The sequence below is a fragment of the Leucopleurus acutus genome (genome assembly GCF_964270905.1).
Source record: "Leucopleurus acutus genome assembly, chromosome: 21".
Taxonomy (NCBI): Eukaryota; Metazoa; Chordata; class Mammalia; order Artiodactyla; family Delphinidae; genus Leucopleurus; species Leucopleurus acutus.
Genome location: NC_139163.1, coordinates 5540308 through 5601255, shown reverse-complemented (window position 1 = coordinate 5601255; position 60948 = coordinate 5540308). Strand labels below are relative to the sequence as shown.

General features: G+C 41.1%; 1 protein-coding gene across 2 annotated transcripts; it reads right to left on the bottom strand.

Moving 5' to 3' along the window:
- Positions 1–3438: 3438 nt before the first annotated feature.
- ASB5 (ankyrin repeat and SOCS box containing 5) lies at positions 3439–54250 on the bottom strand (the record flags this gene model as incomplete). Of its 2 annotated transcripts, none has more annotated exons than XM_082863720.1 (7): positions 3439–4750; positions 5765–5956; positions 7947–8081; positions 8250–8400; positions 9326–9433; positions 12051–12130; positions 53902–54250. In XM_082863720.1, 7 exons carry the CDS (start codon positions 54248–54250, stop codon positions 4623–4625), a joined length of 1143 nt encoding a protein of 380 aa, XP_082719846.1. In that variant the 3' UTR covers positions 3439–4622. The 2 variants fall into 2 exon arrangements, with proteins under 2 accessions (XP_082719846.1, XP_082719847.1); XM_082863721.1 differs by lacking the exon at positions 53902–54250 and adding an exon at positions 16982–17090.
- Between the last annotated feature and the right edge of the window lie 6698 nt (positions 54251–60948).

The window sequence follows — 60948 nt, the reverse complement described above, 5'->3', positions numbered from 1 at the left end:
GGGCGAGCGCCGTTGAACTTGGCTCTGTACACACGTGTGCCCAGAGAGATGGAAGAGGGGGCGGCATATGTGCTCGTGAAGGTGGGAACCCCGGGAAGCAACAGAAGTTAGGTCGTGCACGTGTTTTTCAGATTCGCCATGTGCTGTTCTACACGCTGCTGCAGCGAGAGAAAGTCGACTGTAAGATGCGTCAGCCCCGCGGCTGTGGGCCCGGGGCACAGGAGTGAGCTACTGTGTGGATCGATAAAGGGGATCCAAAACACCCTTCCTCCTGAAGTCTCAAGCGATTATGAACTCAGACAAAAGACTGAGGCAGTTGGGAAAAATCGAGCCCATTATTGACCAAGTTGTGGTCGGAGAACGTGGCTTCTGTCTGTAGTCAGGGTCCTCCTAATACTGAGCCCCGGGGGCTAGAATGAAGCACGCGCTCAGTCCCGGGCAGTGCTGGGCCTGGGCAGGGCACATCCGGGGCCCAGCCCCGTGCGCATGCTCTGTGTGGGTCAGTCACTGCCCTCTGGGAAAGGGGACCAGTGGTGATGCAGCCCCTCCTCCTTGTAACGACAAGGGTGGGAGGAGGGAACAAGGCGGCCAGCTACAGAAAGACTGAGCCCTGGACCCAGACGCAACTGCTGAGGGCCAGCCTTCACTCTCAATACCCCTGGGTCCCCCGAAGTTCAGGGCCCGCGAGATGACGTCAGGCCCAAAATGCTATCTTGTCCTTTTTTTTTTTTTTTTTTTTTTTGCGGTACGCGGGCCTCTCACTGTTGTGGTCTCTCCCGTTGCGGAGCACAGGCTCTGGATGCGCAGGCTCAGCGGCCGCGGCTCACGGACCCAGCCGCTCCGCGGCATGTGGGACCTTCCCGGACCGGGGCACGAACCTGTGTCCCCTGCATCGGCAGGCGGACTCTCAACCCCTGCGCCACCAGGGAAGCCCCTAGCTTGCCCATTTTGAGGAAAGGGCAAAAACTAAGGATCCTGCCTCGGGCACAAGAATAATACACGGAGAGATGAAGTCATGGCTCCTTCCATGTCCACAGCACGCTTCTACTCTGAAAACCACCCCCCACAAACCCCCAAACTTTTCTTTTTAAAAGTCTGGTGTAAGGTGCTAATTCTCTCTTGTCTATGGTAAGGGAAGATCGGAAACAGCGTTTTCTCCACATCTTTATCCCTTTGTTGATGTTGTTTTTTTTCACATCTTTATGGGAGTATAATTGCTTTACAATGGTGTGTTACTTTCTGCTTTATAACAAAATGAATCAGCTATACGTATACATATATCCTCATATCCCTTTGGTCTAATGCAGGAGGCAGGCACCAGGGTAAAGGAAGTTCGAGGGCCTATCCTGCCCTCCAGCCCAGCTATTCCTGCAGGGAAGTAACCCTGTTCTTTCTTCCTCACGTTTCATAGGTTCTCCGCCTACACTCCTCACGTGGGAGGATTTTGCAGAGCCCTGCGGAAGGGAAACATTCTTCCCGTGGTGGGAGCGGTCCTGACCGTGAGCATGCGGACTCACTTCTCCTCCCCCGCATCCGGCGGATCCTCTCCCGGTTGATATCAAGTCCTGCGCCCCCCAGAACCCCAGCCTTTCCTTCCTTGAGCCTTTGGGAACCTTCATTGTCTGGCGGATGATTCGCCAGCATGATCTGTTCGTGTTTGGGCTCAGAAACACTAAAATCTCCTATTTCTAGCAACCGGACCTAATCAGTTGTGCTTGTATGACACAGAGTGAATGTTTCCATTTAGCATAGAAATTCCAGGAGATGTTTTGTTTTATGTATTTAGGTCATTTATAGTCTCTGGAATGCACCCCTTTTTGTTGAAATCCTAGAGCAGATGGAAAGGTAGCAAGGCCTGAATTTTCTGAATAAATTTTCCTCCTGTAAAAGACTGAGAATGATTATTAAGGTTTTTAAGAGAGAGGGCAAACCTTAAAATAAGCCAATTATAAAGAATAGGAAAGTAGAGAAATTAGAGTGAAAAAGTGTGAATAACCCAAGGGAGAGGATACTGTTTTAAGTTGTTTGTAAATGGAGAACCAGTCATCTGGGTTCAGGACCATCCAGGGAAACACGATGGATACATTTAGACCTTTTCAGAAGAGGCCATCCTTTTACACTGTGTTTCCGTTTACTGACTCAGAAACATCAAATATACTCTGTGGTTACAACAATCATAGAAATTAAATACGTTTTCCTACAAAATAAGTGTGTTCAACAGTGCTTTACTCCAGTATTTATTTCACTATATTTCTTTAATCTCGTATCAAATACAGGCGGTCCTCGACCTAACAGTTTTTTGACTTTACCATCGTGGGCCAGGCTGAGCTCTGATGTTCTGTGGGGAAGGTGTATTAAATGCATTTTCAACATACGGTATTTTCAACTTAAGGTGGGTTGATCAGGAGGTAACCTCATACTAAGTATAGGAAGATCTGTAGTATTTTTTTCTTTTGTCTTTGTCTTTGTGGAATGTTATCCTTGCACCTTTACAGACATATATATTATAAGATTTGGATTAGAGGACCTTCAAGGTATAATTTTCAATCTGCACCATCCTACTCTCACTGCCCGTGATACAGTGATTTGAAAACCAGTGGTAAACAAAGCTAGGGCAATTGAGTCATATTCTCCCATTATCTTCCATTATAAAATCAAATACTAATTAGAAGAGGAAAAAAAAGTGCTTTATTCCAGGGATAAACATCCCACTTTAATATATTAACAAATATGATATATTTAAATTAGAACACATCTTTGATAAGACAATTGTACTCAAGCTAAGGTACAAGGTACCAGCATACTAAAATTTTCAAGTGTCAATTTTTATTTTAATATTTGATATTTACTTCTCTTATTGGCACAAGATCAATTAAGAGGGATGCCTGCATTACTCTTCTACTCCAAGATGACCTCTAGCTCAGGGAAAATGCTAGTAGAAAACTGTTTTATAAAAGCAGTTTTAATACATAATTATACTTAATAGGGTTACTCTGTAATAAAACAACAGTTAAATGCATATTCTTCTGAGGATACTACAAATTTATTAAACTGAGATATTTTGTAAAACAGACTAAGTTAAAAGTCTCTACCCACATAGAAGACATTTTTTAAACAAACATGCTACAGCCTTATTTCTACTTTCGAAAATCTAAAATGATTTTTTAAAAATGCAAATCTTAGTAACTTTGGGGTTACATACAATAATAGTATATTTCCCATGGGTCTCTGAAAGTCAAACAAGAACTAAGTTACTAGGCCCCTGGGTCGTCAAAATATTTTATCAAAATTTGATAAATTTATAATATAAAACTCATCAAAATATTTTCTTCTAGTTTACACAGTGTTACAAGTATCTTGATTATCTTATTTCTAAATCCATAATAAACTCAAATATAGTCTAAATTACAAAGAAGGCACAAAGGCTTTTTAAAAATTTTTATTTAATTTTTAAAGTTATGTTTTACATCGCACTCAAGTACAGTGAAGCAGAAGAGAATAAACGCCTACAGGGGACACCGCTGCACTAATACCTTCTGGCGTACCGCATTCCCTTGCAGTACAGTCTATGCAGAACCCTCGCTTTGTGTAAGAAGGGTTAGGAACACCACAATGAAGGTCCACAGATAGCGTACATTTTCTGAGTTTTCTACATTTGCTAAGTGGTACCCCCTTGTCCCTTTCTTTGAAAACCCCACAAGTTAAGGCATTTTTCTTCTTCCATTTTCTATAGCCTTGGACTGCCCTGACCCCTGAAGTGTGACCCAGGGCCTCTTTATCAACTAGATATGAAGTTCATTTTCCTGGGTCCAGGTATCACCAGCTATCAGCAGTCTCTGAACTGGGGGAAGGCTGGAGTGATACGTGCAAAAGCACAGAAGGGAAACCTGGAGAGGCCACCCTTGAGAAGGAGAGGGTCTTCAGATGGTTTGAGCAGGTGTGTAATGTTCCAAAGTTCTCAGGGTGAGAGGGCAGTAGCGACCATTTTAGTCCTACCAGTTTCTGAAATAGGTCCATTTAAAGCGGTGAAGTGACCAGTGGGATCTTTGCAGGGAAGGGGCAATTTATCCTTTCTTTACGGAATTAATCATTACAATGACAAGTGTACATCTAACAGGGTGGGTTTCCTGAATGAGAGTCAACTTTATTTCAAAAAGGTTATGACTTACTCTTTTCTAAACCATACTCATATTTCGTATTAATATAAAAAATACAGAGATAGTCAATTACAGAGGGCAAAATTGAAAAGCTAACACATTATTTGAAAAATATAGACCTTTAAAAATATAATATACAAATACTTTTAGTAAGGGTTCACATTTTTGTTTCATTCTAAAAATGAAATGGTGAATTTCTCATTTTTTTCTAAATCAACAAAGGGATATATGGGAATAGCTAGTAATATATAGATAGTTTAAACATACTATAGTTCAAAAACAGTAAAAATGCATAAAACAATAGTATGTACTAGTACACTTTAACTAAAATTGCTATTTCACTTCTTCTCCGGGGTGTTCTCATATCTCTTTCCCCTATCTTTAGCATATTTTAATATGAAATATACACTATGCAGATGAAATAGAAATTTTTGATTTTCAAACGTTTAGAATTATTTTACTGCCTTATCGATACTGTAAGAAATTCTGCAATAATGTTGGCAGCTGGAGCTGTGGGATAAGGTGTAATCTTGGTCTTCCAATGTAGTTTCTGATACAGAGTCTGCAAAGCTGGCACAGAGAGCTTGGGGTAGCTGCAAAAGACATGAAAGTATTTGTTCATTAAAATCAAAATGGAGTTTTCTATGTTGTAACATACATGAAATCAAACCACAAAAAACTACAGTGCTTTGCAGTAAACTAGGGGAGTATGACCATTATCCCAGGAGAATTTATATAAGCACTTGTAATGCTTTTATTTATAACACTTTATTATAATTGAGGTATAGTCTATGCCCATGCATGTTCTTTAAAACATTATAATCTTCAGGCTTATGAAATTATTGTTGCATGTAAACCTTCAAAAAATTTCTGCTTTTAGAAGGAGATAGAAATCAAAAGCCCCAAGAAGTGTTATGCACTAAAAGGGGAATTTTTTAAATTAATTTTTTCTCAGATTAGGTTTACTATTTAAGACATAGCAAGTTTTACTACAGTGTCTGGACCAGGCTTTAGAATTTCTGTTTTAGAACAAAAAGACTTCATGATTATGTTTCTATAACACGTTATAGATAATGCATGCCCTTATAAAATGGGGCATGTTTCCAAATATTTATTAAAATAGTAAACAGAATTACTTATTGTTTATTGTCAAAAGAAACACTATGTTTAACTTAACCAAATGAACATAGAATCTAGGTAAGATGAGCACAAAGGGAAATCAAGATGATCCCTCTTTACAGGTGGAGCCCAAGGTCAAAAATCACCTTCTTTCAAAAAATATTCCAAATGTTATGCCATTGTTATTTTATTTTTATTTTTTTGCGGTACGCGGGCCTCTCACTGCTGTGGTCTCTCCCGTTGCGGAGCACAGGCTCCGGACGCGCAGGCTCAGCGGCCATGGCTCACGGGCCCAGCCGCTCCGCGGCATGCGGGACCCTCCCAGACCGGGGCACGAACCGGTGTCCCCTGCATCGGCAGGCGGACTCTCAACCACTGCGCCACCAGGGAAGCCCCCATTGTTATTTTACATGCCAACAAAAAGTCTTTAAATTTCATCTACTTCAGGCAAACAAAACTTTTTTAATGCCCACATGGATTCTTCTTACCTTCATGCTGAAGCAGTAATCTTTCCACCAAACTGCTAGAGGTCGCTACGTCGACAGGTCTCAGAAGCTCTGTGTTTCTGGCATTGACGTCCGCTCCAAATTCTAGCAGTAAGTTTATAATTTCTATACAGGACTGTTGAGCAGCAGCGTGTAATGGGGTATCCCAATATTTGCCTTTTTGTACGTCAGCGCCTACATGGAAATGAGGAATGATGGTAGATACAAACAGAGTTAGTTAGATGAGTCACTTAACCTCACCAAGGCGAGGCAGGTGTGTCAGCCACAAAGAGGGCCTCAACTCTTTCTGCAAGGAGTTCTTTCTTTATGTATAATATACATAAACCTGCATATTTCATCTTAAAACGTGATACAGCTGGTTGCAGAATGCACACTTCCGTTAGATTCTCTAACATTTTTCTCTGTGCTTGAAAGATCTCATAATAAAAAAAAAATTTTTTTAATTTTAAACAGTTCCCAAAGGAGTCATATTAATTAGTATTACAAAGAGCGCACAGTTAGGCTGACTCATATCCCTTTTCATCATCATGGATAGTTTTTAGGATTATTCAAGAGCTTATTACTCTTATTCTTTTCATTTATTTTAAGGCAATAGAGCACTCTGGTTTCTTGGAAAACTCATGAATCTAGATAGGTGAGCTCTCTGGGTAAAATGTATATAAATTTTCCCCTTACTTCCCACCCATGTAGTTTAATTCAATAAATATATAAGGGCACTGAGCCTCTTAAACGGAAAGGCACACTATATTTCTGCATACAAAGCAAGTTTTTAAATGCTTATATTAAAATACTCTTACATGTTAAATTATCTATTACATAGTTGTTTTATCTTAGTGCAAGCCCCTGGTACACGGGGGTCATCATGTGCAATGAATACATACTGTTTAATACTGTAAACGATAATAATCCCATTTTCCAGGACATAAATAGTTACAACACCAAGACATGTCTATTAATAAAAATCCATCAAGTCCTTCTCATTTCTGTTGTCCAATACCATCGGTAAAACCCATGATGCTTATGAGAAGCAGTATATTTTAATAGTCCCTTTACGGCCCTCTTGCTACTGTCAAGTTTCAATAAATGTAATTATTTTCAATATTTTCAAATCAAATGTAAAACAGTTAGTGGAAAAATTATATTCCATAACAAAATCTCCATAGAGAAAGCATAAACTCTGTTGGTTATATCAGTTTTATGGGAGAACAGAGCCTGAGAATAACAATCGATCCACAGTTACTAACAATACTTCTCCAGTTTTTTTTAACCCAATATAAAATATTTGGAAAAGAATATTGCTAGCAAAGTAAAAGAAGGTGATAAAGAATAAACTCTTCTGTTATACAAATTTATGGGAGAATATAACCAGAAAATAACCATCTGTCAGCCGTTATTAGCAGAACTCACGTTTAAGACTCTTACTAGATGTAAAGGGATGCAGACACTGCTTGAAGAAGTTTATAATTTTGCCAAGATGATGTGAGTAATGCAGAAAGGGATTACTAAAAATATATGTCCGTATATATCAGAGGCCAAATGAGTGTCATAGATAATAAAAACCATAGAAATCCGCTTACTAATTTTACATATATTTGAAGCACCTGCCACGTGAGAGGCATTGTGCTACAGAAAAGAGATGATGGGGAAAAAAAGACATAATTTATATCCTAAAAGGGCTCCCAGTTCTATAGTGGGAGAGATCACTATGGTCTCAAAAGATTAGGAGTAGTTTCTCAGGGGCTAAAGCTGAACCTTGAGGAACTGGTTTGTTTCAAGTAAGTGAAGAGGGATTAAGTCTTTTCAGGTAGATTACAAAGTCTGGGAAAGTCTTGGAAGAAAAGGTATCTAATCAGTTACAATCCCTAACGTTTCTTTTGATGGGTTTGTTCACAGAGATAAACATACTTGGCACCATTATATTCACCCTTGAGGATTGTAATTTTATGACCTTTTATATGCCTTTTGGAGTTTTGAGGTGAAGTGGAGTTACCATAAATGAGGTTCTTTTTATGGGTTTTATAGTTATATGTGAGAATGCTTAGAATAAGAACATTTTTAGCCATGCGATGTAATTTTTAAAGATGCTTATTTACAGAAATCAATAGGGAGCTGAATAATTGCTTGTGTGTACGAACAGAATGGAAGATGTTGTACAGAAAATTACCAGCGTAAAGAAGCTTCCGGATGCAGTGGAACTGCTGAGACATAGAAGCTACATACAGAGGGGTTCCCAGATGAGGAATGTCTTGATCAACATCTATGCCCCAGGATATGAGGATTTCCAGACATTCATGGTGACCTGCCAACACAAAGTACAGGTGAGTTTATGTTTCCTGAATACCTGTTCCCCCCGCAAAACGTACACCTCCACCTAGGTTTCTCCCTGCAGTTATTCACTATAAACAGGGCACCGCATGTTGCTGAAAGAGCTTTCTCCCCTTGTCACTTAAGCTGGGGTCACGGGTACCTTTGCTGGCGGCCTCGTGTGTAGGGGAAGGAAGACAGGACTCCTGCTGGGGTTTGGCACCATATTCCAGAAGCAGTTCTGTGCAGCTGGGGCTGCCTTGTGAGCACGCATTGAATAACGGGGTCACACCGTCTATGGTGATCGCATTTACCTAAACCAAACCAGAGCTCTGAGAATGAGAGTCACAGAATCATACAGCACTCGCTGTCAGGCATTTAAAAACAGGTACGTGACCTGGGAACAGATAATCGAGAACATGTGGCCAGTAAAGATGACAAAGGCTGTTTAGCTCACACATATCCATAAGCAAAGCTTAAACACTACGAGGATAAATGGAAATATGTGGTAGGTAATCCACAGGAGTGGGCGTGCAACTAGGGGACTCATGAAAAAGAAAACACCCGAGAATCAAATACACAAAAATGGATTCAGGGCTTCCCTGGTGGCGCAGTGGTTGAGAGTCCGCCTGCCGATGCAGGGGACACGGGTTCGTGCCCCGGTCCGGGAAGATCCCCCAGGCTGCGGAGCGGCTGGCCCCGTGAGCCATGGCCGCTGAGCCTGCGCGTCCGGAGCCTGTGCTCCGCAACGGGAGAGGCCACAGCAGTGAGAGGCCCGCGTGCCGCAAAAAAAAAAAAAAAAAAAAAAAGGATTCAATGATTAGGTACTCTGTAATTAGGAAAAAAAAGGTACAAATGTAATAGTGATGACAGTTGTGGTGAAGCCATTTTGCTCATGGCAGTTGAAATTGGAAATTCCATTTCTGAGAATTTATCTTAAAACAATCATTGAAAAGATGAGCAAACATTACAGGCATAACGATGTTCATCTACAGCTATTTAGAATCTCGAAAGCAGCCAATAGCCTGAAGAATACTCCGTATCACGCAGCACGCTGCCCATTCCTCTGCAAGGACTGGAAAGCCTGCTTGGAGGGCAAGGGGGCGATTTGGGAGCTTTATTTTTGTTCTCCTATTTTTTGAAAACTACGAAGAAGGAAAGAGAAGCAAATTGAGCACTTTGCTTGATTCTCTCAGCCGGGTGATGTGGAAACGGCTAACGCTTCTCAGAGGCACTTACGTTAGCTCCAGCTTGCAGAAGTGTCCTGGCACAGGCCACGTGATCTCCAAGGCAGGCCTCGTGTAGCGGGGTGACGTGGTCTATGGTTACTGCATTGACATTATAGCCCTAAATGTGACATCAATAATTTTGAAATGTGAGCGAAACGTCAGAAAAAATCCTCTCTATAATTGTCATTAGAGGGTGATATCAAAGATCAGAGAATTTCAGGCACGTCAGGTTTTAGTTAGGAGGAACGGCCAGTTCAAATGCCCACAGCCAGTCGGCTGTCAGATCCCTGAGTCAAACTGTTGTGACCATCCTATCTGCACCCCATGCTGCCTTACGTAGTGCGCCCAAAGGATTCTGAATGTTTTCTCTAAGTTCTGCTTCCTTAATGTTTTTTTTTTTTTGTCTTTATGAACTGTTTTGGCTGCTATTGCTATTTTGTCTTTTGTTTTGTAGAACTGAAGACTGTTTCTAGGCTGGATCGCCTGTTTTGATGGGGGATATAAAATTTCAGGTCAGCCTAGACTGGGGTAAAAAGAAATTGTCTTAAGTTGCTCCATGAATTTTTGTCACTAAATAGGTACGACTACGTAGGGGAGAAAAACCTTTTTTCTACTCTTCTAGGTTCTTTTGGCTGGTCGAATAATCAAATTGACATAAGACCAATGAACAGAGGGAAAACAAGTTTAATTTCATACGTATGGAGGCCCCATTAGGTATAGGACCTAGAAGTTGTCTGACGTAGGCTGTTTACGTAATTTTATAAACAAAGAATCAGTTGTTTGTGAAGATTTGACGAGACAAAAGGATTTGGGCTTCTGGAGCAGCAACTTAAAAGTAAGTAAAGTTTGTTTATACAGCTTCCTCCACCCCAAGTTCGCCTTCTCTGGTGACAAGGATGCCCAGCATGGGGAGGGTACCTCCCCTGGGAGCTTTGTTTCCCGATTTCAGGGGGACAAAGGAGAGGCAGAGTGTCCCTCTTCATACTGGCTGTTTCTCATATAGCTTTAATTCAAAATAATCAATATGCTATCTGGGTGTATTTTGGGGCAGACTGCTCTGAACCCCATCAACGAGATTGTATGTCAGCGGTTAAGAGGTCTGAATACAGAGTCAGTTAGATGTGGGTTTGAAGCTCCATAATGCAGTAATTATTTTAATTTGGACAACTACTCTAATGGCTAAATTTTAGGGTTACCATGAGGATTAAATGAGATGATATATGCAAAGCAATAATGATTACAATGCCCAGCATATAGGAAATGTTTGATTTTATTTTATTATTCAATGAAAACTAAGTACAACTTAAAATATTTTTATTCCAATTAAACTAACGATATCAGACTAAAATAATCGAATATTGCTAGGATATGAGATTCCTAGCCTTCTTGCTATTTTTGGTAATTCATTGTCTATTGACAATCGTTCTAAGCAATATAATAGGAAGATTTTCATGGCCAAACCCCCGTAACATCTTATAGATTACCATGCTCTGTGATAATACCAGAATGGACACGAAGAATCTTAAAATGAAGGCAAGAAAATAAATATCACCCCAAATCTCTGTCACTAGCAAGTGGCAATTTTTAAGATCCCTTAAATTATCCTTTGGGGGGTTTTGAATCGGCTAGCCCGCAGCCAGACTTGGAGAGCTCATTCCCCGCTGCTGCCCAGTAAGGTGACCCGTGACAGAAGCTTCTGTGAAGGTCAAGATTCCACCTCACAAAGCCTGGCTGGGGGCATCCTCTGACTCCTCTCGGCTGGCCTATCCATGGACATGAGCTACGTGTTGAGAAATATCCTAAGATTCCTCTCCTCTCCAAGAACTGCACGACCCTTTCAGGGAGGTTACCCTTTAGAAGTGAGTGACGTTTTTGCAGTTTTTATTGTATTTTTCATCAAGTGATGAGCAAACAACATAGTCACAGGGTTATCCCAGAACTGGAAGGCCACAGGGGGTACCTGCATCCTCACTGTACAGGTGAGAAAAAGAAGGCTCAGACAGGTTGTGATTCACCTCAGGTGCCAGCCTGGAATCCAGGTGCTCCAAGCCCCCGGCAACGCTGCTTAAAGTGGGTGACAGCCCTTCCTTCCCTTGGAGTCATCCGAGAAAATTCCTGTCTGCCTGATACTGGGAAGCACCAGGGAAAGGACTTCCAGATCTGGGTGTGCATTTAAATCACGCTGGCCAAGGCACAGTCCCTTCTACTTCAATAAGGAATCTGTGGTTTTCAGTTTTTCCTCAGGTGAGTCTGATGCACAGACAGGTGTAAAAATGATTGTTTTGTAGCTTTCATAGGCAAATCCCTATAACATACTACAGATCACCATAATGTAAAAAAGACTGCTTAGGCATCCGGTCTGATCACCTCCTCTTGGATGTTTTATGACTGAACTAAGGCTGCAATTAGCTGTACACGTCGTACTGAGTTAAGCATATTACAAATGTGTAATGAATAATACATACCTCCAAGTACTTCCTGCTTAAATATGACTATCAATGAACAAATATACGGTATGAGAAATCTGAAACAGTAAGACCTAAGACTACACCAAAATATTGAAAAAGAAGTTTTGGAGATAAGTGAGAAACTGTGAACTTGGATAATAATATGAGTTAAAAAGACTAGTCAAATTTATTAAGCAATTTTATTATTTTGAGTTGAGGACTATTGGCAACGAATGTTCATGCGCTCATGGGACGAGGGCATATTTTAAACTACACGTTATATTTTACCTGCGATAATAATGTTCTCAGAGCAAGAAGACGACCTTGACTTGCCGCTTCATGAAGTGGTGACCGATCTGCCCAGGAACCTGCCGGAAAAGAAAGAAAACAAAAATCTGTGAGTCAGAGTAAACCCTGAGAGATACAGTTAATTCACGCGGAAGAGACATTATTGAGGCTCCATGTTCAGCGAAGTGGCCAGGATGATTCACCACGTCCCAGAAATTCCAGGCTGATCTAAGGGACCCCGATGGGCTGTGATGCATGTTCTGGAATAGGCCTATTCCAGACCTACTGTACCTTTTGCATTACTCTCCAAAGAAGAGAAGGATTAAAGTCACTAGATCTGCCCAGAAGCCCCCGTTTCATGGTTTTTCAGGCAGACCCCAGAAAAACAACTTTTTGCACCATCAGCAGGAACGGCAGCGGGCACACCGACCTCTCCCCACCCCTGCCCACCCTGCTGTCCCCCTGCTCTCTGCACCCCGACGGTGGCCTGCCCTCGGTGTGAGGGGCTGCAAGTGTCTCAAGGAGCTGAGCTCCAAGTCCTGAAACTGCAATACGCCAGGTGGGTCCCAGAAAGGGGGTGTCACAAGCTGGGAGGGGCAGACTGTCGCTGGGGTTTTGGTTTAACTTTTTATTTTATATTGGAGTGTAGTTTCAGGTGTGCAGCAAAGTGACTCAGTTATACGTATACGTGTATCTCTTCTCTTTCGAATTCTTTTCCCATTTAGGCTGTTATGTAATAGTGAGCCGAGTTCCCTGTGCTATACAATGGGTCCTTGTTGGTTACCCATGTTAAATACAGCGGTGTGTACATGTCAGTCCCCAACTCCCCAAAGATCCCTGTCCGCCACCCTTCTCCCTGGTAACCATAAGTTCATTCTCTGAGTCTGTTTTGTAAATAAGTTCATTTGTATCAGTTTTTTGAGATTCTGCATATAACTGATATCATACGATATTTCTCATCGTTGTCTGAAATGCTGCTGAGAGCACCAAGGGCTTGCTCGGGGTCACTGATTCTCCTTGTGCCAGCAGTGGACGGATGGAGGTACCAAAGCCTCCAACCGTGTGCCCTGGTGGATAAAGCCCTGACCTGTCATGCGCCCCGTGAGTGACCCCTCTTCTGACAGGCCTTTGGCCCCTCCCCATTAGGAAAATCAGTGCCCTCCCATGTAGAAGCCCCCTTTTCCTTCTCTCCCAGGCCCCTCTCAGCACCCAGCCAGCACCTGCCCATCCATCACCTGCCCCTCCCATCCCTCCCCCGCTGTGGTCCACCCAGGTGACTTTATAAGATACTGGGTTGGTGCACAGTGATTTTCTTGTAGGCAAGACCAGCACTGTCAGTTTTATTTAACGGACATGAGAGATCACCTTAGAGTGATTAAACACACAGACTATGCCAATCAGAAAAATACTCACTTACGGGGTATCATCGGCTGATAAAGTAAAGCAATGCTGACAAGACAGAACGTCTTCCCGATGTAATGTGACGGTTTGCGAATACCTGTCTCCTTGTCTACTACCTTTTTGTGGGTCCATAGGATGCAATAAATATAAATAATTAAACAAAATAAACTGCTGATCAGTCCTAGTGCGATTTAAATAAAGTCACTTAGCTGTTGGTCAGAAACATAAATTTCATGAAAAGCATGTGTAAAGCTTGCTTATATAGGTCAGGAAACCACTTCATTATTCCTACACTTCGTACCGTTGAAAATGCCCAGACATATACCTATGCTTCTGTATGATGGTCTTACAGTAGAACTTTGCCACAAGTGAGGTCCAAACAGTTCCACTGGCTAAAATGTGGGACAGATATCACAAGGTTAATGAAATGACCCAGTGAACCCAGTATAGAGGGCAGAAGTCAACTGACAATCATCAGTCTTTTTATATCCAATGATATTATGGGGGATTATTGAAAATACGAATCTTTCTTTTCCTTACGGCTGATTTTCGAGTGACGGAAATCACAGCTGACGTTGAATAGTGTTTACTACGTGCGTGATACTGGTCTAAGCAGTGTGTATGAATCTCATTTCGTTCTCACAGCTCCTTGAGGTACATTAATTAATAATAATGTATTAATAAATAATTCATATTTCTGTTTTAAAGTTGAGGAAATGAGAGCTGTAGAAGAAATGAAAACATTTAAAACGAGTCACATAGTCTAACTGCAGAGCTGATGCTCCTATAGTTCCAACTGCGCTGCCGTTGTTTCGCCTTCCAATCAAGCAGTATTTCCTGCTTGTCCAGAAGATTAATAAAGCCAACGTCCAGATCTTAGAATTCTCAACTGAACAAAGAGTTACTGTTACTAGTTTTTGTGTATTATTTCTTTCCAGTGGGCAACACTCCTGTACTTTATTAAAAGCAGAATTGAATTAATGCACCCCAGTAAATATTTGTTGATAGGATAAAATTTGGCAGCAAAATAGTAGTTTATAAGAAATTGAAACATTATGTTCTCACTAAATAAATTGCAGAAGTCACCACCATAAATAATATTCTTTTGGCGAACAACTGTGTTTCAAGTTCCACCTACGAAGATAATATTCAATGCTTTAAAAATCATACACATCTGTTTTATCATTAAACAACTTGATGGCAGTGTGAAACTCTAGGGGAGTTCAGAACATATACCAGTTTTCATTGCGACTATTTAAATAAGAAAATTATAATATTAACTTTCCAAACAGACTGCATGTGTGAAACCTCTATATTCAGTTTAGTCAGCAGAGCAGTAGTAAATTGATAAGGTCTTAAGTAATCAACGCTTAAATATATGTTTGAAGTTAAATATTCATTTATAATATTTATAATGATCACGTGCTCCCTCCTGTATAATGGGTTAATCAATGTCATTATCCTTAATTTACCTCTGAAAGCTGTTTGCTGAATTGTACGATGCCGATTTGCTATCACCGCCTATTCTTCCGCTGTCACTGGCTAATGTAGCAATTAGCCAGATGTTGGGACTGGGAAAAGCCTATAGAAATGGCCCTTTGGATTCATTTTGGACTTCTTTCTTTCTAGTACATCATGAAGACATTTAAGGGGCAGCAAAACTAACAATATTTGCAGCTGAGGGTACTAGGTATTCCTGTTTTGCATACAATTTATCCACCGAAACGACTGCGTTAGTCTTCTGAACCATTTCAGCATTGCTTGCAGATGTTCAAAAGAGAGAGAAAAGCAGGAAAAGGGCCATTTAGAAACCAGGCCACTCCAGGGCCAAAATAAAGAAATGCAAGTATTCGTTGAATTTACCATCCCGTCACAGCCCGGGCTCTCCCCCAAGACTGTCACATAGCTTTCTGTCCCCGCTGTCATCTTCTTGATCACCAAGACTTAAGTCCCTTAGAGTGGAAGAAGAAAAACTGAAGCCAGACTTTTGTAGGTGCATTTGCTGTTATCTCTCTTCATATGACCTCACTGGCATGAACAAGGAGTTAAGTGTCACACCATCTCCAGGAGAGGGCGGGTGGTGGTCAGTGAGAAAAGCACCGGGAACACACAGTGTCGGATGAGGGCTCCCTCGGCCCATCGGGCAGGGACCAGGCTTCCGAGAGCCACCGCCCTGCTACTTCCTGGGATGAACTCAGCTCTGCCCACCTGCCTTAAACAGGACCCCTGCTGCCTGTGCTGCCTTAAAGAAGGAGGTGGGCAGGAGAGGAGGAGAAGGAAATGGAAACCAGAAGGAAGTGAGAAACCGGGTGCGGTCGGAGCCCAGAAGTTCACGGAGGAAAAAGACCGAGGGGCCGGGAAGTCCTGGCTTTGCAGCCCAGCTTGGGGCGGTGGTCTTCGGGAAGTACCTAACCCCTCTGCGAGTCAGATTGCCCATAAAATAGGAAAAACACTACCTATGAGACAGGATTGAGGGCAGATTAGCAATGAGCATGCTAAGTGCGTGCCTGCCATGTAACTGCACAAATAATACCTAGCATTCTTCGTTAAATATGAACTGATCGACAGGGGACATTTTAATATGAATTTTAAGGAACAATCCTTTTTTCTCCAAAAGTAGGGAAACTCAAGCCATAGATAACAGCATCTATTGACCAAAATGATTTTCAGTGCTATCAACTTAATTAAATAAACCATATAAAGCGATTGAATGATTTATAAATGTTTTTAAGCCAACAGTCAACACTGCTGCTGTATGTTTCTTTCCTAAGTAAGGTATAAGAAATAAAGTCATATCAGTCCAGTAAAGGAGTAATTTATAGCACATGCTTGAGGTCAATGAAAAAAAAAAAAGTTTTTGTTTTGAATTCTGCTTGCTTAACTCCCAAGCACCCCCCTCTCATTTTCTTCCTTATAATTCCTCAGATGAATTTCTATAATTAATCTGGTAACATGTGAGAATCAAAGGATACATCATGCTCCAGTGTCCGCTCTGAACTAAATCTTCACCCCTCCCTGTTTCTCCCTTTCAATATCTGAAAGTTAGCAACTGCAAATTTCCATTCAAATGTGTTCAATATTAAATATCTTACCTTTCAACGCGGATATGCTTTATAGTAGAAAGATTTATAAGCTTTCTCAAGACCAAACAGAAGATAAACATCTTCATTTGCAGCAACTTTTTAACTTTACAATCTTGTTAGACTTTAAATTGGGTATCTAAGATTTTTAAAAAATGTTCAGTTTAACTCCTTAGGATAAAGTTTAACTCCTTAGGATAAATCATCCAGTGTGAAAATTGTTTTACAAAATACCTGTAACTTTCACCAGCTAACCTAATGTCTACGGTTACGGTCTCACTGCAGCAACAGTGGAGGTGACCGCCTATATTTAGAAACAACACGGGCTCCCAGGCATCTGGTATATCATTTACAGGGAGAAAGCCTGCCCTGCTCTGTAAACATCACCTTACCAGAGCAAAACATTTACGTTCTTAGGTATTTACAGATTGCTGGGGGTCTGTACCATACCTAAATCACCATCTCCCCAGGGTACTTCAAGCCAGCCACTGTTGAGGTAAATCCAACTCATGTCGTTTTCCAATCAGCATTAACAACAGCAAAAAAATCACTTGCCATGTGCTGGCTCTGTTCGGCCATTTTATGGAGCTCTAAGCTCCTTGTAACATGACCTTTCACCTCCAGAAAGAAAAACAGCTTTTGAAAAATCTGATTTCTTTTCAAAATTGCCTTTTCTTATTACTCACTGCTCTTTGAGAAGCTGGCTGTTCCTAACTCATTTTGTTTTCTCCTCACAGTATGTGCTGTGCAATGAAATAAAAACATTACACTTAGATCTCTGCTCGGGGCTATGATGAAACCATTTCAGTTTTCAGAAAGTCTCTGCCTTCTCTCCATCCTGGCCCCGTCTGCAGAAGTGGAAGCAAGACTCATAGGAAAGCAGACTTAGCAGTGGTGCAGATGGCACTCTGGGTTTGGGTCACACCCAGTTTTCCTCAGTGGTCCCAAACGGGAAAGTCAGGACAGTTATCACAAATAGGGGATTACAATGACATCTTCATATATGAATCAGAGTGCAAAACGCTAATACACTTGACAGACTGTCGATCTTAAATCAACAGTCCTCCTCATGGTGGACCTGGATTTACCGTGAAGTTCAGAACCCATCACTTTCGCGGCCACTTTCTAGGACTCTGTATGCAGTTTTGCGTTATTTGTCTTAAAGAAGATCCGAAGATGTGGCTAAGCTTCAGGTTCAACAACATCTGACCCATCCCTATTCACAAGTTTATAAAACACTTTTAAAATCACCAGGGATGTACTGACCCTTACTGGGTACTTTCCTGTTTAGCAGATTAACAGAGCCACATAAATCCTGGAGGACGTGGTTGGTTAGTGGGGAAGTGACATGTTGCCAAAACCCGTCTCTTCAGAGATTGAGACCGTCCTTGTCTTTCCATTCTCAGAACATGTGCTTGTCTTTCATTTCCTAAGAACAGTGCAAGTCCGGATCTGAAACCACCAGAGCGAGCTGTGCCTTGGGAACCCCAGGTACATGTACTGACTTGCACGGATGTGCCACTTGCTCTGACTGATTTCCTGTTCACGGTCTAGGAGCCCCTCCTGATCTTATAAGAAGACAGGGTATGGGCCCGAACAGGAAAAAAAACCACAGATAAGTGAAAACCTCGCTGTGGTTTATCTCAAGAAAAAAGACTAGATTTTCAACAAAGTGAAGATAGTGGTTTCCCCCATGAATATCCAAAATCAAGAGAGAAGGTTCAGAGTCCAGCACAGACACTAGTTATGGGAGCTTTGGTAGTTGTTTAAGCTTCTGAACCTCAGTTTTCTCAACCATAAAGGGAAGGATAATTCTATCTCCATCATAGGGTTGTAATGAACGTGAAGGTACTTAGCACGTTTGTACTAAACACGTTTCAAATATGACAAACCTAATTCTATATTAAACAGGTACCTCCGTATATGTGTCCCATGAGCTTTTCACTACATCTTCTCAACAGGAGATAGAGCAGTTTACCTCGTTTAAGATAACAAAGCTTTAGCTCACCTTATTCCTCTTACATATACCTGTAGGAGATATAAGTGGGTAGGAAATGGTCACAATTCAGAGACAATCATCACATGCACAGGGATAGCGCTCCCAACTAGAGCTCTTCCCTGGACTCCCCTGCACACTTTAGTGACACATTACAGAACTGACTTGACCTTCACGTAGATATTTTGATGGCATCTCAAGACATTTCTAAAAGCAAATTCATCACCTTTCTCTCAAAACCAGCTATTCCTTTTTGCTTCTCGATTGCTTTCAATGGTGTTAGCTTTCCTCCTGTCACCTGGCACTAATAATATGGTCTTCAACTTAAGTACAGCAGTTTTCAGGGGAACTTCATATGTACTGACTATTTCCTGTGCTTTTTTTGCAGGGAGGCAGTTATTATTAAACAAGGTACTTCTTCGTAGTACTTTTATTTTTCACGGATCCTCATTGCAAGCTCTTGCATCAATCTACACTCGCTCTTGGGGGGATCTCTTCTAGTCCCACTGATAAAAATATTATCGACATGGTGATCATCCCAAATTTATATCTCCAGACCAGCTCTCTCCTCTAAATTCAAGACGTGTATTTCCAGCTGGCTCTTCAACGTCTCCGCTTAGATATCTAAACAGACAATGCAACTTAACATGCCCCAGACTGAACCCTGGCTGTGGTCCTCCCAAATCTCCTATCAGTAAATGGCAACTCCATCATCCAGGTACTTCAAGACCAAAAGCCTTTGTGTGACCCTGAATTTGTCTCTATTTCTCACACCCCACAGGCAAACACCAATAAGTCCGTTGGCCTTGGCCATTCAAATATAACCCAGCTTCGACTATTATCTCATAACCTCCACTGCTACTACCCTAGTCCGAGCCACCATAACCCTCGCCTGACTTACTGCAAAAGCCTCCTGACTGGTCTGTGTGTTTCCACCCATGCGCTTCCAACAGTCTGTCCTAAACATGAGGGTTTTTTTGTAAAGTCAGAAAGACTCCGATGGCTTCCTTTCTCACCCACAGTAAACTCCAAGGACCTTATGACCTACGAGGGTGTGTCCACACGTCCTCTGTGTCCGCGGTCCTAGTTCAGCCGCCCTGAACAAACAGACCATCTGTGCTTCTGTCGACTCTGCCTGCGGGGCTTCTTTCTGAGATACACACATGGCTTATCGCTGACGTCTGCTCTCCACTGGAAGCGCCTCATGGGACAGCCCTTCCTTGACTGTGAGAATGTCCTCTCCGGCCCCTCTCCAGCACTCTTTCTGTCTCACTTCCCTGCTGTGTCTTTCTTCATAGCGCTTATTACCAGATCTTAGAAATGCAGTTTGCTCACTGCCGTATCCCCAGTACCTGCCACGTTAATGACATCTACTGATGGATGAATGTGCACAGTCATGTGGGTTGTAGAGGCTCTTTAGAGCTGGGGTGCTCTGGCTCCTAAATTCATTGGTTCTTAAACCGTGCCAGGCCTCTCGCTGTCCCCATCAATGGGCCCTGAGAGTACTTCCTTAAGCAATAATCTTGTGCCTCACGTTCATCCGCCATTTATTCATTCATTAAATGGTGATTCACCTACCAGGCAATTCTGACCCTTCTGGGTGTTGGAGATACACAGAGATGAATGAAGTATGGTCTGCGTCCTCCTGAATTCAGTTTGGACTCTACCCTTCCAGATGGTTTTCCTGACACCAGTCTCTATCTCACCAATCTTGCCTGAATGCTGCCACAGAATTAAACTTCCAAAAGCGCCTAGCGTTCTGGCTAGCTAGCCCATAGAGTGCCTTTTGGGAAATTGAAAACGGCGCCCCTCTCCTGGGGCAGCGAAGCCCCCCTGCTCTGGGCACACATGCTCCATCTTCACAGCAGCATGTGGCTGCCCTGAAAACCCCTCTGGAATCTTGTCGTTCTCAGGCTCAAAAACGTTACTGCCCCCTGTCCCCCACTGAATATAGTCTAACATTCTGATCCTGGAAGTAAAGGTTACCTACAATATGGATTAGATCTTCCGCTTTGTTTTATGTTCTACCACTGACCTTCACATACCCTCATTTAAGCTAAACTGGACGGTTGTGCATTTCTTTTCCTTCCTTTTTCTATCATCTTCCCCCCAACTCAATTCTCTTTTTCATATCTCAGAGTGACTTGTTGAGGTGTATCTGTGCTTTGCTTCTTGTTTTTCCTGCCCTGCTTCCAGGGGCCGATGAAGTCCAAATAGGAGAAGTGGCTTGAAGATAGCTTCTCTTAAGTGAAGAGTTAGGCTCCTGGTTGCGTGGGTGGGAGGGGGGAGGTACCTTAGGGTGAGAAGGAGAGAGAAAAGACGAGGAAGAAGAATAAAGAGGGGGAGGGGCTTGTGAGGAACGAGGAGGGATAGGAATAGACAGAGGGAGAGGCAGAGGGCAAGAGACAGAGTGTACTGTGCTGGCCCTGAGTGAGGGCAGGAACCCAGGTCCACGCCCTGGCTGCGCCCGAGCGCTGATAAGACACAGGAACCAGATGGGCCCTAAGCTCCTGTGTCCCCACCTTCAGGACAGAGTTACACGCTTTAGTCTGGCGTGGAGGCAGCTGGTTTGCTGGACCTTTTTCAAGGGATACAAGGGGCTTGAACAATGGGTTCATCGGGGGAAGCGCGTGGGCTGAAGGCCGGCTGTGCCTCCCTCATGGGGCTGGATTCAGCTCCAGCCTCTGCGCCAGGTCTAAGGGAGAGGATGGCAGGAGATGTGGCTGCAAAGACGGCATCCCAAGGAAGCTTGGGGGATGGAGTTTGAGGCCAGATTTAATCCGGAAGCTACAGAAGGCTGCCGTTTTTGACCATGTCAGCTCCTGGAGTCAGATTCTTTCTCCCCAGACTAGAACGGCCTTCTCCCTAAGTTCCATCCCACCCATCTTGCAAAACCCAGCTCAAAAGCTTCCTCCTCCCCAAATCCCACGGATAGCCCCAACAAGAGTGCCCCATTCTCCTCCTGTAATCCTCTGCTCCTTCCAACACGGCTAGTACAGAGTCTGCAAACTCGGATTTTCTTAAATCACAGTCTCACTCACAGCTGTTCTACTTCGGGCTTTTTCTGCTTTCTCAGACATAATCACATCGATCCTCACAAGAACCCTGTCTGAGAGGCCATGGGGAGCTGTGTAGTGGGGTTAAAGAACGGGCTGTGCAGGAAGGAATGTCTAGACTGGACCTCTGACTACCACATATTTGCTAATGCAACTCGGTAAATTTCTTTAAATTTCAGTTTGCTCATCTATAAAATGGGGGCGATAATATCTACATTTTCTAGTTGTTGTAAGGGTCAATGGGCCCCAGGTGAGAAGTGTTTGACACAAAGCATGCCCTTAATAAAACTTGCTAAAACTTAATAAAATTATTATTTTCATTGTATGGAGATTCAAAGTGCTATGGACTGAATGTGTCACCCCAAAGTTACCATGTTGAAACCCTAGTGCCCAATGTGATGGTGTTATGAGATGGAGACTTTGGGAGGTGCTTAAGCCATGAGGGTGGAGCCCTCACGTATGGGATCAGTGCCTTACAGAAGGGGCTCCAGAGAGATCCTCAGCCCCCTCACCATGTGGGGACACAGTGAGAAGGTGCTAGCAATGGGCCAGGAAGAGGGTCTTCGTGAGAACATGACCATGCAGGCACTCGGTCTGGGACTTCCAGGCTCCAGAACTGACAGAGATAAATTTCTGTTGTTGATAAACTACCCTATCTGTGGTATTTTGTTATGACAGCCTGAATGGATTAAAACAGGACTGAATTGTGTGCCCCAAATTTCTAAGTTGAAGCCTTCACATTCAATGTGTGTTTGGAGATAGGGCTGTAGGAGGTAATTGGGTTAAATCAGGTCATGAGGATGGGGCCCTAATCCAATAGGGTTGGTGGCCTTATAAAAAAAGAAAGATCTCTCTGTCTCTGTCTCTGTCTCTCTTCCATGATCAGGCACAGTGAGAAGGCGGCTTTCTAAAGCCAGGAAAATAGCGCTCACCAAAGTCTGACCATGCTGGCATCTTGAGCTTGGACTTTCCAGCCCCTAGACTGTGAGAAAATAAATTTCTGTTCTTTAAGCCACCCAGTCTATGGTATTTTGTTATGGCAGCCTGGGCAGACTAAGACAGAGATTAAATGATTTGCCTCAAGTTATAATCAGTAACTGACAAAGCAGGAAACACATTTGGTTCTTTGGAATGTTCAATGAAATTTTATGATACAACAGTTTCTCTTCAACCCCAGAACTCATAGTGTACTGTGTGGGCTGTTAATCCATAATGAGCCCATAAGAAATATTATAACTAACTAACTAATTCAACAAGCGAAGAGTTACCTCCTGAGAGTGAAAAGAACTGTGGAATTCTGTTTTCTACATTTTCATATAATAATAATAATAATAATGTATATTTGAAGTAGTAGCAACAATATAGCAATACAGCAACAATAGCTGTATTCTTATCTAATTATAAAAGTGGTACGTTAAATAGGACAATAAATACATTGTAAAACACACAAAAAATCATAATGCCATTTTCCAAATATAACCATTACAAACATTTGTTGTACATCCTTCCCAACTTTTTTTCTAAATTTACAATTTTTAATCAAGATGCAACCATACTACTCATATTGCTTTTAACCTTTTGTTTTCATTTATAGATATCAAATGGTCATTGTTCCACTGCACAAAATATAATTTTATACTATTTTAAATGATATAAATTAGTCATTTAAAATATTGTAGAATTGTATGTCATTGTATAGGTACACTATATTTACTTAGTTAATCCCCTACTAAATGATGTTTAGGTGGCTTTTAGTTTGGAGGAGTCAACATTATTTCTTATCTTTGTGAATGTGTCTAATTATCTTCTTAGGGTAAATTCTTAAAATTTCTATACATGTCATAAATTACCCCCAGCAAGACTGGACCTATTTACATTCTCATTAACAGGCTGGAAAAATTTGAATTAAATCTAATGAATGTTTGCCAAGACATTTTCTTTTTTTTTTAAATTGAAGCACGGACCATTTCTTGTTTTGTTCTATTTTCAATATATTTAAGCTGTGTCAAAGAGGATTGTCTAAAACTACATCTCCTTTACAGAAAATTAGATTTTTAACATAATTTTAAAGCTTATTTTCAACTTCTTCTGGAGTCTATCTTCAGTGAAGGCGTGTGAGGCTCATCCAGGTGAATGAGTTTACTTAGTTTTAAATTTTTTACCACCGTATCCAACTCTGTTGCTCATAACTCTGGTTAAGCACATATTTAGATAACTGACTCTTCACGTAGGAAATGGCAGAATAATCTTCCTACAATAATTGCCTGCACTCCTCCTGGATCTTTAAAGAGTCTGAGAATGATGAGACTATTTATTACTGCTTCCCTGCAGCCGGCACAGTGCCCAGAACATAGTAAGTACTCAATAAACACTTGTTGAATCATTAACTTGTCTTTGTAGTCACCCTCTTTTTATCTATGCTAATTTGTTCCTAATCTTTACTGACAATCTTAATGTTAAAGAGAAATTAAAAGGAAATGTACTTTGGGGTCAGGGGTGAGGGGGAAGAATCAAGTTGCTTTCTCGGTCTTTTAAAGGAATGACAGTGTTTTATCCTACTTAAAAATTTGTTTTGCATGTTTTCTAAATTTATAACAATTTCTAAATAATATTCATCAGGCCCCAACCATTATATAGTAAATACAGCTCTTACACTGTGGGGAGTAGGGGGTCACTTTTATGTCTAAACCTGTATTTCCAACCTTTAAGTCTATCATCGACCATATTGATGTTCTACAAAAGTTGACACTTATTCTTTCAAAAAAGAATCTCCTTACACAGCTGCTTTTTGGTACTGTGCTTATTCTCCTCGATAGCTTTCCTATGTTTCTAGTATTAAAATTAAAAGCTTCACGCCAGGGTGCTTTAGGGAAGTGGTTCTATTCATTTTTTTTGCCTACATCACCCTCCTACTTTATAGTTCAATTTAAATGATCCGAAATTTCCAGATTTAGTTGCTTGGCAACAGTCTTTTCCTGCTTAATAGCAGCTTTCCTTGCTCCCACATCAACTTAGAAACACCTGCTGAACCAGAAAGGTAAACAACCCAGTGTTTACTGCACAGTCATAAGGAAGAGTCCACGGGTGCATTTTCCACACGCTAAAAGGTGAAGATACAGTGCAGCCCTTTGCCATGCCACACGTTTACATGTCAGAGTCCGCATTCTGGAAAGCACCCACAGCTTCAAGTTAGTATTTGCAAAAACAGGTCAATATCGTTTATTTCAGGACACTAACAGACTTGCAATGGCTGCTCTACTAACCTTGACTGGTCAGAATACTCCAGCTAGCTTTTCGCTCAGAAGAGCATCCTTCTACACTCGGGAGGGTCTGCTTAATGCAGTTCCCTTCAACAGCACTGTCTGTGGGCATAGTGGGGACGACGTTTCTGCCCAGACAACCAGATGTCACAGTGCAAGGGCTCCAGCCAGAACAAAAAGGTCAGCGGCTGGATTTCTAACTACTTTTTCCCTTCCCTTTGGGCTTTCACAGAGATTCCTGTGTGCTGACTGGAGGATGGCCTCCACATTGAACTCTATTCAGAAACACGGGGAGCAGGGCCGGTAGGGGTGGGACCGGGTCAGAAAGGCAGTAGCTTTTCTATTTTTAAAGTGGAAACTCAGCTGCTGCCAGCTGAGTATTTAACTACCTGAGTGACACAGAAAGTAAAAACGTGTTAAATTGCCTTTCCTAGTCCAAAACAGAATAGAAACAGCCCTGTCTTTAAAACATGAGAGCCTATTTGAAATATCTATTGATACGAATCAATCCAAAGTAGAATCGCCTGTCGATGATAGCAATAAACACCGTTGCAGCCAGAAAGCTCAATCGTGGCCGGTGACCAGAGAGCATTGTCTCCTCCATTCTCAGAAATAAATAGTGTGTGTGCCTTAGGGTCAGCTGGTAGCTAGCTCATGTTTTCATCTTGTAAGGATCTAAGTTTAGAATTGGCTTCCGTACAGAATCACAGTCTTCCTATTAATATAGGCATAGCTCTCCATTGTGATTTTTTCTGGAGGTCATTTCTAGACCAAAAGACGTCAGCAGTCAATTTAAGTACAGCTGAGAGTTTTCACCCTAAAAGGCAGAGGAAAGGGTAGCTGGAGAGAGGAAAAACCAAACACGTGCCTGGTATTTTTTGCTGGCGCGTAAAACTGAAGTGGGAACGTGGTCCACGACTGAGTCAAGAGCAGTGGCTGAACCATGCCAGGGCACCAGGGATTAACTGAGCTGGTGATCCTGTTACATGGTATTAACCTACTGAGGTTGGTCTAGAGGAAAAATGGTCACAGATTCTATTATCTATATTTTTCAATCACTATTATCAGGGTCTACCTTCTGTTGGTATACACAGAAAAAAAAATTATTGGGGGTACTGCCTTCTTATAACAAGCTGAGTAAGAGAAGAAAACATCTCATGAGTAAGATAATTTCCCGTGTTCATATCTGCTGTTGCATTTCATTGCCAATATTTACTTCAAAGTTATCACGAATGAATACCGGGAATATCTTTTCCTTATCTTGGATTGATTTCTAATCCTTGGAACTATGTGACCTGGTGCAAATAGCACAATGATAACTCAGTTTCCTTTTCTATAAAATGAGGAGCTTGGAGAAGATGGTTGTTTTCTGGCTCTAGCGTTCTTTGATTCAGAGTCTAGGACTAACATGAAAGGGCAGGGTGGTATGTGAGCTTTGGGCATATTATATCACCACAAAGGAGGCCAGGCACTCCCAGTAAACCTGGAACTCGGGGTACACTTAGCCGAGGCTATTTGTACGGGGGAAACATTCCTAGGTGGTGAGAAAACCTTAAAGGTAGTCCAGGAAGGGGCTTATGGAGTCCAGCATATTTACAGGAGCCAATTTTCATGAACCACTGGCTCTCTGCCCTCACTGGTACCCATAAGGGGAGTGCAAGGACCTACACGAGCCACACAGTGAAAGTAAATATTAATTTTTGTTTCTAAAAGAAACTTCAATTTTAAACTTTTGAATTTTTGGCTTTGCACTTTTCTTTTGTTATTGTAAAACAAACATGGGATGCTTTCTTATAAGAATTGGGACATTTTTGGTCTTAACAATCTTGGACCTCTGGTCTTCTGATGGCCTCTTCCTATGTCTGTCTCCTACACTATGTCGTGTACTCTGAGTACATACACCTGTTATTCAACAGGTCCACCACTGCACCTCTTACAATGGGCAGTGAAAAACTTATTAGTTTAAAATGTAGCTTGCATATGGAATTCCCAAGAATACTTTAAGAAGGCTTTCTATAGTCCATGGGGGGTAATAAGCGAATTTCCAGTGCAGCGGGGGGAAAAGAAGCCATTGCATTTGACCATAACCACATACTTAGTCAACTGAGGTGTGTGTGGCCTGCAGAACACATAAATTTTAAATACATCAAAAGTATAAGTAGTTTTCTAAAGTGACTCTATGGAATTGAAAGAAAATGTTTCAGTTTATTTACTGGAGAAAATAAGGGACGAAAGATTGCATCGATTATGCACAGCTGTATGATTTCATTAAAATATGCACAGTGAAGTGAATATGTTTGGCACAGAATCATTTAAATGCTGGGTATCTATGATTGTATAAATAAGAACTCATGGTGAAATCTCCAGACATATAGAAGCATCTAGCATCTTGCCTAGTGTAAATAAAAAGGTGGATTAGATCAATTGCGGGATATCATCGGGCTCTGCGAGTAGGCAGAAGTTTTAAAGAAAGCGGTATTGATAAAACAATAAGGAAAAAAAGAAAATTATTTCACAGAAGATAATGAACTCCAAACATGTCTCAGAAAAAGTATCTGAGATAGATTACAGATTGGAGATGGCATGCTATTACTATCCACAAAGGCTAAAATGAAGTTTGAACCCTTGTAAGAAGGACATGGGAAATGAAAGAGGGTAATTCTATTCCCAGGAGCCATTCTATTCCCGTTTTAACAACGTTAGCGTATCTGAAAACATGGGGATCTATGTTTAGTCTGGTTGCCAATCCTCAGTGATAAAGTGATACTAAGGTTGCAAAAGCTTCAAAGAAGGACACTGGAAATCATCGGAGAGACAGAGCACTTCTACAGGAGAGAAACCTTATTACTTTTAGATACTTCAAAATGGAAAGTTGACATCTAAGAGGGAATTTGATCGAAATCTACATAATCATACAAGTCACAGGTGTGAATAAACTTTTCAAGATATTCTGAAATACTAGGACGTTAGATCATGTTCTGACAGTTTTAAAAGCTAAATTTGGGACACAAATGTAAACTCTTAAATAGACATTTCTCCAAAGAAGACATACAGATGGCCAAGAGGCGCATGAAAAGATGCTCAACATCACTAATTATTAGAGAAATGCAAATCAAAACTACAATGAGGTATCACCTCACACCAGTCAGAATGGCCATCATCAGAAAATCTACAAACAACAAATGCTGGAGAGGGTGTGGAGAAAAGGGAACCCTCTTGCACGTTGGTGGGAATGTAAATTGATACAGCCACTATCGAGAACAGTATGGAGGTTCCTTAAAAGACTGAAAATAGAACTACCATATGACCCAGCAATCTCACTACTGGGCACATACCCTGAGAAAACCATAATTCAAAAAGACACATGCACCCCAATGTTCACTGCAGCACTATTTACAATAGCCAGGACATGGAAGCAACCTAAATGCCCATCAACAGAGGAATGGATAAAGAAGATGTGGCACATATATACAATGGAATATTACTCAGCCATAAAAAGGAACGAAACTGGGTCATTTGTAGAGACGTGGATGGACCTAGAGACTGTCATACAGAATGAAGTAAGTCAGAAAAAGAAGAACAAATATCATATATTAACACATGTATGTGGAATCTAGAAAAATGGTAGAGAAGAACCAGTTTGCAAGGCAGAAATAGAGACACAGATGCAGAGAACAAACATATGCACACCAAGGGGGGAAAATTTGGTGGGGGAGAGGTGGGATGAATTGGGAGGTTGGGATTGACATGTATACACTAATATGTATAAAATAGATAACTCATAAGAACCTGCTGTATAAAAAATTAAATTAAATTAGATTTTTAAAAAGTAAACTCTTTTTATTTATTTATTTTTAGTTTACACAGTAACAAAGTGCAGGAGCTCATTGCCCTGGAAAGGTGGTATTTAGGTGAACTAATGAGTGAATAACCCATAGGTGAAGGTTTTTGAGGGTGTGTGCCTGAGGTGGGGGACTTGATCATGGAGTCCCTCCACTGTCAGAAAAAGAAGATCAAGATGAACAGACTCTTGCTTGGATCTGGGTTGGCCCCTTCCCCCATTATGACCATGGAATATTTCCGACATATATGCCATCCACCACCCAGTTTAACAGTTACCAACTGATGCTGAGTCTTGTTTCATATACAGCCTACTCACATCTCTCCCCACCCCTATTCCTATGATTATTTTGAAGCAAACCTCATCATATTGTTCCACCCATAAATATTTCAGTACAGACCTCTAAAAGATGCAGACTCAAGGCAGAAATAGAGACGCAGATGTAGAGAACAAACGTATGGACACCAAGGGACGAGGTGGGGGGTGGGATGAATTGCGAGATTGGGACTAACATATATACACTAACATGTGTAAAATAGGTAACTAATGAGAACCTGCTGTATAGCACAGGGAACTCCACTTCGCTGTACAGTAGAAACTAACACAACATTGCAAAACAGCTATATCCCAATTAAAAAAAAAAAAGATGCAGACTCTTTGCAGTCATAACCACTATGTCATAATCCCACAAAAACAGTACTTCCAATATATCAGCATCTACAGGTCAGTAGTTTTTATTTTCTAAAGAGACACTCAATTCATAAACTGCCTTCTATAATGATACCTAAATTGATATAACCGTTAACTCCTTTATCTTGGGGCAAAAATCAGTGATCTCTCCCTTTTCTAAATGTCTGTTTAAAAAAGTAAGAGTCCCCCCCAAAAAAGATTGCTTGTTTTCTCTCTTACCAAGGGTTCACTAAGTACAAGACACAATCATCGTCTTAAATCATCACGAAGATAAGGTAGAGCCCCTTTACCTGTAAGTCCCAAATTTCCACCCTTGCAAAGTCTCATCTGGAAAAGGCTATTATTCAGGTCTTGGTGGCTGCCTTGCTGTGCGCCTCATTACAAAGCCACGTGTACGTATAACTCTTAAGCATCATCTCTGAGCCCCGTTCTTGGTCCATTTTACTTTTTATTGTTTTGTCTAAACATGAGTACCTACATCTATTGGCCTAGTGATGGGAAATGAGGGCAGATGGGGTCTGGGGGCAAACCTGACCGAAGTCTCTTGGGAAAAATAGAGGGATTGTTACCTAAAGTTAACCCTTGTTTCAAAGGTTATCTACCTCTTGCATAAAGGTTGCTGGGAAACCTATAGCGACATCTTGTGGTCCATGACAGCTCCTGTCTTAGTTGGAACCGAGTGGTTAGGAGAGGCCAAAGAGGCCTGAAAAATCCCAATTAACGAAAATACGGTTGGTATCATTTCAAAACCACACGTGTAACGGTGGTGCCTAAACCATGTGATGAAGGATATTTTATTAGCTTGCGTGCACAAGCCTTTGAGAATAAATGTCATATAAGAAGGTCTTTCCAATGTTACCAACTTTGGGGGGGTATGATGAAAAAAACTATGAGCATAATAAAAAATTCCGGTTCAATATAGTTTGAAATAATAATATATATGTCCACACAAAACACGTTTTCATGGTAGATCCTGAAACAAGATGGTAAGGGTCTTCTGTTGAGGAAAATATACCTGTCTGCATTGTCCAGGAAACTAAATTATGAGGAGTCATTCTCCTTTAGCTGTTCTTACAGGTGATTTCCACCAAACTCAAATATTTGTTAATTTTGAGAGCTAAAATCTCAAAATGTTTCAAACATCTTGTATAACGTTATAAAACATGCCCTTGAATTTGGAATATTTCAAATTATACCAAATGACGCAAACGATTTTTTAAGAGACACAAATAATCCCTGTATGTAGAAAGTAATAAAATACAATTTTAATTCAAAATACCTGAATGCTTAAGCCATGAGAGACTAGCATAAACTCTAACTACTAAGTATATTAATTCCTAGTTGTGTAATGAATGAATAAAGGTAGTGAGATGTCATTCATTCACTCATTCATTCACCCATTCATTCAATATTTATTAGGTGCCTACCAGGTGCTACTTCCTGGGGACACAAAGTGAAAAGGTGGTCACTGCCCACTTGAACCTTAAACTCTACAGAGGTATCTTAGAATTGAGTGAACCTCGATCACTACCTAAGCAGCCTTTGTATGTCTGGGAATCAAAGGCTCTTCAAGTCATGCCAAACTCAGAAATTCCCACAGCAAGGTTGCAGCAGTGCCCCTTAACTGCTAGAGATTTCCATAAATTATCTGATTTACGTGTATAACTTTCACCGACGTTTAATAAATCGTAAGTGGTAAACAGTGATTCTCAATAAAGACACGACGTTATCACAGATGGTATATTTCCATCACGAGGACTTCTGTGAAGCCCAGATCTTTGCGGAAGAGTAAGGAAAAACCAATTTTTGCTGTTGCTGTTATTCTTAACGTGGTATCTTTGAAAGCACTTGGCTAGCCTGTAAGCTATGAAATCACTGGAAAAACAGCAAAATGAAGGATACTATTGTAAAAGAAAAAATAAACAAGGAAGATCTAACCAAAGAGAGCGATTCTGTTTTTGAAAGCAGGACTCCACATTTTTCAGACCTCTGCTAAGCATATATTTAAAATAAAGTACATATTGCATTAAAAAATTCTTAATTTTTTTATCACAATACATAGGAAAAAAAGATTTTAAACTCTCATCGATGTGACTTTTTTTTTTTAACCAATTTTACTTACATCAGCAATTTATCTACATTTGATTTGATAGATGTCAGGAGAGCCACTTTCTAATGGAGCTCCTGTAACCGAGCAGGACCCTACGAGGCCTTCCCAGAACAGACCCCCACCTGTGTCCTCCACCTGCCTTTTGTCTGTAGAAAAACTTCAGTCAGAAGTTTCAGAATAAATCTAATCAGAGAAGTGAGAAAATGCAGAAAGAAAGGAAAATAGTCAAGCAAGACGAAATAATAATACTCTAGCCACTGAACAAAGTCAAGGACGTTTAGCTCTTCCTCAAGGACCGTAGATAACACTCTGAGCCATGTCCTTTGAGCTGTTTTGCAGATACTGCAACTCCCACCAGACGGAAGAAGTTAACCGCATGCTGCCCACCAGCACGTAGACCGCAGACCGGGTGGAGCCAGAAGGCTGATGATGCTGATTCCCCATTACCTCACCACCAACCAGTCAGAAGAATGTCCACGAGCTGACCACGCCCTGCTCCTTGGACACTGTAAGACTCCTCACTAACCCCTGCGGGTGGGACACACAGTCTTGAGGGCAGTAGCCCGCTGTGGCCCCCTTCCCCTGGCAAAGCAATAGAGCTGTTTCTTTCCACTTCACCCCAAACTCTGTCTCCGAGATTTAGCCCGGCACCGGTGCACAGAGGCCGGATTTCAGCAACACTCCTTGTTCCAGTATTAGTGTCTTAATTAGGAGCTTCAGCTCTGCAATCCAACTGCCAAAGCTGGTTCGTCTCCCAGTTCAGCCGAATACTAAAATTGTTACCTTGGGAAAGCTACTCACTTTCTTTGTGCCTCAATTTCCTTACATGGAAGATGGGATAGCAAGCCTACCTTGCAGGATTTCTCTGAGAATTAAATGAATTAATACATACATCAGAACAATGCCTGGTACCCAGTGAGCCCCCTATTAATGTTAGTTTTTATGGCATTATTCTTACTAGTTTATAATGTAGATATAAATGCATCGTTCATGCTTTCTTCATCAAATCTTGTCTTTCTATCTAGTGGCAAAGTTGAAAAGCAAATTCAAAACCCTCAAGTACTTCGTTTACTGGTAAACCCTACAGATATTCATGGTTCATTAGTTGTTTAGTGACTATGGTGTATATAAAACAGTTTCTGGTATACTAGATGCGACTTTGCTACCTCATAAGCAAAACAAAACAAAACAAACAACCAAACAAAGACAGCCCATGAAAATGAAGCAACAGAAAACACTGCCGAAGTAAAGTTGCAGGCTCAAAAATACATCCATCCTATGTCACAGGTGAGTCTACTGGTTGCAAAGAAAGAAACGCTCATTGATATGTAACAGACCAGCCATTTTCATGTAAAAGTCAAAAATTTAGGAAACACTAAAAATATTAGAAATGAGGAAATTTTTTAAAAGAGGAAGAAGCCACATGTTTTGAGGTAATAATATTCTGGAAGACGGCAGTCTCTCAAATATCCTTATCAACAGTCCCTTGGTTCCGGAAGGTTTTGCCAGTGGTGATGAAGCCAAGATGATCTGGACAGTCCCCAGGTTTGCCGAGTTGAACTGAATTCAGATCAAGTGGGATTTTACCTAAGTTTTTTCCTGAACAGACAAAGAACCGATGGCAGTTCTTAAATGTGCAATAATGCGCCATGACGTCCTACACTGGAAGTGCCTTAATAACTTTTAATAACTTAATAACTTTTTAATAACATTAAACATTACCCCAGGGCTTCTACCCCAGACGTTGATGTGAAACTGTGCATAAACCAACCTGTTAGTTCATCATGGCAATCCCCCCCGCAAAAATTCCCTTAGTTATGTCCGTATACGTTCATTTCCAACACCGCCACCCTGTAGTTAAAGGCCTAGCCTGAGCTACTGTACGTTATGTACTGTAATAGTCATTCCCTGTTCTGCTTACATTCATTCTGGCTATCCTTCAACCCATTTTCTCTTTATTGATCAAGTGATATGTTTGGGATCTGCTTCAAAATAGTCCCAAGGTAACTTTAGCAGCTTTGATTGTGTGCTTCTGCAAAAGCAAGGTTGTATCTCCTAATAGGATGTTATCTTTCTGCTCAATTTACGGGCCAGGATGTTACTTAAAACAGGAAACCTTACCATAAGAGATTTCTTAGAAAGATGATTTCTCACGCTAGTTTTGGTTTGCTGATATTTCACTTAAGATTTTTGCAGCTACGCTCCTGAGTGAGATTAGCCTTTGATTCTCCGTATACTGACCTTCTCAAGTTCTGGCAATGTATCAGTTAAATTTCGATCCCTCTGAATATAATATTTAGAACGAGGGAATTCTTATACCAATGGGCCCTTCCACAGTTGCGGGTTAAGAAGTCTCTGCAAGGCTGTTGTCTTCGCATGTATGTTGGGCTTGACTTTACTGTAGACTGTCTGGCTGCAGGTCTGCAGTGAGAGCTGAATGTGAAGTAGGGGAGAGCAAGGATGTACTGGAACCCAGAAGGAAACCTGGATGGTGTTTGCCTCTCATCACCTCCAACTTCCAAGATGCAGGTGACCCGAGGAGAAGCCGGTACCCTTCACCACTTGAGAGGCAGTCGGGAGGGAGCTGAACCAGCCGTGGGTCTGGATGTTGCTGGATGAGCAGTGGCCTGTGCCAGCAGCTGTGGGGCCGTGTCCACAGCAGACTTCAGAGCGTAAAGATGGTGGCTCTTCACTCTGTACGTATTTTTCTTCTGGTTGCTCCCAACCCAGAACAACAGAGGAGAGGGGATTCTGGGAAGCAGTTCAGGATAACGAAGGTGACACCGTACAGAGACGCCACAGGTAACAGGGCACTGACTCCGTGAGATGAGAGAGGCTAGTCTCTTGTTTTCTCTACTGTCATAGTTCACCTATTAGAAATATTTCTGCCTATGGTGCTTGGTAGAAGCCACTGGTAAAATCACCTACTCTTGGAGATTTTTCGGAGGAAGTTTAAAAACTAATGATTATATTAGTGATTTTCAGACTACTCAGGTTCTTTCTTTCTTAAAAAACTCAGCTTTGATAAGTCATATGTTTTAGGAAATTGTCGATTTCATCCAAATAGTCAAAATTATTGGCATGAAGTTGTTATATAACAACCACTTACAAAAGTTTCAGCAACGTCTGCTATTATGTTTTCTTTGACTCCATCTGTTGTTTATTTGTAGCTCTGTTCTGACAGAGGTATACTAGTTACTAGTTTTTCAACAGGTTGTCTTTTAGCTTGTTTATAATTTGTTGATAAAAAGTTACTTTATTAATTTCTACTTGCAGCTTTATTATTTTCTTCCTTCAGTCTGTGGAAGTTGATTTTGCTCTTTTCATAATTTTGATTGCTTGTAACCTATGAGTTACTTAAAGATATTTTCTCAGTTTCCAAACATAATGAGATTTTTTCTCATTGCATTTTGTTAATGATTTCTACATTAATTTAACTGGGAGGAATGGATGTGTTCTATATCAGAGGTCAGCAGACTATGGCTCCTGGGCCACATGTGGCCTACCATCTGTTTTGGTAAATAAAGTGTTATCGGAACAGAGCAAAACCCATTCTGTTGTACATCATCTATGTTTGCTTTGAGACTATAACTGCAGACCTGAGACTACATGGCACACAGAAACGAAAATATCTACTCTCTGATCCTCTGCAGAAAAACTTTGCCAACCTCTGGTCTGTATAATACCAGACATCTGAAATTTCTTAAGACATGCTTTATGGCCCTGTGTATGCTCAATTTTTGTAAATGTTCAAAATCTACATGAAAAGAATGTGAATTTAGAGTTCCATTTACCAATAAGAGCTACCTCTTAAATTTCTTCTATATGTTTATATAGTGAGCAGTGTTTGTCTCCTTAATCTATCAATTACTAAGATAATTCTATTAAAATGTTTTCTCTGGGCTTCCCTGGTGGCGCAGTGGTTGAGAGTCCGCCTGCCGATGCAGGGGACACGGGTTCGTGCCCTGGTCCGGGAAGATCCCACATGCCGCGGAGCGGCTGGGCCCGTGAGCCATGGCCGCTGAGCCTGCGCGTCCGGAGCCTGTGCTCCGCAACGGGAGAGGCCACAACAGTGAGGGGCCCACGTACTGCAAAATATATATATATATATATATATATATATATATTTCTCTTTCTCCTTGTAGTTATGCCAGTATTTCAATTTTCTATTTTGAACCCATTTTACTGGGTGAATACACAGACTTGTTACAGCTTCTTAGTAGATTCAACCTGTTATCATTATATGGTGGCATCCAGTAATTTTTTTTTTGCCTAAAAATCTTACTTATCTCACATTAATATAGTGACAACACTTTTATTTCCTGAGGCACATCTCTCATGATCCTTTTATTTTCAACTTTTCTGAATCCTTATGTTTTAGAAGGGCCATTCAAAAAAGTCAATCTGAAAATTATCTTTAGAGAACTCAATTTATACTTATTTAAATTACTAATAGATTTAGATTTATTTTTCCTATATTAGTTTGTATTTTGTATTTTCTCCACCTTTTCTGTAGCTTTGTTCTCCTTCTTTAGTTCTTTTGATTTGATAATTTTATAATTCTGTTTCCTGCTCTTCTCTGAAAGTTATATATTGTGTTTATTTTTTTACCATTATCTGTGCCTTAAATTTTATTCAGACTCAAGCTCAATTTTTGTGCTGAAGGTTTTAATCCATAGACTGAAGGAAGAAGAAGAAATTAAAAAATGGTAGTATGGCAATTAGAAAGAAAGAAACCTGGCATTATTCACAAATATTATGATTTTCTACTGAAAACACCCCACAGAACCTACAGATTTCTATTAGAATTAATAAGAGAGTTTAACAAAGTTTCTGGGTATAAAATTAATATACAAAAATTAATTGTAAATACAATTCATTTGTATTAATTGTACAAATTAACCTACAACGTACAGGTGGAAAATGAAAAAAACTAACAAGATACTATTTATAGTAGTAGCATAAAACAATTCAGTACCCAGGAATAAATTAAACAAAAAATATGTAAGACCTTCTCAGGGGATAATAATAAAACAGTACTGAGAGACATTAAAGAAAACGCATATAAATGGGAAAACATATCATGTTTATTCATTGGAAGGTCAAGTGTTGCCAAGATATGAATTCTCTCTCAAATCAATGACTGACAGGTTAAATGAATTCCAACAATAAACTCAACAAGTGTTCTGGGAATCACAGAAGTTGCTTCTAAAATAGATATAGCTCTACCAGGTATCAAGACATAGTGTAAAGCTGTAGAAACCAATATAATGTGGTTTAGGCCTGGGGAAACGTAACCAGTTAGAAAGCCCATGATAGGCCCTACACTTATTCAGAGTGGGTCTGCAGCAACTGTAAATCATACCATTCCAAAACTCAATTCCAAGTGGAGAACTGGAAAGGAAAGCTTTAAGAAGAGAATTCAGGAAAATACTTCTGTTATCTTGAAATACAGCAGGGTTGTAACAAATAAATTACACACAAAATATGAACCAAAATGGAAAAGATTTATAAATTTGACTATTTTTAAATTAAGAACTTCGGTTCACCAAAAGAAAAACCATAAAAAGCGAAAAGACAAGCCACAAAGGATATTTATAAGGAGCTCCTTCAAGTGTTTTTTTCATTTTCTATCTAATTGTTAGAATATAAAAATAACTCCTAAAAACCCACGAAAAAGGAGCAGATGATGCAGTTGAACAGATGGCAAAATATTTGGCAGGCACATGACAAAAGAGAAGTACAGATGGCTAATAAACATGAAAATGGCATTATTAGAGAAATGAAAATTAAACCACAAGATATCCCTACATGCTCGCTAGATCGGCAAAAATTAAGAATATTGGCAATACCAAATATTAGCAACAATGGGAAGCACCACAAATTCTTATATGCTGCTGGTTTCACTATAGATACAACCCTGTTGGAAAACAGTGTAACACTAGGTAAAAAAACGACAGATATTCATGCTGTTTGACCTGGCAGTTCCAGTCCTAGAGCTATACCAACTTATTTGTACTGGACGTTTAGAGCAATATCATTTGTAATTACTCTAACTTGGGAATGGAATTTATAGCATTGAACATGAGTGAACTTCATATATGCATAGATCAATCTTCCTATCATATCATTTAGTGAAAAAAAGCAAGTCATGAGAGAGTGTTTAGTGGATGACTCAATGCATATAAAATTTAAAAACAGACCAGGGGCTTCCCTGGTGGCGCAGTGGTTGAGAATCTGCCTGCCAATGCAGGGGACACGGGTTCGAGCCCTGGTCTGGGAAGATCCCACATGCCGCGGAGCAGCTAGGCCCGTGAGCCACAACTACTGAGCCTGTGCGTCTGGAGCTTGTGCTCCGCAACAAGACTGGCCGCGACAGTGAGAGGCCCGCGCACCGCGATGAAGAGTGGCCCCCGCTCGCCGCAACTAGAGAAAGCCCGCGCGCAGAAACGAAGACCCAACGCAGACAAAAATAAATATTAAATAAATAAATATTAAAAAAACAAAAACAGACCAAATGAAACCTTATCAATTTGGGATATATTCAGAGGAGTGAAAACCAGAAAGAAAGGCAAGAAAATGATTACAATAAAAGTTAGTCGCCCTCTCTTTGGGGACAGGGAGGGTGTTGTGGTTATAAAGGTTTACCTGGAGGGCTTCTGGGCTTCCCATGATGCTCCACTTCTTGACTTGGGTCGTGGTTAAACAGGTTTCTGCTTTACAGTCTTTTATTAAATTCTATAAATGAGTTCTGTTCATTTTTTTTCCTGATGTAGTTTATTTTTTTATTAAGAAGATGCGAATTAATAAAGATAGGGCAGTCAAAAAGATTTTAAAATAGAGGATGAGGTTAGCAGAAAACATAACACCCCAGTAAGAGATAAGGAAGCACTTGGCTCTTCTTACCCTGATGTCCTTTACTCTTGGGGCCTCCCTGCTCACCCTGACAGCCTAAATCTGCCGAACACCTGCTCTACGACTGAGGGCAGTGAGAGACTTCAGACCTTCTCCCAGATGTGCAGAGGGGTTACTGTTCGCCTCCACGGGACACACAGAGCACCCAAGATGACCCAGGGACTGTCTCTTAGCACCGAAAGTGTGCACAGTGGGGAGGATGGAACAGTGCCCAAGCGTGGCTCGAGGGCAAAACTGCCAACAGCATGTGTCAAATGACCCTGGGTGATCCTCAGAGTAAAAACGCGAAAACTCGTCTGCAAGAGTGCAGGGACTGTTCGCAAATCACTGCAGTTACACGTATTCGGTGACTCACGACAGTTGTTCTGAGCAGCTCAGGTGAGAACATTCTACGTGCTCTGGATTAAGGCAGGTGACGTCACGGGGGTGATAAATTCACAACGAGTAGCTTGGGTTCTGAGTGCTAAAAGCTTCTCTGGTACAAAAAGGATTCACCAGTAGTTAACATAACGTGAAAGAAACGCTATGTGTTTCAGAGCAAAGAGTGGACTTCAGATACCATCAACTTCTGTGATTTACGGATGGCTTCAAAGAGCTACCTTGAGTGCATCTGTAAAACACGGGTTCTCTCTTCCAACGATGCAGCTTCCACTCCAGCAGCTTTACAATTTGAGCTTCCAGATTCAGACACACACACACACGCGCGCGCGCGCGCGCACGCACACACACACACACACACACACACAGTCAATGGCTTAAAAATAAAAGGTCCCAAACCCACCGATCTTGCCCAACTCCTCCATTTTGCAGATAGAGAAGCTGAAGTTGAAGACACAAACAAACAAACTGAAGTTGAGAGAGTGTAGGGGGTGTCCTCAGAGCAACCCAGAGCGCTACCAGCAAAGCAAGACTGGAACGGAGACTGCTTCCTGCATGTGCTTTTCCAACGTGTGACATTTGCTCCTTAACCACAGGCAGACGTATCGAAACCAGTGAACATAAAATAAGGGAGGCGAAAACAGACCTAATAACCGATGGCACCTACGTCATCAGACTTTCGTCAGGATTAAATGAGGTTATAATTGTACACGTTTAGAACAGCCCCTGGCGCAGTAACCAAGAACTGGGGTAGTGTTTACTCTTCTCATAAATGACACTTTTCTTGTCCTTTCCTTCTCTTTACACACTTTGTTATCACACTGTTCTAGCTCTCCCAAATGCCAGCGTGAAGTTTTAAAAGGGCCACAAACCCATACAAGGAATGAAACTAGCAACCCGTGTTCTCCAGTCAGAGGACGACAGCTGCGGGGAGGAAAATCTGATATGCGCCACGGACAAGGGCTTAATGGCCGAACGGTTTACACGTAATGCATCTCCTCCCTGCAGTTCTAGCCACAAATAGTTTTATCACCACTAACCACATGCTCAGGGTAGGTTTAGGCGCTGGCAGCAGCTAGTTTGTTTTATCTTGACATTTGTCATGAAAAGTGAAGAGGGGGCACACTGATGTGTGTTTCTGACATGTGAACATGCTTGCAGAAGTAGGTCTTAGAGCAGAGAGCATAGGAAGTCAAGAGTCCCAGGGGTACTGGCCTCAGCCCCAAATTTGCCTGGCAAGGCGACGTCCCATACACTCAGGCAGAGCAGCCCAGTGTCCTGCGGGCAGTCTGTCCTCACCCAACTACGTCCCAATAGGAGGCCCACCCCACGCTGGGGGGCTACGGCTCTCTCTCTCCCTGTTGTTACCTTAACCCCAGAGAAGAGAGCTCCTGACACTGAAACAGACCATTCCTCCTACTGTAATCCTCTAGCTGCCCGTGTATGAGGAGCCAGTTGTGTGTATAGGCAAAAGCAAGATTTTTTAAAATTTTACTTATTTTTATTATTCCTACCACTCTGCTAACTTAAACAGGTACTAAAGAATTTGGGGTCCAGGGACTTCCCTGGTGGTCCAGTGGTTAAGACCCCGCACTCCCAATGCAGGGGGCCTGGGTTGGATCCCTGGTCAGGGAACTAGATCCCGCATGCTGCAACTAAGAGCTCGCATGCCGCAACTAAGAGCTCGCATGCCGTGACTAAGAGCCCGCATGCCACAACTAAGACCCGGTGCGGTCAAAGAAAGAAAGAAAGAAAGAATCTGGGGTCCAGGAGTAACATACAGAGTGGCTTAAAGGATGAAGAACTGAAGTCCAGAGGAATTGTTCTCAGCAGGTATTGAGAACAAGTGTTACATCAGCCAAACCCCTTCTGTAACACCTTCTAAGACTTGACAATTTCCTGGTTTGCTGTAGAGACAGAAAAAGAGCGATCCCCTGTCAGTTATAGTTCTGATATCTGGTGTCTGGTGTGTTTTCAGTTCACGATACACACTCTGAAGTACCATGTTGAGCATTCAATTTTAAATGAACAGAGAGAAAACATTTCATAATAGTTGAAGTTTGGCTCAGAGAGTTTAAAATATTAAGAATAAAGATGCACTCACTTAAAATGAGAAATCAAAAGGTAAACAACTAGCTTTCCTCACCACAAGGCGAGAGATCTTTGAGTTGATATGAAACGAAGAAGATGTGTGAAGATATTCACAGCCATTAACTATTCCTGTTAAAAAATGTACATTGAGGGTCTGTTTTATTTGGGGAGGAGGGCTAATGCCAAGGCATAAAGTTGAAAGGAATCAGAGAAAAGGGACAGTAGGTCTGATTAAGAAGAAGGAGTGGGGGCATTTGTGATAGATTTAATTTCTGGGCAGTACTGACTTTCTGTCTTCATTTGTTCTTTGAGAATTAACTCTGAGAGTCCCTCCGTTAACATTTATTCAGCATGTGGAGGGGCCACACCACTGGCCGAGGCAAGGTTAGAATTGGCAATGCCCCGGGGTAAGTGGTAGTAAGATTCATATTTTTAAATTTGAATCCCCTCACCCTCTCCCTTCCTTTTCCCCTTCTTCCTTTCTCCCTTCCTTCCTTGGATATTTACTTAGGACCCGCCACGTGCTAGGCATCTTTCCAAGCTCTGAGAGTGAAAGGAACCTCTGTCTTCACGAGACACACAAGCTGGTGACGATCTGACTTGGTGGGACAGTCAATGTTGAATCTGTTTGGGATACCACACAGATGGGGAAAAAACAGCACAGAAAGTATTAAGTAATTCTGGGTCTAGGAAGGATTATTACAAAGACTGCAACCCGCCACAGAGATAGCTCTGGAAAAAGAACACTGCTTGTTTCATAGTATAAATGAAACAAACAAAATGCTGCAAATGGTCAAGATGGGCGATGTCAGAGGCAACGTCAGAAGACCAGGGCTCATGACTCACTTTCCTCTAACTTGATCAATAACCTTGAGCAAGTCTATGTATTTAAGCCTCTGTTACCATCTCTGTAAAAGAAGCATGATACCATCTAGTAGTTTGTAGAGGTCAGTGATGAGATGAAAAGGCATCGTGTATGTGGAAAGACTTCGTGGATTACAATAAAAATATGACATTATCACTAGAAAGTGTGGGGTAGGTCGAGTCAAAGCTAGAAATAGAAAGACGCTTGCTGACCACCCCCTATTAAGTTCAATTGCCGAGAATCTGAGAAACTAAGGGTTCGCTTTATGGTAAAGAGGGTGTTTACTTTTTTCCGTTTCTCATTTTCTCCTCCTTCTACAATTATTAACCACAGAATATTTACTAGAGAAGCAACACAGATGTACCTCAATTTAAGAAAATGTAGTACATAAAAATGTATATTTACAAAATGAATTGATTATTTCCAAAGGAACTCCTTTAAGTAACAAGTTTACATGATCATATAAAAATTCAGTACTTTACCAAAAGCTGTTTTATACACAATGTATGAAGCAAAACTGTGCACGTATTCTGGTGTATATACATTTGACTGGTGTTTTAGCAAGTTGTAAACATAGCTTTAAAAGCTCCTAAGATTTGGCTGTTTTGAAAAATAGCATATCTTATAGAATATTTTAATTTCTGATATTACAACACGGAGCTGGATTTCTATCACCTCATAAAACGAATGGCCAGTATTCTATCTGCAGCATTATTCCTTAAGAGTCTACCGAAGACTACGCTAGTCTGAGCTACCTTCCGAAAATCTGGGGGAATCGTCACTTACTGCTGTGATCTCAGAAATGCTACTTTCCGGTTTGTGAAGTCACCGTAAGACATTCTGATTTGAGCAGGTTCCTTGTGCATCACCATGTTCCTGCCAAGCTTTCAGTAGTAAAGCTGGTTTCTGACTTGCGCTTGAGCTTGGTCATGGACACTGCAGGAGGGACGCTAGCCTGAGACCTGCCAACGAACAGCCTTAATATTCCTGTTCCCCCGTGGTACTATATACAGCTTAATGGTCTCATGCTGAAGAAAGAAGACACGATCATTATTTGTGATTTACTATTCTCTTAGTAGCGGCTTAGTCAGCTTCAGATAATCCTTGCCGTGGCCCAATAAAGAAGCAAGGGTTCCTTAAAAGTTCTTGGAGGGCTATTTTGCAAACCTGTGCCTAGGTTCCCAGATAATTTAAAATACTGATAGACTTTGAGGTTATTCAATGATTCTATGATATGATTCTGCATCCTCTTCCCAGATATAGTCCGCTTATTTTTTTTTTTTTAAGAAAAAGGGTTTTTTCCCCTCTTTCTTCATAAGAAAAAAAAAACACTTTTTTGTAAGATATGTCCAGTGAAAAACTATGTTTTGCTTGCTTCCTGGAGAGACCAGCTGGCAGAAAAAAAGCAGAGAAAATAAAGGAAAAAAGCCAAATCCCTCAACAGGCTGGCTCAGCTCTTCACTGTTAGTGCTGTCAGTATTGGTTTTTGTCTTCCCTTTTCAAAAAGCTGCCAGGGATTAAGAGAAAAAAATAAAAGGGTGAGGAGGACAGTTTGGCGGAGGAAGTTAACATCCCGGGCTTTGCGATGTTGGAGGTTAAGAAGCTTCAGCCCTTTCTCTGGTGGCCACGATAACAGAGCAGCCGGAAGTGTGCTGTTCCATGCCACTGTCACACGCCATGACACACTCATCATAAAGCCCTTCCAGAAAAGCCCAGGCTTTCTACAGTATACTCATAACCAGGTACCTGACCAGTTTGCCCAGGAAAACATTTCTGTCCAAAGAATTTCTGGCAAGAGGAGTTTCTTAGACAGAGTAATATGATGGTAGAAAAAATGTGTGCAAGTCATTTAAAACCCCGTGCTGGAGCTTCCCTCGTGGCGCAGTGGTTGAGAGTCCGCCTGCCGATGTAGGGGACGCTGGTTCGTGCCCCGGTCCGGGAGGATCCCACATGCAGCGGAGCGGCTGGGCCCGTGAGCCATGGCCGCTGAGCCTGCGCGTCCGGAGCCTGTGCTCCGCAATGGGAGAGGCCGCAACAGTGAGAGGCCCGTGTACCTCAAAAAACAAAACAAAACAAAACAAAACAAACGCCGTGCTGTGAACTGGCCCACCCACGTAGCATCCCCTCCAGGTCCTCGGCATCCTAACCAAGCCTGCTATCTCCCTTTGCTCCGATCCCAGGTGATGGCTCAGAAAATCTTTTTTGTGAAGCCTGTCAGAGAAAAATGTCTGAATCACAAGAATATCTTGAGTCTTAAAGACACAGAACCAACTTCTCATTTTTTGCTTGTATTTAGGGGAAATTTTGCATATTAAATAGTTAAAATTCTGTTTGGAAGGGGCCAGCAGACAAATCCCGTGGACGGCACAGAGACCTGGGGAGCCTGAGGCTTGATTTTGTCAAGGCCGCTGGTCACACCATGTGAAAGACCAGTGGTGGGAGAGCCACGTGGTTGAGAGAAAAATCTCAGGAGCCAGTTGGATTTGGCTTGAAATTCTATGCCTCTCGTTGCTAACTGAAAACAGTTGACAACTTAACTTAAACTTTCACTGGGCTCCGGCTTGCTGCTCTTAAATTGACATTTAAATAAAACCAACCACATAAGTTCTGAAATCATACACCTGAAGAGCCAGCATGACGCTGGGACAGAACACTTACTTGTCCTAGGGTGATTACCTGCTTACGGCGACTGTTTAGCAAATATAACATGATAATTCCACCATCTTTTCTTATCGATGCTTCTCTGTGTTACTAAATTGTGGGAACTTTTGAACTGTTTTGAAAAATTTTTTTAAGTACAATATAAAGAATTAACATTCATGGGGCCAGACACTGTGGCATGTGGTTTAGGTAATACACTATATCCCGTATAAAATTTACGGTAACCCTCTGAAATAAATATCATTATGTCCATTTTAGTGATGAAGAAACTGAGGCTAGACTTTAAACAACTTTCCTAAGACCACACATCTCGAAAGTGCCATGATAGAAAAATTTATATGTGACTAAATCGCTATGTTACCAGCAGTGTGATTTACGCAGGGGTCTTTTATTCATTCCACAAATATTTGCTGAGTTTCTTCAATATTCAAGGCATTGTTTTTCCTATTTGCCATTTCAGTTATTTCAAGGACCAATTGACTTTTCGCTTAGTAAATTATAATTTCCTTCTCTAGAATAACAGCAGTTTCCCCCTGTAGTCCTGTTACAATTCAACATCCAAGTTTTTGGCAGGAATCAAGTTTGCCTTATGAGCTTTAGATAATTACAAACTTTTTTTCTCCTTCCAGTTAAATACTTTGTCTTTTGAAAATCTTATTTTTTTTTAAATAATCAAAGTATTCATTATAATGCTATAGAATCAGGCTTTTGCTCATGTGTGTGCTTTTAAAAATTAAACTTCAGATGATTACAAAAGTCGCAATCATTGAATCTAATTAACTTTCATAAACAAAAATCATTTAAAAAATATTTTCGTTACTTCCAATGGACCCTAAATCTGAGCTTACTTAAACAGATTTCCCTTTCTTTCACATTCCTGGAATGTCACACCAATTAGATACGCAAGCATCGTTTTAGGACTTAATATTCACTATACAGGAGATAGTCTCTCCAACGCCAACCAGTCTCATTTTGTTGATTTCTTTGAAAAATGGTAAGTAGCCCTAAAACTTCACTCCTCTACTAGATTTCACTGGATGAGCAGTTTCATCATAACTACAGGGAAAAGACACAGAGATAAATGCTCAAATTTTCCTTTAGCTCCTTTTCTTTTAGTTCTTGGAGAGTCACTATGAAGAAGCATTCATTCCCTTCCCAGACTCAACAGATCTGTGATTTTAGGTATTTGAACTCTAAAGGAACTGGCTCTTTTCTTTGTCCTAATTCCCCATCCTGGATCATGGCTCACGAGGGAAATAAGACACCAAGCTTTCTGAAATTCAGAAATTCCTTCGGGGCATCATTTCGTTCTATAAATTACTACTTTCTCTTGATGGATGCGGGGAATCATCATTTCTCTGGTGAAGGAGGTCGAGTTTGGAAAACAGAAGTGGCTCATCAATCTTCCAGCGGTTAATCAAAGATGTGTGGGGTTCTTCCTGAGGAATTCACTCACAGCGTCATCAGGACTTACATGCTCATTACTTAACTGCTATCACAGTGTGTTGAGAACTCTTTAGAGGAAGAACGGCATCCTTTAGCACTTTGGCAGCAGACGACCTGCCTCGATCAACTAACGAGGAACGTTCGAGGAGCAGAGTTTCAACGCACAGGCCTTAACTTTAATTGCATCATTGTCAGTTTTCATTTAAATCAAGCTGCACACTTGAGGACGGAGATGACCTGGTGTTTCTATTTAAGAACATCAATGGCATTTCCGTATTGAATTTCAGTTTGTTTGTACTCTGCCCATAGTTTAAGACCATGAGCCTTCTGGAAAGAGTTTATGTATTTCTGAATGCTTCTATTTTGCTCAGTAAGTAATGGTGACATGGAAATTTTAGCTGCTCGCATGGAGACAGATTTGCCTTTGTGCCATCTGACATAGTTATGTCCATTCCTGACGGGCCCCAAATGTTTGCTGTTGTTCTAATCCCTAGGAAAGAATGTGGAACGGATATTCAGTTATGACTCATTTTACAGGGTGGTTAGGGTCTGTAAAGATGCATGTAACTCACATAATATTTTAAATAAACTGGGACAGTTTAGTTTTAAACATTTTCTTCTTCTTTTCTTTAAGGAAAAATGTCTCTTGAAGTCCAACGTCCGAAGATTCACGGAAGTAGAGTTGTTCTGTTCAGGAAGGGAAAGGGGGCCCATGGGAACTTGTCCCCAGGCACCGCCCTAGTCTCTCAGTCCCTGAGGCTCTTCTAGAAAACTCCTAAGTCTACTTAGCGGACAGATTTTTAAAATCTCATCCCACAGTAGCCAATGAAGAATTACAGGATTGAGAGAAGAGACCCTTCTAATATATGTCCTCTTCAACCTAAATTTCACAGAATGGACTGGCTTAATTACGGGCCACCTGGAAGAGCTAACAATTTAACAATTTATGAGACTCTGTAAGCCTCTCCTTCCCTGAGCTGATGTTCTTGGGGCACTTCCAGTCTCAAAAGCCAGTGGTCTGCTTTGTAGCGTTGCTGTGAGAGGGCTGGAAAGAATGAATGATTTGTTCTTTATGCAGCTGGTAAAGAAGAAATGCCAAAAGTTCCACAAAGCCTGTAACCAAACACTTTCTTTTTTAAAAAAAATCTATTGGAGGGTGAATTTGGAGGAAGAGGCATTCCAAATAACCCCCCTGCTTTCATTGACATGGTCCATGTGTTACTGGGGATAAACTTTCCTCTCTCTTCCCCAGGTTAGAAAATGAGCTTAATGTGCTGAGATTGAAGCCAGAATCCAAGGAGCTGCCATGGAGCCACCCTGAGGATGTGCACAGCCGACTCAGCGCCCAGGAGGTATTCGACCTTCTCTGAGATGTAGTTCACGGAACACATGTAATGACATGTTGACTCATTACACACAGGATTTTGTAAAATACTCATGGTGGCACTGATTTTCATCATTACCTAGTGACTCTTTCTTGTAGGCTGAATCCAGTAAAGGCATTAGAAAACTCTTAATAGAACCCTTTACTTTGGATGTGTGATTTGAGAACATGTGTATTTGTTTTTCACTTTGGCACCAACCATCTGTCTCTGTCTCCTCACCTAACATTTATCCTTTAACATTTGCCCCCATGAGCCACGGTTGTTCAGTTCCACAACTAAAAGTTCTCTTTTTCTTTAGAGTCAGCTTGGTTTCATCCACACTTGTACATAACCAGATATGTTCTGCCTTTGAAGTTTCACCTTGAGCTCCACCTTCTCTCAGGAAGGGCCTGATACTTCCAACGGACCTTCTTAGAGAACATTCATTGCAGAACTTCACTGTGTTCAATTTAGCACCTTATGAATTTCTACTTGCTTGCTGTTTGCTTGTTTTATATGTGCAAGGTTTGGCTCCGCTGACCCAAGTCTCCTGTTACTCAAAAAGCAACTCATATACTATATATGGTAACTATTTGCATGTACACCCACATATATACACATATACGTATCCGTCCGTGTAGCACATAATATTGTGCCAGGAACAGAGTAGGTATCCAAGTGTTTACTGAACTGAATTAAATTCAAAATTGTATCAGTTATGTCAATTAATAAGAAAAGCAGCTTATTTTAACAATTTACCACCTTCTGAAAAAGACAGCAAATTGGAAAGCAGAGACCTAGTTTTCATCCTTTAACTGTCCTCATTATATAAAAATTTGAGAGTTGACTATAACAATGTCACCTATATATAAACTTCATTTTGAAATTGTTCCCCAGAATACTTGTCATCCTTCGAAAGGCTTAGTGGATAAGCAATGAGCACACTTGCTCTTTCCTAAGAAAACAAATTCTTAGAAATGATAATAATAGTAGATTGAGCGATGGAAAGAACAGAGAGTAACAATGGGGAACAGGGGAGCTTTCAAGCATTATGACTAAGGACACATGCACGATTGTGGGAGAGAATATGCATGGGCTTAGCACAGCGTTTATTTAACTGGTGAGCCCCAGGCAGAGCTCTTCTTATCTGCACACTTGCTCTTCCGTGCTCCCCGAGCACCCCTTCCACTTTGTATAATAGCACTCACCATGCTTTAAATCACTTGATTTCCTCTCTCTGTCTCTCCCACTAGACTATACACATCTTTAGGAGAGGGACTGTGGTTTCTTTGTATATTTTATCCTTCATGCCTAGCACAGGCCTTTGACATAGAAGACACACAAGTAAAAGGTACGGGAAGAATAGCCCTAGGAAAACTCATCCCTCCTAAGCTATCATGAGCTATGCCGAGTTCTTTAATTCCCAAACTCCATGCATTTCTCCAAATATACAGGAAGAGGAACAATATTAATACATTAAACTATGACAAAGTCTTTTGTAAACTTGGAAAGTTTGTTCCCAGATTCCTGTTCTAATTCACAGTATTATAATGGTTCCTTCCAAAAAAAGTGCTCTGGCGTTTCCAAAAAATAGCAGAACATGGGCAGAATTAAAGTCTCTTAAAATGTTTTTTGGTAGCACTTTTGATTATAATGTCGTGTCTGTTGTGATAGAAGAGCAGTTCCATTGATTCCAGTTATTCTCAGGTGGTGTTTTTCTACCTAAGTATAGAAAATGTGTGCCCAAACTCTCACATCTTCAAGGTATTTTTACACCTTTATACAATGAACAGCATGAAAGAAGTCATTCTACAGGTTGGCTTGAAGTGTGTCATTGCTGAGATTCTGAGAAATGTTCCCAACATAACTAACCTCATAGACAACCAACATGGTAGCACCAAAAATCATATGAAACAAGTTGTTCCTTGGGCACAGGTATAATGGATATGACTGCTGCACTTGCTGGCGTCTGCTGTAAAGTTAAATTCTTAAAGCTGTTTTTAAACCTGGGGTGGACTTTACCGATGGAGAAAGAATATTACATCATACAAAATTCTAGCTGCTTTTCCTACCCAGGTTACACTATTCTCTGGAATGACAAGTCCTTTTGCCGTTTGACTAGTGGTGCACGTTTACCCCATATCCTATTTCCAAGTGTCAACAACAGACTCACCAAAAAACAAACAAAGCATGCTCAATGGCAGCCCTGAAATCAAATTTATGAAATCACAAGCACAAATATTCTACCAGATGATTCTACATACATTCTGTAGTCTATATAAAGCCTCAACCCTGAAAGGAGCACCCAAAGAGGTTGGGTGTCCCTAGATTGTTTCTCAAGCAGCCTCACAGAGACATTACCTCGATGAATTTTCCACCCTCTAACATTTGGCCCATGGCCTTGCAGGCTTGGAAACCTGATCTGTCAGCAAAGCTGGAGCAAAATCACATCTCAGAGGTGGACTTACAACTCAAAGAGCACAGAGCACTAAAGAGTGATGTCAAGATGCAAACATAGTAATTTACAGCGAGAACCATAAATGTCAGATGGACTGAAACACTCCAGGGGCAAAAGCCAGCACATTCTCTCTCTGTGGACAGACGCGGATGGAGAGCCAAGTCATAACCAGAATGTCGCTTGGTGATAAAAAGGTGGAACAAAGGGAATAAACAGTAAATAAATCAAGGGCAAGGCTGGAATTCAGATTCTAGTTCTATGACTTCCTGATTCACACTGACATTTCACACTAGAGACAGGTGACCCACCAGACTCACCAAGCCGCTGAAGACCCAGCTCTCTGGGGTGGCAGAGGCTGGGAACTGCAGGCTCGCCTGGGTGGGTAATTCATCTTTCTGAATGACAGGCTTTTCCTTTGTTATAACTAATTCTGGGAGACCCTAAGGTAACATTTACTCTCTCTGCCAATGCTATTTAAGGTATCATCAGATTCATTCTTTTTCCTTTTCTCCTTTTTATTTATTTTTTGTTGTCATCCTTTCTTTTCTATCCACACCACCACCACCACCAAACAAGTGTAGGTCCTCATCTCTTTATGAGGGGCACGGGCCTAACTGGTCTACCTACTTCAAACCTGTCCCACTGCCCAACTCCAAAGATCACTACTATATAAATCAACCTTAAATTAGCGTTTTGTACGTGTCTCTTCCCATTTTCCTACCTTCACTCATACCAAACACTCTCAGTGACTCCTACTGCCTTCGAAGTTGAGTTTGAATTGCTTGGCCTGATGTTCAAATTCTTTCATATCTGTGCCCAATTTATTACCATTTTTCTACTGCATGAAACTTCGACTCCAGTCAAATCTACTGTCTCTTAATATCCTAGGTGCACTCCAACTCCTGCCTCTGCTCATTCCTGGGTTCCTGGGGTCAACTCAAGATCTTTCTCCTCCATAAAAATGTCTCTGAAGGTCCAAATCTGAAACTGACCTTTCCAGTCTTTAGGTTCATTTGGTATTTAGTGTATCTGGAAAGTAAGTATTATATGTAGATATACCATCTCCTCAACTAGAATAACCTACTTACAGTTGGGAACAATACATTTTCCCTTTTTTATATCCTGTTTCTTCAATGCCTCCATACCAGGGGTGCTCAGTAAACAGGTGCTTAGAACTGACCTTGTCCACATGTAGGTAAAACTACTGAACTCTCCTCAGAGCCTAAGATAGAACTTGAAAGGTATGACCCTTAGCAGAGGAGGGGAGCTCTCTCTCCAAGTGTCCGTGGGTTACTAGTGGCACATGGCTTCTTCCAAGCCCTTGGAGTGATATCAGAAGATCCGTGTTCTCCCCTGCATCTTCCCCTGCTCTCCGTACTGTCTGATGTTACAGCTGGAGACACCGTTCCACTCGTTAGTCTCACTCAGCCTCAAAGTCAAGTGTTAGCTTTAAACACAGACTAGACCTCTGCTATGTGGACACTATCACCAGGACACTTAACAGCAAGAACCATACAGGGAGACAGATACACAGAAAATCCTATCGAGCCCCTTCAATACGATGGCAGAGTTAATAAAGGGATGAAAAGGCAGATTTCTAAGGTTTATAGGCATAGCAAAGGGATCGAGAAGGGAACAGTCTTAAGCGATTTTAGTTACCATGTTGCTTTTCAGTATTCTTGTTGTGTAATCATACCTTGGTCTCAAGCCTGATTGGAAAGTGCATTAAGAAAGCTCATTCCATATTTGTCTAATACAATGAGCTGATTTGCAACCGTATCTGGGAAGACAGAGTTCCTTTTATTTCATACCAAAGCACTACAGCTCATGGGGAGGACATCCAGAAAGTTGTCAACAGGGTCTTCCGTGATTATGAAAGACGTGAAAATACACACATCATCTCCTATTTCATGGATTTTGGCAGCTCCACATCAGAAATGTTGGGGAATGATCTGGCTAAGTCTTGAAAGTAGGAATGAGAAACCTAATTCAGAATGGAATGAAGGTGATAATTCTTGAAAGCAGGAATGAGAAACCTAATTCAGAATGGAATGAAGGTGATAATCTCTGCTAGGAAGGAGGAAATTGCTAGATTAAACAAAGATAATTAAGCCTGATAAATCATAAACAAAATAAAAATAAGTTTAGTAGTAGTAAATAAAAGAAAAAGCTATGTTAAAATAGAGAAAGTAATAATTTCCTAGGCAAGGAAGAATTAATTCTTAGAGGTAGACCAAGAAAGAGCTTGTAAGGTTCCTGACTGTCCTCCTAATATTAAAATAAAATTGGAGACGAACTATGCTTACACTGAATAAAAATTATAATAATATATTGTATTGTTTAGTATATAGACTAATGCAAGCTATAGGGAGGGAGAATTTTGTTAAACAGATACAAAATTAAAAATAACAGAAAACAAACATTTGAAAACTCTATGTTCCCCATTTTTATTCCCAGGAAAAGTATTTTCTATTAGTGAGTGTGGATTTCTTTCTCTCCTTTTTGGGATATAATCCTAGAGCTCTAATATATCTTAACACAGACTCATAAAAGTAGGCGGGAACATGGAAGCCATTTCACATATTCCCATGACCTCCCAGCATGAGCACACTGAGATCAGGCTAAAGAGGGGACAAGTATTTCTTTATATTTGTAAATAAGTACAAAAGGAGACTCCAAAGCTTCCTCTAAAACCCTTGTCAATCCACCAAAAATGGTGGATTTGTAGCCAATACTTCAGTTTTTATGCACGGCAATTCTCACAATACGTAGATGAGATTTGAGTATGAGGTAATGAGCTATGGGCTGCCCGTGACAGTAAACTTTCTCCCCTTATGATCGCATAGCCTATTTAGTCTTATATCTAAAAATACGGGTTTAAAAAATTAAAATATGGATTTTGTTTTAAAATCTAGTCTCCTATGTTTGCTGGTTTCTAAACAACAAAATATTCCATTTACCAACACGGTGTATGCCACAGTTAAATAGTTATACCTGGTCTGAAGCAGAGCTGGTGGGTGAAGGATTAAATATTGTCTATTTCTCTAGATCCCATCTTCCTTGTGAGAGTTTCATCCTGGCATTTAGATTAAGTTCCTCACTTTGCATAAGAACAAAATCTTCCTCAGGAAAAATGTACTCTCCTTATCTATCTCATACACCAAAAAAGATTTTCTACCTTTATTCAACTTTCCATGTTATCTACAGAGTCGCCTAGATTTTAAAATAAGTTATTCCACACATTGAAAAATGTAGAAAAACAGATTTTAAGAAGGCCAGCTTTCTACTCTAAGCGTTCTTTTTTTTAAAAAAAATAAATTACACTCTCTAATTATGTGATAGTGTATTTTGATTCTGAAAATTAAAGTTACTTTAGAGGTATGTAGGGCTGTAAAATGTGCATGCTTGCCTGATGATTTTCAAACCAGAAATTAATCAAAGGCTCTAAGAAATTAAAATGTCAACTTGAAGCCCATCCTAAGAATTGCTTTTATTATACAGAATATCCGTGCAATAGAATGGAAGTGGTTTTGCAGCCTTTCAGGTTGAGGGTCAAAATGATCATTTCTCATTTAGTCTCACACTTTAATTTCTTGTAGGAAGCATGATGGATGTACTTGGTTGCAAACATGTTAACATTTGTTAATTCATGTTCCTATCCTCATATAATCAATTTTTTTACAAATTGAGCAAAGGCAACAACAATTCCATCAGGAAAACATATGCCATAAATCTTAATATTCACCACATTGTGCTTTACTTTATAATGAAGCGGTTAACCTTGGTCAAATAAAAATTGCGAGAAACCAATAAAACCTTCAAATCTTCTCTTATAACAATTATTTTTCCATATAACTAAAGACTTGATTTAAAAAATTATAAAATCTCAGGTATATTAAAGGACAGTTGAAGTGCAATCAGTAACTGAAGCCTGTGAATGCATGGCTTGGCACATGAAATGTTAAAAGTTAGAAAATGTTTATGAATAGGAAAATATTGATATATATTTAAAACTATGCTTCCGTGAGGCTATTCTGCAATGATGCCTTGATTTCATTAACCCAGAAAAAGTAATTTTCTTTTTTATGAGGACATGAAGGGAGTTAAATATTTCCCGCAATGAGAAGTTGGCAGAATAGTCGCTCTGAAGCGGTCCCTAAGGGAAACATGGGATGTTTTCTTGGACTGTGCGTGCAAGATAAAGTCAACACGAAACATGAGCGCAGGCCGTGAACATACCTTGTCCTTGGGTTACTCCGTAAAATTCAGCCGCTATCCGGGCCGCCTCCTTGCGGTTGCCTTTCACTATGTAGAAGTGACTGAGGATGGCGAGGCTGATTTTCACAAAGAGCTTGAAACAGAACAGCGAGAGGATGGTGAAGTAGACGTTAGAGAGCTGCTGAGCGAAGGGCCGGCTTTCTTCGACCACCGACATCGCTGCACCAGCCCGGCTGCTGCCGCCCTCGGTCAGATCCAAGTCCCGAATGTGCCTGGCTCCGGTCCGGGATGCTCCTGGACAGCTGGTCCTGAGGAAGGAAAATAGCAGCTGGTAACGATGCCTCCAGCTCAAAATATTTATACCGTCCATAAAAGTGCTTCGCACACGGCTATTGGTCTGACACTATTCCGCGGGGGCAATGGCAACACGTGCCGCTTCCCGACACTCCTGACTTTCCGTGCTGGCTACAAAATGACATCCCGCCCCCCGCCCTGAAATTCAGAATCAGGTACTGAAATTTATATACAGATTGTTGTTTCCCTTTGTGGGGGGGGGGTCAGTGTCAGCGGCACTCTGAAGACTTTGCGTAAAAGGGGTTCCGGTGTTAATGTAAGTGCTCTTCATAATATCAAGGAAAAATTAAGCCCATCAATTCAAACCTTGAAAATGGTCGTATTGGTAGGCCATGAGCTAAATTACCAAATAGTCCAAGACTTGATGGTTTAATGATCACTCATCAAATTCGCCAAATTGTGGCTTCCACCGTTGTCAGGAAAAATAAAATGTGTAAGTGGATAGACTGGAAAGTCACAGGCTCATAACCTTAGAGTGTTTATTCATCCACTGAACACTTTTTTAAGCACCTGCTATATGTCAGGTATTTTGCTGGATGCTGGCAGACCAATCCCTGCCACAAGGATCTCAGAGTCTAGAGGAGGAAACAACCATAAAATAAATACAAGTGAGGACAGGGTAGCACAGAGGAAGGGCCTAATCCTGGTAGCGAAGAGTCCAGAAAGGCTTCCTGGAGGACATAAAATATCCAGAGAATTTCAAGTAAATGTAAGTATTTCATCTTGACTCTCCCAAACCAAGCAAAACAATATATGTTTTAGCCCCATAATCTTTGTTAAACCCGATCTGATGTAGTTTAGAAATGAGGTGCAACTGTTTATAAGGGCATCCTTAGGCAAGCTATCTGTTTAGAAGAGAAATCGAGTAAGTTATTTAAGAACAATAATGTAGAGTGACAGACAGTATTTTGGCATTTAAGCCAACAAGAATACGCCAAGATACAAAATGACATATTATACAGGGGGCTTGTTTATACATATATATGACCAGGCTTGGGGCCTGTTAATTGTCGTACTGCTTCCCGATTCTTCCGAGAAGTTCCGGAATCACAAATAATAACAAAAACATAAGAAAACAGAAGTGGCTTTTCTGGGAATAAAGGAGCATATCAGTGATTGGTCATAGTGGTCAGTGCTGCATGCTTTTCATGCCGTGTTTCTTGCACTGATTTATATGAAACATCCCTAAGACAAAGGAGGTATTGCTGTAAAGTAAACGTGTCAGATAAAGCAGGCTTCTTCTTTCCCCAGTGACTGCGTGGTTCCCAGAAAAATAAATTAGATAAAATAAAATATTAGAAAGCAGTCACTGCCCTCTTTCTGGAAATGCCCCTTGGTCTTGTTCTCACAGGCAGAGAACTAGACTAAGCAGCTATCCACTGGCTCCAGTGTGCCATTTCACATGTGCTTTGGGAAGCAATGAAAGTGCACTGCAGGGCTTCCGTGGTGGTGCAGTGGTTGGGAGTCCGCCTGCCGATGCAGGGGACACGGGTTCGTGCCCCGGTCCGGGAGGATCCCGCATGCCGTGGAGCGGCTGGGCCCGTGAGCCATGGCCGCTGAGCCTGTGCGTCTGGAGCCTGTGCTCCACGGCCAGAGGGGCCACAACAGTGGGAGGCCTGCGTACCACACACACACACAAAATGCACTGCAGAGTATAGAAGACGAAGTAACTAAATGTGAGATTGTGTTAGTTAAGTGACTGGAGGAGATGACCCTCCAGTTAGTCTTTCCCCAGGCGTGGTGATGCATGAGTACGCACCAGAGAGGCATGCCCCGTGGACAGCTGGACCATCACAATACTCTGAGTCACTGCACCCACATCCAGTTCAGTGCTTTAGAATCAGAAATAAAACCCACCTAAGTCATGCCTCAGTGTCTTCTAAGGTTTCACTCTTTCCTCTCTACCAGTAAGAGCTATTATAATTATCTCCACATCAGCTCATCAGGGGACTGGATTCTTTTGGGTTGAGGAACACTTTTATTTCAATAAGGCTGCTATCATTGGAGCAGTAAGTTTAACTCCTTATACTTTTACTAGTAGAAAAATACTGCTCTCCAATATTTAGGATTTTATGTCAAGATGTCACGCTTTGTTTTAATGAGTTCCTTGATTCCCCACCTCTGTTTCTTTCGTTAGCACAAACTCTCCCTTGGCAACGTTTACCATCTCTAGTTCTAGTATCACTAAATAAAAATTAAGGCTAAATAAAATAACATAGTAAGTGAACTCATCAAATATAAACTAGATGCTGTATTTTTCACATTATAGACCCTTCCACGCAACATCATAAGTTATTTTATTAATATTTAAAAGACACATGAAAAATATTATGCACCTATTTTCCTGGCATTTGTGTTTTCTTAAAAAATAAAATATTGATTAGTAATTTAAGGGATTTATTGAGATAAATACTTTTATCATTTACCATGTTGAGAGGATGTGGTAGAGTGATTTGGTGATTAGCCAGTATATCCCAACTGATCTTGTTAGTTTTGATCAATCAAACCAAAGTTGAGCTCAACAGTTTTGTTACTAGAATGGGCGATGTGAGAGGAGATAAAAACACAGGAAGAAATCATATTTTTATATAAATTTATTTATTTTTGGCTGCATTGGGTCTTTGTTGCTGCACGTGGGCTTTCTCTCGTTGCGGCGAGCGGGGGCTACTCTTCGTTGCAGTGCGCAGGCTTCTCATTACGGTGGCTTCTCTTGTTGCAGAGCATGGGCTCTAGGCGCGCCGGCTTCAGTAGTTGCAGTGTGTGGGCTCAGCAGTTGTGGCTCGCGGGCTCTAGAGCTCAGGCCCAGTAGTTGCGGTGCACGGGCTCCGTTGCTCCGCGGCATGTGGGATCTTCCGGGACCAGGGCTTAACCGGTGTCCCCTACATTGGCAGGTGGATTCTCAACCACTGCGCCACCAGGGAAACTCAGAAATCATTTATTGAGAGTTCACTATAAGCCACATGTTTTACATAAATCTTCTCATTTACTATCTTATTCTATCCTGGAGGGGTATTATTGTCCTTTACATTTTAAAGATGAAGAAAGTGTAATTCAGGGAGTTAGTGACCTATAAGAGTGTTGGAACACAGTTATGACTCTAAAATACGTGCTCAAGTTACTGCCCATATTTTCTATTTTTAAGCACTTACCGTCTGAACAAGCAAGTACGATTTGTACACACAGAGTGAGACAGAGTCACAGAGACTTACACACACAGTGGAGAGGTCGGTCTAAGACTGCATTTAATCAGGTACCTAAATTAGCACCTAAATGAGTGGGGCAGCTATTCATGCTCTGATGATTACATGAGATGGAATCTTGTGTGTGCTTGACACCTGGGAACCAAGGAAAAGGGGCATGTTTGGTGACTGGGCTAATACTTCTCGATTATTCAAGGTTAAGAGTCGGTGAGCAGCTCCCATTAAAACAGCAGAGAGGAAGCCGACAGAAGGGCCAAAGAACAGGGCAGTCGAGAGTTAGTTCATTGAACACAACGCTGAATGTTCAAAAGAGGGTCAAATAACTGAGTAAAAACCAAAAGAATGAGGATCATGGAAAGGACAGGAGGCGTTCGCTGGTGACCTTCAACTCAGTATCTCAACAGGATAATGGAGTGGGAATTAGGACTCCGGTGATCAGGGGTGATCCTCAGAGCAACGTCCAGAGAAAACGGGCCCCTGGGGTTCCTCCTTTTGTCACCTTTCTGGGTACTGTCTCTGCTCCTCCCCGCAGTACAGCTGTCAGAGGACAGTTCCTCTGTAAGGCGCCCCCTGCGTCCCCTAATCTTTCGTCTTTCTAGGTTCTTGGTCAGCTTCCTTTAGCATCCCAGGTACTATGTGAATTGGCATTGTGTCTGTGTGTGTGTGGGCGCGCGCACGCGCTTCAGAGACTTAATTTCATGTCATTCAGATGCTGAATATCATAATGACTTTCAAATGCGGCCAGATTAGTCTTCAAATTCTCATAGAAGAGAGAATTTCATTTCCAGAGATTATGGCGCTAAATTGTTTTGACCTAACTGCAGTTTTGACCCAAGCTGTTATACTAAAAATGTCAAGGGGACATCACAAAAATTGCCTGTTTCTAGTGCTTTCCAGTTGATAGATCTTAGCATAAAGATTTTTTTTTAAAGATGTTTATGTAGAGGAAATAGTGTGACCCCATTGAAATAACCATTTCCTTTAAAAAAAAAATATGATCCCATATTCTCTGGTAGAAATCTAAAGGCTCTAGGCGACTTTTTATTGCTAATTTCCAAAAAATAAAATGACAGGGATACATTTCAAATAGCAAAGTTGCTAATGTTCAGTACAATGGCAGTCATCTTCCCTGCTCCGGAACAGGGATTTTGAGGAGGGTCTGTGCACAGTGAATACAAACTGAGAAAAGTCATTTGCTCATAAATCTGAAATTCAGTGGTGGCCGGGCTGATAAAATGAAACAGAAAAAATTATGCAAGTTGCTACTGGTGGGATAATAGCTCACTGCTGTGCTTAAGGCACCATTAAAAACATAGCTCTTGTTGTTTAATTTTATGAAATCCCACGAGGAAAAAAATAAAGGTCTGAGATGGTTAAAATACACGGGAGCTTTACATGTTTGTATACATAGGAATCTGAAGAAAAACAGAAATGTTTACACTTGAAGTTGAAATCCTTAAAGGGAATTAATAACTGAATTTAGCCTTATCTCCGTTCTGTAGGTTCTGTTTAATTAGTTTATCTACACTTACCCAAAAGCTGTAATCATGGAAATAGATACTTCACAAAGCACGTTGTCAAAACTCCTGGCGTGGACTTAGGCACTGTGATGTAATGCCTCTGTCCTAAAAAAATAACGTACTCACAGCAGAACTATAGATACTGATGCCCTGGGTTCCTATTAGATATCTCTGATTATTGATGAAGGATAAACGCTCATAAAGATTATAATCATCATATTAATTTTTTATGTTGTTAGTTGGGGGAAGTTGGGATGAGAGGTGTTCTATTCTGTTTGACTGTACTTTTGGGGGGTAAGTTCTTGCTTCTGGCCTCTAGCCATACTTCCAGTATAATGGAACAAAAGAGTAATTCCTGCTAGCATTAGAAGAATCCATTAAGAAGAATAAAATACTATCCACAAAGTTGTGATTGACTTGGATTTCACCCAGGCTCTCTGGGGAAAAATCGCAGGCTTTCTCCAAAACTCGGAACAGCCTCTATCCTAAAAACTGAGTCACGTTAAATCGGCCTATGTGGTCAGCCCTGAGTAGAGGTTCCTTTAGGTGAAAAAGATTCTAGTCATATATGGGGTCCAGAAAAACTTGGCTGACAGCTGGCAGCTCTACATAGTTGAGGGTTTAAAAAATATATTCTAATTTTAAATTAATATATACTTATTAACACCTACTACATGCCAAGCACTCATTGTTCTAGATATTTCATCTGTTGTAATGGAGGTTTTTGTTTGTTGGTTGGTTTTCTGCAAACCCATCTTTTGTTTAGAGGATCATATCTCACCCAACCTCAGTCCATGTTCCTGACCTCCTGGCTCCAGAAAAGGACAGTTGACCAAATTAGGCCAATGAAGATATTTCTGGAACTGCTGCTAGAGTTTGGGGAAAGATGCTTTTATTCAGCAGGGAAAGTTAAGACAGCAAGATCTAACCCTAAAGATGCTAGGAGCTATGGGAAGGAAAGCATAGTCAGGATGTGGGGAGGTAGTGTCATGGCACGTTCATCTGAATACCTGGATCTAGCTGCACCTGAAGCAGCCGGATCTGATGGTAATACAGATTTGACAGTAAAATGAGATAAAACATTCCTTTTAGTTGTTAATTAAACCCATGTGGATTGGGATTTCTCTCACATTTACAGGAAAAGTCCTGATATATTTATATTTTCTTGAGTCTTTATAAAGAAAATAGGCCATAGGCATCATTCATCCCTTCTGTACACGGTGAGGAAGCAGAGACTTAATGACCGAGCAATCTGCTGAGATTCTGCCTCTTCAAGTGGAAGTGCTGGGACTCATGCCTGAGCTTCTGTCACCGCAGCTCTTCTCATGTTATCACTCACAGGTTAGAGCTGCAACATTCGTATTGTCTGGGGTACTCACTGTCTTCCCACCCTATCTCGGCCTGAGCTACAGTGCACGTTTGTGCCATATTTGGGTTATAAATAGTATTTAACTGAATACTCAAGTATATCGTTGGGCTGAAGCTGACAGGCCCCGCCCAAATCGTTGGTGATTAAGAATTTGTTGTAACCTTCTCATTTTAACAAACCACCTATTTTCAAGATGATTTAAAGGGAAGACTTTCACTTTATGGCATCGTTTTGAAGATCCAAAGCGTGAGGCCGTCTGAGCAGTGAAATGATGTTACAATGATCTTTCAAGTACAACGTGGCGATCTCATCTGCCTTTTTATAGGTACACTTTTTTATAGGTATACTTTTATAGGTATACTTTTACAATTAATAGTTATCATTTCTTCAAAGAGCTAAAACATGTCAACTGCCCTGGGATGTTGCCAACTGGCTAAGAAAACTGGGATCTACAAGTGCCCCTGTCTAGGATGCTAAGATTTCAGTGTCTTTGACAGCACGTGTACTGCCTGTGTGCTCTCCTTTTAAATCTGTTTTTTTAATCTCCAATTATAACCCTTATTATGGAAGAATCTACTTCACATGTTGTCAGGTTTAAATGCAGTAATGGACAGCATTCACGGTG